The sequence below is a fragment of the Pristiophorus japonicus genome, chromosome 21 (genome assembly GCF_044704955.1).
Source record: "Pristiophorus japonicus isolate sPriJap1 chromosome 21, sPriJap1.hap1, whole genome shotgun sequence".
In the NCBI taxonomy this organism is placed as follows: domain Eukaryota; kingdom Metazoa; phylum Chordata; class Chondrichthyes; family Pristiophoridae; genus Pristiophorus; species Pristiophorus japonicus.
In genome coordinates this window covers 86,572,671-86,644,759 of record NC_091997.1, presented here as the reverse complement: position 1 = coordinate 86,644,759, position 72,089 = coordinate 86,572,671, and positions in this window count along the sequence as shown.

Sequence of the window (72,089 nt, the reverse complement as noted above, 5' to 3'; positions counted from 1 at the left end):
GGCTTTGAGGGTGTCCTTGAAACGTTTCCTCTGCCCACCTTTGGCTCGTTTGCCATGTAGGAGTTCTGAGTAGAGCCCTTGCTTTGGGAGTCTCGTGTCGGCATGCGAACAATGTGGCCCGCCGAGTGGAGCTGGTCGAGTGTGGTCAGTGCTTCTGCTGGAGCCTTGGTAACATTCTGGTGAATCTGTGCTGCACGCCTTCCAAAGGCAATATATCCTTTCTAAGGTGCAGTACCGAGAACTACCCACATCATCATCAGAGGCAGTCCCTCGAATCGAGGATGACTTGCTTCCACGCCAAAAGGTTCACAGGTGTTTCAATGAAGGATCTAATATTCCAGATCCCAAACTACATATTCAAGGGTGGAAGATGTCTGTGCGTGGATTTTTTTAACGTGTGGTGACCGTTGCACACCAGCCACCACACGGGCTTGACAGAGCTAGGTCTAGGTCCAGTGGCAAGGATTAACCAAGACACCTGGAGACCAGCTCTGTTGGATTGCACTCAATCCAGATGTGATCCAACCAGGGTTTTGTATAGCTATAGCAAAACTTCCTCTCTCTCCCTTTATAGTCAAGCCCTTTGCTTATATCCAGCAGAGGCAGAATGGGCTGAATGGCCTCATTCTGTGCTTATTCATTCTATGATAAAGACGAACAGCATAGTAACCATGTTGATTATTTTTTGTAGCTGACTGCTACATTTTAGTGATCTGTGTACACGGACCTCCTTGGACCTCCACTGATCCTAGCCTTTCACCACTTAAATGATACATGCAAGTGCTGTATAAAAGCTAGTGAGTCAATACTGATTCAGGAGACCCCACAATCCCCGCTGTATGGGATCTCTTGTCGTGAAATTTACTGTGTAAAGAGAGAAACTCGCCAAGGCTTCTTCGGCAGCATCTCCCAAACCCGCGACCTCTACCACCTAGAAGGACAAGGGCAGCAGGTGCATGGGAACACCACCACCTCCACGTTCCCCTCCAAGTCACACACCATCCTGATTTGGAAATATATCACCGTTCCTTCATCGTCACTGGGTCAAAGTCCTGGGCCTTCCTCCCTAACAGCATTGTGGGAGCACCTTCACCACACGGACTGTAGTGGTTCAAGAAGGCGGCTCACCACCACCTTCTCAAGGGCAAGTAGGGATGGGCAATAAATGCCGGCCTTGCCAGCGACGCTCACATCCCAGGAACAAATTTTTTAAAATAGAGGAAACCATCGAAGGATTCAGGGAGTGTTTACGTCACCCGAGCTCCTGGCCGCATATTTTTTGTTCTGTTCAATGTCGGAGAATTCCTACAGCTTTAGTGCAGGAGGAGAAGGTGGAGAGCTGCCTGAGCTGAGCCAGACCAGCAACAGCCTGAGCCTTGCAATGTGGGAGCGGAATCAGCTGGCTCCCAAAACTCCGATACTTTGGGAGTGTGAACTGACAGATGCTGGGCCTTGTAGATATTGTAGCCGGATGATATTAAACTTCATAGCAATCATTCCAACACATCATTTCATCAAACGCTATTGCAAACCACCTATCCTATTTAGTTAAAAAATATATATCAATACATTTGAATATAATATGTGTGGTGCAATAATACAGTGCTGTTTACTTAATAGCAAGCAGCCCCTTCCACAAGTCCACTCGCTCAGTCGCTGCTGGTGTTAAGCTCTGTGATGACATTATCATCATCATAGGCGGTCCCTCGAACGAGGATGACTTGCTTCCACATGAGTTCACAGATGTTTCAATGAAGGACCCGGTGTTCCAGTCCTGAACTCCAGTTGAGGGGGTGGAAGATGCCTGTGTGTGGATTTTTTTAACGTGTGGTGACATTTGCACATCAGCCACCACACGGGCTTGACAGAGCTCGGCCTTTATCCAGTGACAAGGGTTAACCAGGACGACTGGAGACTAGCTCTGCTGCACGGACCTAGTGTGCACACATATTGCAGTGTGGGCTGGTCCGTGCTGCCCCTGGGCCCTCGGCTCTTCTGGGCCCCGTACCCTCATTCACCGCACCTCCGCCACGATCTCTCGCCGCTCCTCCGCCACAAAAACACTCGCTGCACCTCCGCCACGATCTCCCGCCACACCTCCACACCAAACATTCGCCGAACCTCCATCACGGTCACCCACCAACTCTCAGCCACGATCCCTCATTGCTTCTCCGCCCCAGTCACTCGTCACAAGTCCACCACGACCTTCCCGCTCCTCTGCTGTACCAGGGCCCCGCCGATGCTCCTGCCCATGCTCCAAATGGCGACCTGGGTCCTGATGACATCACCCAGTCGCCCACCTCGAAGCCGTCGCACACTTGGAGCGGCTCGCGCTGGAAGCTGCAGTGGCTTGTTCCAGCTCTTTTTATAGCCCCGACCTGCGGAGATGTTCTCTCGCAGTGAATGCAGGAGCTTGGTCGTGAGCAATCAATACACATTTTTTAAATATTCGTTCCTAGGAGGTGTGTGTCGCCGGCAAGGCCGGCATTTATTGCCCATCCCCAATTGCCCTTGAGAAGGTGGTGGTGAGCCACCATTTCAGAGGGCCGTTAAGAGTCGACCACAATGATGTGGGTCTGGAGTCACATATAAGGCTGACTGGGGAGGGAGGGAAGGAAGGGCATTTGTCGAGCACCTTTCATGACCACCGAACGTCTCAAAGTCCTTTACAGCCAATTAAGTACTTTTGGAGTGTAGATACAAGACTCCCAAAGCAAGCGCTCTACACGGAATTCCTTCACGGCAAACGAGCCAAAGGTGGGCAGAGGAATCGTTACAAGGACACCCTCAAAGCCTTCCTGATAAAGTGCGACATCCCCACCGACACCTGGGAGTCCCTGGCCAAAGACCGCCCTAAGTGGAGGAAGTGCATCCAGGAGGGCGCTGAGCACCTCGAGTCTCACCACCGAGAGCATGCAGAAACCAAGCGCAGGCAGCGGAAGGAGCATGCGGCAACCCACCCACCCCTTCCCTCAACGACTATCTGTCCTGTTGTGTATCTGCAAAGCATGCACTCCCATGTTCCGCCACCAGGGAGTGCATCCCCTGAGGTCCCAAGTGATCCCAGCATCCGTTGGGAGCACTGTATATAAGCCGGCCCCAAAGGCCTGTTCCTCACTCTGGAGTGTCTTAATAAAGACTGAGGTCACTGTTACTTTAAACTCCCTGTGTGCAGCCTCATCTGTGTTAGGAACACAATAACTGGCGATGAGTATACGAATCCAAGGCAAAGATGCAGCAAACTGTGGGCATCCTGGAGAAGTTCTCAGAGGGTGAGGACTGGGAAGCCTATGTCGAACGGCTAGACCAGTACTTTGTAGCCAACGAGCTGGACGGAGAAGGAAGCGCTGCAAAAAGGAGAGCGGTCCTCCTCACAGTCTGCGGGGCACCGACCTACAGCCTCATGAAGAATCTTCTGGCTCCGGTGAAACCCACAGATAAGTCGTATGGGGAGCTGTGTACACTGGTTCGGGAGCATCTTAACCCAAGGGAGCGCGTGCTGATGGCGAGGTATCGGTTCTACACGTGCCAGCGATCTGAAGGTCAGGAAGTAGCGACCTTCATCGCCAAGCTAAGGCGACTTTCAGGACAATGTGAGTTTGATGGCTACCTGGAGCAAATGCTCAGAGACTTTTTTGTACTGTGCATTGGTGTCAAGACCATCCTACGAAAACTTTTGACTGTAGAGACACCTACCCTCAGTAAGGCCATTGCGATAGCATGGGCGTTTTTGTCCACCAGTGATAACACCAAACAAATCTCTCAGCACACAAGTGCTAGCAATGTTCATAAATTAACTGGAACTGTGTTTGCGAGCAGAACTGTACAGGGCAGAAACCACGAGTCTGCACCTGCCAGCAGGCCTCAGGCGACCCAGATGACTCAGAGTTCACAACAAAGGATGAATGCAAGGCAATTCATACCTTGTTGGTGTTGTGGAGGCTTCCATTCAGCCTATTCATGCCGCTTCAAAGGGTATCTTTGCAAGAGCTGTGGAACAATGGGGCATCTCCAACGAACTTGCAGACGAGCTGCAAGCTCTGCAAAACCTGCTAGCTACCACGTGGCAGAGGAAGATCGGTCCATGGTGGATCAAAGCAATTTCGAGCCTCAGAGAGAGGAGGCAGATGCTGAAGTACACGGGGCACACACATTTTCGACAAAATGTCCACCTATAATGCTAAATGTAAAATTGAATGGTTTACCCGTAGCCATGGAACAGGACACTGGCGCTGGCCAATCCATCATGAGTAAAAAGATGTTTGAGAGACTGTGGTGCAACAGGGCATTCAGACCAGCCCTGAGCACCATCCACACGAAACTGAGAACTTACACCAAAGAGCTTATCACTGTCCTGGGCAGCGCCACGGTCAAGGTCACCTACGAGGGTATGGTGCACGAATTGCCACTCTGGATTGTCCCGGGCGATGGCCCCACACTGCTTGGAAGGAACTGGCTGGGCAAAATCCGCTGAAACTGGGATGGCATCAGAGCACTATCACATGTCGATGAGGCCTCATGTACCCAGGTTCTTAACAAATTTCCTTCCCTTTTTGAGCCAGGCATTGGAAACTTTTCCGGGGTGAAGGTGCGGATCTACTTGGTCCCAGAAGCACGACCCACTCACCACAAAGTGTGAGCGGTACCTCACATGATGAGGGAGAGAGTGGAAATCGAGCTGGACAGGCTGCAACGCGAGGGCATCATTTCCCCAGTGGAATTCAGCGAGTGGGCCAGCCTGCTTGTTCCAGTACTCAAAAGTGATGGCACGGTCAGGATTTGCGGCGATTATAAAGTAACTATTAATCGTTTCTCGCTACAGGACCAATACCCACTACCTAAGACAGATGACCTATTTGCAACGCTGGCAGGAGGCAAGACGTTCACCAAATTCGACCTGACTTCGGCCTACATGTCGCAGGAGCTGGAGGAGTCTTTGAAGGGCCTCACCTGCATCAACACGCACAAGGGACTGTTCATCTACAACAGATGCCCGTTTGGAATTCGGTCGACTGCAGCGATCTTCCAGAGAAACATGGAGAGCCTACTCAAGTCGGTACCATACACGGTAGTTTTTCAGGACGACATATTGGTCACGGGTTGGGACACCGTCGAGCACCTACAAAACCTGGAGGAGGTTCTCCAGCGACTGGATCGCGTAGAGCTGCGGCTGAAGAGGTTGAAATGCGTCTTCATGGCAACAGAAGTGGAGTTTTTGAGGAGAAAGATCACGGCAGATGGCATTCGGCCCACAGACGCTAAGACAGAGGCTATCAGGAATGCGCCCAGGCCACAGAACGTCACGGAGCTGCGGTCGTTCCTGGGACTCCTCAACTATTTTGGTAACTTCCTACCGGGGTTAAGCACCCTCTTAGAGCCCCTACATGTGTTATTGCGCAAAGGTGAGAACTGGGTATGGGGAAAAAACCAAGTAATTGCTTTTGAGAAAGCCAGAAACATTTTATGCTCCAACAAGCTGCTTGTATTATATAACCCGTGTAAAAAACTAGCATGTGACGCGTCGTCGTACGGAGTTGGGTGTGTATTACAACAAGCTAATGTTGCGGGGAAATTGCAACCTGTTGACTATGCCTCCAGGAGCTTGTCTAAGGCCGAGAGGGCCTTCAGCATGATTGAGAAAGAGGCATTAGCGTGTGTGTTCAGGGTAAAGAAAATGCATCAGTCCCTGTTTGGCCTCAAATTTGAGCTGGAAACCGATCACAAGCCCCTCATATCCCTGTTCACTGAAAACAAGAGGATAAATACTAATGCCTCAGCCCGCATACAAAGGTGGGCACACGCACTATCAGTGTATAACCATACAGTCTATATCATCCGCCACAGGCCAGGCACCGAGAACTGTGCGGATGCTCTCAGTCGGCTACCATTGCCCACCACGGGGGTGGAAATGGCACAGCCTGCAAACTTGTTGACAGTGATGCATCCCTCAGACTTGTTGATGGTCATGGAAGTGTTTGAAAATGATAAATCACCTGTCACGGCCCGCCAGATTAGGACTTGGACCAGCCAAGATCCTCTGCTGTCCCTAGTAAAAAACTGTGTACTGCATGGGAGCTGGGCCAGCATCCCCGTTGAAATGCAAGAGCCAATCAAGCCGTTCCAGCGGCGAAAGGATGAGCTGTCCATTCAGGCAGACTGCCTGTTATGGGGTAACGGCGTAGTGCTACCAAAAAAGGGCAGGGATCTCCTCAGCACACACCCGGGTATAGTAATGATGAAAGCGATAGCCAGATCCCACGTGTGGTGGCCCGGTATCGACTCTGACTTAGAGTCCTGTGTACGGCAATGCAGCGTGTGTGCTCAGTTGAGCAATGCGCCCAGAGAGGCACCACTAAGTTTGTGATCCTGGCCCACCAGACCATGGTCAAGGATCCATGTCGACTATGCGGGCCCATTTTTCGGTAAAATGTTCCTGGTGGTGGTGGATGCTTTTTCAAAATGTATTGAATGTGAAATAATGTCGCGAAGCACCGCCACTGCCACCATTGAAAGCCTGAGGGACATGTTTGCCACCCACGGCCTGCCTGACATATTGGTCAGTAACAACGGGCCATGTTTCACCAGTGCTGAATTTAAAGAATTCATGACCCGCAATGGGATCAAACATGTCACCTCGGTCCTGTTTAAACCAGCCTGCAATGGGCAGGCAGTGCGGGCAGTACAAACCATCAAACAGAGCCTTAACCGAATCACAGAAGGCTCACTCCAAACCCGCCTGAACCGAGTACTGCTCAGCTACCGCACGAGACCCCACTCGCTCACAGGGGTGACCCTGGCTGAGCTACTCATGAAAAGGACACTTAAAACCAGACTCTCGCTGGTTCACCCCAACCTGCATGATCAGGTAGAGAGCAGGCGGCAGCAACAAAATGTAAACGATGGTTACGCCACTGTGTCATGGGAAATTGATCTGAATGACCCTGTGTATGTGTTAAACTATGGACATGGTCCCAAGTGGATCGCAGGCACGGTGATCGCTAAAGAAGGGAGTCGGGTGTTTGTAGTCAAACTAGACAATGGACAAATTTGCAGAAAGCACCTGGACCAAACGAGGCTGTGGTTCACAGACTGCCCTGAACAACCCACAGCAGACACCACCTTTTTCAAGCCCACAACACACACCCAAAGGATCAACAACACCACCTCGGACCAGGAAATCAAACCCATCGCGGCCAACAGCCCAGCAAGGCCAGGCTCACCCAGCAGCCCTGCAGGGCCAACAACACGCCAGCCCAGCGAGGGCACAGCCAACACACCAGAACAGACATTTGTACCGAGGCGGTCCACCAGGGAAAGAAAGGCTCCCGACCGCCTCACCTTGTAAATAGTTTTCACTTTGACTTTGTGGGGGGGGGGTGGGAGTGATGTTGTGTATCTGTAAAGCATGCACTTCCATGTTCTGCCACCAGGGAGCTCATCCCCTGAAGTCCCAAGGAATCCCAGCATCCCTTGGGAGCACTGTATATGAGCCGGCCCCTAAGGCCTGTTCCTCCCTCTGGAGTGTCTTAATAAAGACTGAGGTCACTGTTACTTTAACCTCCCTGTGTGCAGTCTCATCTGTGTTAGGAACACAATATGTCCCACCTGTGACAGAGTCTGTGGCTCTCGTATTGGACTGTTCAGCCACCAAAGGACTCATTTTAAGAGTGGAAGCAAGTCTTCCTTGATTCCGAGGGACCGTCTTTGATGATGAGTCACTGTGGTAATGGCGGCAGCCAACTTGCACACAGCAAGCTCCCACACACAGCAATGTGCGAATGACCAGATAATCTGTCTTTGTTATGTTGAGTGAGGGATAAATATTGGCCCAGGATAGCGGGGAGAACTCCCCTGCTCTTCTTCGAAATAGTGCCATGGGATCTTTTACATCCACCCGAGAACGCAGACAGTTTAACTTATCATCTGAAAGACGGCACCTCCAACAATGTAGCGCTCCCTCAGAACTGCCCGCTGAGGCGCTCCCTCAGTACTGCCCCTCTGATAGTGCAGCGCTCCCTCAGTACTGCCCCTCCGACAGTGCGACGCTCCCTCAGTACTGCCCCTCCGACAGTGCGGCGCTCCCTCAGCACTGCCCCTCCGACAGTTCGGCGCTCCCTCAGTACTGCTCCTCCGACAGTGCGGCGCTCCCTCAGTACTGCCCCTCCGACAGTGCAGCACTCCCTCAGCACTGCACTGCACTGGGAGTGTCCGCCTAGATTCATGTTTTCAGGTCTCTGGAGTGGGATTTGAACGCACAACCTTCTGACTCAGAGGCGAGTGTGCTGCCCACTGAGCCACAGCTGACACCAGCAGGATTTTTTTAACCACAGTCCAGTAGTTTCATGGTCACCATTACTGTCACTAGCTTTTTTAAATTCCAGCTTTCTTGAATTAACTGAAGCTGAATCCTCCCAGTTGCCGTGGTGGGATTTGAACTCAAGCCCCCGTAACTGTTAAGCCGGGCCTGTGGATTGTGAGTGCAGGACCATTAACCGCTGTGCTGCCGTGGCTGTGTTTGCGAAGGCAGCATTCAATTCGGATGAGAAACCGAGGAGCAGGCAGCGTTAAATAATCGATTTCAAACAGGCGGCGCGCTGGGGCGCCTGCACGGCGCGAAACTCGCGCAGAAGTTGGCAGCATGCGAGGGGTTCGGGGGTCGGTGTTGGGGGAAGGGAGTAGCGCTGCTTTCCTTCCAACACCTCCAGCCTCCAGCCGCACGTTTCAAGTCGTGTGGCCAATGGAGACGGAGGCACGAGTGATCTGTTCATTTCTCTGTGTGTGTGTGTGTGTGTGTGTGTTTCAATCACCAGGAAAGTGACAGCTCTTCTCATTATGCCTAATAAAAGATCGCAGTGTGTGAGCTGCAGTGCTGATCTGCCGAGGAATTGCGGGGGGAGCTGACCCCCCCGTTACAGGTGCTGCCTTGGGCAGTGCTGCCGCTTCTTTCTAACCAGCGCATTACAGCCCTCCCTCATATCATATTCAAATGCAGAGAGCATGTTTTTTCATGATTTTCAGGTCAGGAACAAAAGAGGCAGTCTAATCAAACGCGCCTAACAATGTGTTGCCTTGACATTAGAGCGGAGGGCCCGGACCGTTTCTTACAGCTATCGCTTTGAATCGAAGAAGAAACATTTCTTTGTTAAGAAAATTAAAAATTCATCAGAAAGGAAGCCGTCAAAGGTCCACCGAGTGTGTTGTTTTGTGCTGGAACCCAACATTTGTAAAAAAGAGTTGCTGCTGCTTGAGCAATGGCTGTTATTGATCGCTGCCTTATTAAGAGCTTGCAGGCGTGGGATGACACTGGAGGCCACTGGAACCCAGCATGGCTCGTGGTGAGCCTTGTTATGGTGTGACAGCGGGTCTGTCATTAAACCACTTGCTGCTAACCTGGCTCATTTATATGCGTGCACGTCACATCAACACCGACGCAAACGGGCTGACTCCTCCAGGCGCGTTTCCCGCAGTCGGGGACAGTTCCTGCAGCCCCCTCCCCTCCCCCCCCCCCCCGCTCCCCTTGCAAACCAGCTACCCGTTTTCTTAAACAACAACAACTTGTATTTATATAGCGCCTTTAACGTAGTGAACCGTCCCAAGGCGCTTGACAGGAGCGTTATGCGATAAAAATTCGACACGGAGCCGCAAAAGTAGAAATTAGCGCTGGTGACCAAAAGCTTGGCAAACGAGGCTAATCCCCTGGGAGGACAGACACGCCAATGTTAGTGTCCTCGATCAGGCCAACATCCCCAGCATCGAAGCACTGACCACACCCGACCAGCTCCGTTGGGCGGGCCACATTGTCCGCATGCCCGACACGAGACTCCCAAAGCAAGCGCTCTACTTGGAACTCCTACACGGCAAACGAGCCCCAGGTGGGCAGAGGAAACATTACAAGGACACCCTCAAAGCCTCCCTGATAAAATGCAACATCCCCACTGACACCTGGGAGTCCCTGGCCAAAGACCGCCCTAAGTGGAGGAAGTGCATCTGGGAGGGCGCTGAGCACCTCGAGTCTCGTTGTCGAGAGCATGCAGAAACCAAGCGCAGGCAGCAGAAGGAGCGTGCGGCAAACCAGTCCCACCCACCCCTTCCCACAACAACTATCTGTCCCACCTGTGACAGAGACTGTAATTCCCGTATTGGGCTGTTCAATCACCTGAGAACTCACTGTTAGAGTGGAAGCAAGTCTTCCTCGGTTTCAAGGGACTGCCTATGATGATGATGGTGGTCAACGAGATAGTTTTAAGGAGTGTCTTGAAGGAGGAGAGGTAGAGAGGCGGAGAGGTTTAGGGAGGGAGTTCCAGAGCTTGGGGCCCAGGCAACAGAAGGCACGGCCACCGATGGTTGAGCGATTATAATCAGGGATGCTCAGGAGGGCAGAATTAGAGGAGTGGAGACATCTCGGGGGTTGTGGGGCTGGAGGAGATTACAGAGATAAGGAGGGGCGAGGCCATGGAGGGATTTGCAACTAAGGATGGGAATTTTGAAATCAAGGCGTTGCTTAACCAGGAGCCAATGTAGGTCAGTGAGCAAAGGGGGTGATGGGTGAGCGGGATTTGGTGCGAGTTAGGACACGGGCAGCTGAGTTTTGGATCAACTCTAGTTTATGTAGGGTAGAATGTGGAAGGCCAGCCAGGAGTGCGTTGGAATAGTCAAGTCTGGAGGTAACACAGGCATGGATGAGGGCTTCAGCAGTGGATGAGCTGAGGCAAGGTTGGAGACGAGCGATGTTACGGAGGTGGAAATAGGAGGTCTTAGTTTTGCCGCGGATATGTGGTCGAACAAGCGTAACGTTCCCAGATCCTGCACTGGTTCGAGTGGGTACAGGGGAATGTAGCATGGGAACGGGAGAGGTTTTTGAAACAGGAAAAGCCAGTAGGCTGATGAAAGCCCGAGCTACTGGTTGAACAATTGTGTTCAATTCTGGGCACCGCACTTTAGGAAGGACGTGAAGGCCTTAGAGAGGGAGCAGAAAAGATTTATGAGAATGGTCCCAGGGATGAGGGACTTCAGTTACATGGATAGACTGGAGAAGCTGGGGTTGTTCTCCTTGGAGCAGAGACGGTTGAGAGGAGATTTGATCGAGGTGTTCAAAATCATGAGGACAGAGTAGATAGAAACTGTTCCCATTGGTGGAAGGGTCGAGAACCAGAGGACACAGATTTAATGTGATCGGCAAAAAAACCAAAGGTGACGTAAGAAAAAACAATATTACGCAGCGAGTGGTTAGGGTCTGGAATGTGCTGCCTGAGAGGGTGGCGGAGACAAATTCAATCGTGGCTATCAAAAGGGAATTGGATAAGTTCCTGAAGGAACAAAATTGCAGGGCTGCGGGGAAAGGGCGGGGGAGTGGGACTGGCTGAGGTGCTCTTGCAGAGAGCCGGCACGGGCTCGACGGGCCGAACGGCCTCCTTCTGTGCTGTAATCGTTCTATATGGGCTGAAATTCATCACCTCACCGCCCACTGCCACCGACATTCCTTGTCAAGATCCGCCCAGTGCCACTTTTGGGGCGGCCTGGAGCGGGCGGGAGGGGAGAGCCGCCGGGAATCGCCCGCTGATGTCAGCGGACGGCCGAGTGGCGCAACTGAGCTCCCGCCCGCCGAGCTCCCAGATTCCTGCGGGCGGGACTCGGCGGCAGAACGGGGGGACCGGACCGCTGGCTGGAGGCCGGTCTGTCCCCGACGGTGAGTCTAAAGTTCCTAAAAAAAAGGTAAGTGAACATTTTGAAATGTTCCTTCCACAGCAACTTACCTGGATGGGGTCCCCTGAAGGTCTTCCGATAGTTTTTGTATTTTTTATTGGTGATTTTTATTTTCGGGTCTTCGACCCTCCGTGGGCCCGACTCCATCCTCGGCCGCACTTGGGCGGCAAGCGCCTCTGCCGCCGAGAATGAGAGCTCCCGCCGGCTGCCGCCCAGATTGGCGGTGTACGTCGTCCATTTGCCGCCCGCCGACCTTCGAGGGACCTCGGCGATGAATATCCCGCCCAAAGTCCCGACCGGTACCTCGGCGGCCACCGGCGGCACTTGGACGGGCGGAGGCCTTCACCAAATTTGGCCCCTCTGACTCCTTGGTCCAAACTTTCGGCTGCATTGTCGGCGATTTTATCGGCGTTACAGCTGGTTTTTTGCCCGGCAAGAGTTTGCACTCAAGTTTTTTTCATGGTATTGTCCACATCAGAAGTCGCCGGCCGGGACCAGACCGCCCGCGTGCAATGCCAAGAACAACCGCCAGGGCGTAAGTTTGGCCTCAACCGCCGGTGTCCAGATCGCCGAGAGACCCGCCCTGTAAACGCTGCTTAACCAGGGCGGTAAGAGGGGCCCCTGCAAAGAAAGGTCAGTGAAAGGTTCTTTAATCATTTAGTTAAAATGTTACCACGGCGATTAGGCTTAAAACTGTCTTTGGAATGCTTTGTATGTGTTTTTTTGTTAATGATAGTTTTTTCCTTAGGTTTTCTCCCCTCCGTAGGTCCAACTGCAGCCTCGGCCTAAATTGTTGCACTTACCGTCCATTCCAATAACGACCGCCCATTCGGCTAACTTTCCACTCACCCCCCCGAGAGACCCCCCGACAATGAGTGTGCAACGCCAACTTTTTTCGCCGGGCGATCAGTCCCACACACCTTTACCCTCAAAATGGAAATTCTCGCCCGTTTCTTTTGCCGAGCATCAGCGATCCTTCTCAGCGGGCCATCGGGCGTTGAGGGCCTTTGTGGAAAGTCTGCCCCATGGTTGTAAAGTCCCCACATTCTCAGTCCCTTCCCCACCTTACAACAGCGACCACTGATTTTCCTTTGTGTTACTGTCTTGTGTTACAGTGAAACATATATTGATGTGAACAAGCCGCTGAAGAAAGTCGAACAAATCCCCCGTGACTGACCTGAACGAACAGGAAAGAAAGTATCTCCGCAGCAGACACAGAAGTGGGTGTCAATCATTCCTGATCAGGTATTCGGAGAGGGAGCTGCAGAGGTAACTATGGGATTATTTAATATTGGTTTCCACAGCCTCTAATAATAAACAATAATGCCCTCTAGAATTGCCTTTAATTTTAGGGGCTCTTATTAAAAAGATAAATTATAACCCCTGTACAGGTGGAACATGATTGGTGCAGGAAATAACAGTTATCATTTCTTCTGCTATTTCATTTCTATACTGAGGGGCAAGAGCAGATGTTATTCACGCTGTGAATGTGTCTTGTCGGTGGGTGTTCTTGAGATTTCCTGTTGTTCTAGTCGATTTATCCATTTACTGTTGTCTTCTTTTAACATAAGAACTTAAGAAATAGATGCAGGAGTCGGCCATTTGGCCCCTCGAGTCTGCACCGCCATTCAATATGATCATGGCTGTTCATTCAACCTCAGTACCCCATTCCTGCTTTCTCTCCATACCCCTGAATGCCTTTGGCCGTAAGGGCCACATCTAACTCCCTTTTGAATATATCTAACGAACTGGCCACAACAACTTTCTGTGGTAGAGAATTCCACAGGTTAACCACTCTCTGAGTGAAGAAGTTTCTCCTCATCTCGGTCCTAAATGGCTTACCCCTTATTCTTAGACTGTGACCCTGGTTCTGGAACTCCCCAGCAACGGGAACATTCTTCCTGCCTCTAACCTGTCCAGTCCCGTCAGAATTGTATATGTTTCTATGAGATCCCCTCTCATTCTTCTAAACTCCAGTGGATACAAGCCCAGTTGATCCAGTCTCTTAATATGTCAGTCCTGCCATCCCGGGAATCAGTCTGGTGAACCTTCGCTGTACTCCTTCAATAGCAAGAACGTCCTTCCTCAGATTAGGAGACCAAAACTCAACACAATATTCCAGGTGAGGCCTCACCACGGCCCTGTACAACTGCAGTAAGACCTCCCTGCTCCTATACTCAAATCCTCGAGCTATGAAGGCTAACATGCCATTTTCTTTCTTCACCGCCTGCTGTACCTGCATGCCAAACTTCAATGACTGATGTACCATGACACCCAGGTCTCGTTGCACCTCCCCTTTCTGTCCCCGATCTGTCACCATTCAGATAATATTCTGTCTTCCTGTTTTTGCCACCAAAAACCTCACATTTATCCACATTATACTGCATCTGCCAAGCATTTGCCCACTCACTGAACCTGTCCAAGTCACCCTGCAGCCTCTTAGCATCCTCCTCACAGCTCATACTGCCACCCAGCTTAGTGTCATCTGCAAACTTGGAGATATTACATTCAATTCCTTCATCTAAATCATTGATGTCTATTGTAAATAGCTGGGGTCCCAGCACTGAGCCCTGCGGCACCCCGCTGGTCACTGCCTGCCATTCTGAAAAGGACCCGTTTATCCCGACTTTCTCCTTCCTGTCTGCCAACCAGTTCTCTATCCTCGTCAGTACATTACCCTCAATACCATGTGCTTTAATTTTGCACACTTGTGTGGGACCTTGTCAAAAGTCTTTTGAAAGTCCAAATACACCACATCCACTGGTTCTCCCTTGTCCACTCTATTAGTTACATCCTCAAAAGATTCTAGGAGATTTATCAAGCATGATTTCCCTTTCATAAATCCATGCTGACTTGGACCGATCCTGTCACTGCTTTCCAAATGCGCTGCTATTTCATCTTTAATAATTGATTCCAACATTTTCCCCACCCCTGATGTCAGGCTAACTGGTCAAAAATTCCCCGTTTTTTCTCTCCCTCCTTTTTTAAAAAGTGGTGAGAGGGGAGCGACCTGTCAAAAGCCCAGCGGGAGATCGAGAGCCAGCGGCAGTTGGTGAGAGGGGAGCGACCTGTCAAAAGCCCAGCGGGAGATCGAGAGCCAGCGGCAGTTGGTGAGAGGGGAGCGACCTGTCAAAAGCATACCGGTGCAGCTACAGCGGGAGAGAAAGCAAAATAGAAGTAGAAAGTAATCAAAAAGTGACGTCACAGCCAATGGGGTAAGTGATTGGCTGGTGTTGGGTGAGTAGCTTTTCTTTTATTTTTTATATCAGTAAGTGAACTATAACATTGTTATTACCAATTTAAGGGTATCTAAGGTTAAGACATGGCAGGAGAGCTCAGTCATGTGATATGCTCCTCCTGTACCATGTGGGAACTCGGGGACACTTCCGGTGTCCCTGACGACTACGTGTGTGGGAAGTGTATCCGCCTCGAGCTCTTGACGGTCCGCGTTGCAGAATTGGAGCTGAAGGTGGATTCACTCTGGAGCATCCACGATGCTGAGAATGACGTGAGTATCACGTGTAGTGAGTTGGTCTTACCGCAGGAGAAGGGTCCACAGCCAGATATGGAATGGAAGACCAACAGGAAGAGCAGTGCAAGAAAGATAGTGCAGGAGTCCCCTGTGGTCATCCCCCTGCAAAACAGATACACTGCTTTGAGTACTGTTGGGGAGGATGACTCATCAGGGGAGGGCAGCAGCAGCCAAGTTCATGGCACCGTAGGTGGCTCTGCTGCAAAGGAGGGCAGGAAAAAGAGTGGGAGCGCGATAGTGATAGGGGATTCGATGGTGAGGGGAATAGATAGGCGTTTCTGCGGACGCAACCGAGACTCCAGGATGGTATGTTGCCTCCCTGGTGCAAGGGTCAAGGATGTCTCGGAGCGGGTGCAGGACATTCTGAAATGGGAGGGAGAACAGCCAGTTGTCGTGGTGCACATTGGTACCAACGACATAGGTAAAAAAAGGGATGAGGTCCTACGAAAAGAATTTAAGGAGCTAGGAGCTAAATTAAAAAGTAGGACCTCAAAAGTAGTAATCTCGGGATTGCTACCAGTGCCACGTGCTAGTCAGAGTAGGAATCGCAGGATAGCGCAGATGAATACATGGCTTGAGCAGTGGTGCAGCAGGGAGGGATTCAAATTCTTGGGGCATTGGAACCGGTTCTGGGGGAGGTGGGACCAGTACAAACCGGACGGTCTGCACCTGGGCAGGTCCGGAACCAATGTCCTAGGGGGAGTGTTTGCTAGTGCTGTTGGGGAGGAGTTAAACTAATATTACAGGGGGATGGGAACCTATACAGGGAGACAGAGGGAGACAAAAAGGAAGCAAAAGCAAAAGACAGAAAGGAGATGAGGAAAAGTGGAGGGCAGAGAAACCCAAGGCAAAGAACAAAAAGGGCCACTGTACAGCAAAATTCTAAAAGGACAAAGGGTGTTAAAAAAACAAGCCTGAAGGCTTTGTGTCTTAATGCAAGGAGTATCCGCAATAAGGTGGATGAATTAATTGTGCAAATAGATGTTAACAAATATGATGTGATTGGGATTACGGAGACGTGGCTCCAGGATGATCAGGGCTGGGAACTCAACATCCAGGGGTATTCAACATTCAGGAAGGATAGAATAAAAGGAAAAGGAGGTGGGGTAGCATTACTGGTTAAAGAGGAGATTAATGCAATAGTTAGGAAAGACATTAGCTTGGATGATGTGGAATCTATATGGGTGGAGCTGCAGAACACTAAAGGGCAAAAATCGTTAGTGGGAGTTGTGTACAGACCTCCAAACAGTAGTAGTGATGTTGGGGAGGGCATCAAACAGGAAATTAGGAGTGCATGCAATAAAGGTGCAGCAGTTATAATGGGTGACTTTAATATGCACATAGATTGGGCTAGCCAAACTGGAAGCAATACGGTGGAGGAGGATTTCCTGGAATGCATAAGGGATGGTTTTCTAGACCAATATGTCGAGGAACCAACTAGGGGGGAGGCCATCTTAGACTGGGTGTTGTGTAATGAGAGAGGATTAATTAGCAATCTCATTGTGCGAGGCCCCTTGGGGAAGAGTGACCATAATATGGTGGAATTCTGCATTAGGATGGAGAATGAAACAGTTAATTCAGAGACCATGGTCCAGAACTTAAAGAAGGGTAACTTTGAAGGTATGAGGCATGAATTGGCTAAGATAGATTGGCTAATGATACTTAAGGGGTTGACTGTGGATGGGCAATGGCAGACATTTAGAGAACGCATGGATGAATTACAACAATTGTACATTCCTGTCTGGCGTAAAAATAAAAAAGGGAAGGTGGCTCAACCGTGGCTATCTAGGGAAATCAGGGATAGTATTAAAGCCAAGGAAGTGGCATACAAATTGGCCAGAAATAGCAGCGAACCTGAGGACTGGGAGAAATTTAGAACTCAGCAGAGGAGGACAAAGGGTTTGATTAGGGCAGGGAAAATGGAGTACGAGAAGAAGCTTGCAGGGAACATTAAGGCGGATTGCAAAAGTTTCTATAGGTATGTAAAGAGAAAGAGGTTAGTAAAAACAAACGTAGGTCCCCTGCAGTCAGAATCAGGGGAAGTCATAACGGGGAACAAAGAAATGGCAGACCAATTAAACAAGTACTTTGGTTCAGTATTCACTAAGGAGGACACAAACAACCTTCCGGATATAAAAGTGGTCAGAGGGTCTATTAAAGAGGAGGAACTGAGGGAAATCTTTATTAGTCGGGAAATTGTGTTGGGGAAATTGATGGGATTGAAGGCCGATAAATCCCCAGGGCCTGATGGACTGCATCCCAGAGTACTTAAGGAGGTGGCCTTGGAAATAGCGGATGCATTGACAGTCATTTTCCAACATTCCATTGACTCTGGATCAGTTCCTATCGAGTGGAGGGTAGCCAATGTAACCCCACTTTTTAAAAAAGGAGGGAGAGAGAAAGCAGGGAATTATAGACCGGTCAGCCTGACCTCAGTAGTGGGTAAAATGATGGAATCAATTATTAAGGATGTCATAGCAGCGCATTTGGAAAATGGTGACATGATAGGTCCAAGTCAGCATGGATTTGTAAAAGGGAGATCATGCTTGACAAATCTTCTGGAATTTTTTGAGGATGTTTCCAATAAAGTGGACAAAGGAGTACCAGTTGATGTGGTATATTTGGACTTTCAGAAGGCTTTCGACAAGGTCCCACACAGGAGATTAATGTGCAAAGTTAAAGCACATGGGATTGGGGGTAGTGTGCTGACGTGGATTGAGAACTGGTTGTCAGACAGGAAGCAAAGAGTAGGAGTAAATGGGTACTTTTCGGAATGGCAGGCAGTGACTAGTGGGGTACCGCAGGGTTCTGTGCTGGGGCCCCAGCTGTTTACATTATACATTAATGATTTAGACGAAGGGATTAAATGTAGTATCTCCAAATTTGCGGATGACACTAAGTTGGGTGGCAGTGTGAGCTGCGAGGAGGATGCTATGAGGCTACAGAGTGACTTGGATAGGTTAGGTGAGTGGGCAAATGCGTGGCAGATGAAGTATAATGTGGATAAATGTGAGGTTATCCACTTTGGTGGTAAAAACAGAGAGACAGACTATTATCTGAATGGTGACAGATTAGGAAAAGGGAAGGTGCAACGAGACCTGGGTGTCATGGTACATCAGTCATTGAAGGTTGGCATGCAGGTACAGCAGGCGGTTAAGAAAGCAAATGGCATGTTGGCCTTCATAGCGAGGGGATTTGAGTACAGGGGCAGGGAGGTGTTGCTACAGTTGTACAGGGCCTTGGTGAGGCCACACCTGGAGTATTGTGTACAGTTTTGGTCTCCTAACTTGAGGAAGGACATACTTGCTGTTGAGGGAGTGCAGCGAAGATTCACCAGACTGATTCCCGGGATGGTGGGACTGACCTATCAAGAAAGACTGAATCAACTGGGCTTGTATTCACTGGAGTTCAGAAGAGTGAGAGGGGACCTCATAGAAACGTTTAAAATTCTGACGGGTTTGGACAGGTTGGATGCAGGAAGAATGTTCCCAATGTTGGGGAAGTCCAGAACCAGGGGTCACAGTCTAAGGATAAGGGGTAGGCCATTTAGGACCGAGATGGGGAGAAACTTCTTCACCCAGAGAGTGGTGAACCTGTGGAATTCTCTACCACAGGAAGTAGTTGAGGCCAATTCACTAAATATATTCAAAAGGGAGTTAGATGAAGTCCTTAGTACTCGGGGGATCAAGGGGTATGGCGTGAAAGCAGGAAGTGGGTACTGAAGTTTCATGTTCAGCCATGAACTCGTTGAATGGCGGTGCAGGCTAGAAGGGCTGAATGGCCTGCTCCTGCACCTATTTTCTATGTTTCTATGTTTCTATTAGCTACCCTCCAGTCCATAGGAACTGATACAGAGTCAATAGAATCTTGGAAAATGATCACCAATGCATCCATTATTTCTAGGGCCACTTCCTTGAGTACTCTGGGATGCAGCCTAGCAGGCCCTCTGGATTTAGCGGCCTTCAATCCCATCAATTTCCCGAACACAATTTACTGACTAATAAGGATCTCGTTCAGTTCCTCCTTTTCGCTAGACCCTCGGTCCCCTAGTATTTCCGGAAGGTTATTAGTGAAGACAGATCCAAAGTATTTGTTCAATTGGTCTGCCATTTTTTTGTTCCCCATTATAAATTCACCTAATTCTGACTGCAAGGGACCTACGGTGGTCTTCACTAATTTTTTTCTCTTCACATATTTTCGCAGCTTTTGCAGTCAGTTTTTATGTTCCCTGCAAGATTCCTCTCATACTCTATTTTCCCCCTCCTAATTAAACCCTTTGTCCTCCTCTGCTGAATTTTAAATTTCTCCCAGTCCTCAGGTTTGCTGCTTTTTCTGGCCAATTTATATGTCTCTTCCTTGGATTTAACACTATCCCTAATTTCCCTTGTTAACCACGGTTGAGCTACCTTTCCCGTTTTATTTTTACTCCAGACAGGGATGTACAATTGTTGAAGTTTATCCATGTAATCTATAAATGTCTGCCATTGCCTATCCACTGTCAACCCTTTAAGTATCATTTGCCAGTCTATCCGAGCCAATTCACGTCTCATACCATCAAAGTTACCTTTCCTTAAGTTCAGGACCCTAGCCTCTGAAATAACACTGTCATTCTCCATCTTAATAAAGAATTCTACCATATTATGATCACTCTTCCCCAGGGGGGCTCACACAACAAGATTGCTAATTAGTCCTTTCTCATTACACAACACGCAGTCGAGGATGGCCAGCTCTCTAGTTGGTTCCTCGACATATTGGTCGAGAAAACCATCCCTAATACACTCCAGGAAATCCTCCTCCACCGCATTGCTACCAGCTTGGTTATCCCAATCGATATGTAGATTAAAGTCGTCCATGATAACTGCTGTACCTTTATTGCACGCATCCTAATTTCGTGTTTGATGCCGTCCCGAACCTCACTACTTGGTGGTCTGTACACAACACGTACTAGCGTTTTCTGCCCTTTGGTATTCCACAGCTCTACTCATGCAGATTCCACATCATCCAAGCTGATGTCCTTTCTTACTATTGCATTAATTTCCTCTTTAACCAGCAACGTTACCCCGCCTCCTCTTCCTTTCTGTCTATCTTTCCTGAATACCCCTGGATGTTGAGTTCCCACCCTATGTCACCCTGGAGCCATGTCTCCGTAATCCCAATGATATCATAATCGTTAATATCTGCCTGCGCAGTTAATTCATCCACCTTATTATGAATGCTCCTCACATTGAGGCACAGAGCCTTCAGGCTTGTCTTTTTAACACTCTTTGTCCCTTTAGAATTTTGCTGTAATGTGGCCCTTTTTGATTTTTGCCTTGGGTTTCTCTGTCCTCCACTTTTACTATTTTCCTTTCTTTCTTTTGCTTCTGCCTCCATTTCATTTCCCTGTGTCTCCCTGCATAGGTTCCCATCTCCCTGCCATATTAGTTTAACCCCTCCCCAACAGCACTAGCAAACGCTCCCCTTAGGACATTGGTTCCGGTCCTGCCCAGGTGCAGACCGTCCGGTTTGTACTGGTCCCACCTCCCCCAGAACCGGTTCCAATGTCCCAGGAATTTGAATCCCTCCCTCTTACACCACTCCTCAAGCCACATATTCATCTTAGCTATCCTGCAATTCCTACTCTGACTAGCACGTGGCACTGGTAGAAATCCTGAGATTACTACCTTTGAGGTCCTACTTTTTAATTTAACTCCAAGCTCCCTAAATTCAGCTTATAGGAGCTCATCCCACTTTTTACCTATATCGTTGATACCTATATGCACCACGACAACTGGCTGTTCACCCTTCCACTCCAGAATGCCCTGCAGCCGTTCCGAGACATCCATGACCCTTGCACCAGGAAGGCAACATACCATCCTGGAGTCTCGGTTGCGACTGCAGAATCACCTATCTATCCCCCTAACAATAGAATCCCCCACCACTATAGCTCTCCCACTCTTTTTCCTGCCCTCCTGTGCAGCAGAGCCACCCACGGTGCCATGAACTTGGCTGCTGCTGCCTTCCCCTGATGAGTCATCCCCCTCAACAATATCCAAAGCGGTATATCTGTTTTGGAGGGAGATGACCGCAGGTCATTGCCTTCCTACTCCTGCTCTGCCTGGTGGTCACCCATCCCCTATCTGCCTTTGTAACCTTTACCTGCGGTGTGACCAATCCACGACATCCTCAGCATCACGCATGCTCCAGAGTGAATCTATCTGCAGCTCCAGTGCCATCATGCGGTCTAACAGGAGCTGCAGCTGGATACAATTCCTGCACACATAGTCGTCAGGGACACTGAAAGCGTCCCTGATTTCCCACATGGCACAGGAGGAGTATGACACTGGTCTGGGCTCTCCCGCCATGACTTAACCCTTAAAGTAACCTAATTTGGCAACAATGCCAAAGGGCTCTTACTGACAAGATAAGGAAAAAAGAAAAACTAGTCACCAATCAACCAGCCAATCACTTACCCTCTTAGCTGTAACATCACACTTCATTTTCTTTTCCTCCCAGGTCAGGGAGTCAGCACTGGTGGGGAAAACAAGACAAAGCAACACCTCCCGCTCCCACTTGCCTGAACTCTCCCACTTACCAAACTCTTACCTTTGCACTCTGACCTGCTGCTGCACTCGGATGCAAAGTGAATGATATTTTCTAGTTCATGGCTGATCTGATCATGGACTCAGCTCCGCTTCACTGCTCACTCCCCATAACCCTTTACTCCCTTATCGCTCAAAAATCTGTCTATCTCCGCTGTTATGCTCATGGTAAACGAGCCAAAGGAGGACAGCGGAAACATTATAAGGACACACTCAAAGCCTCTCTGGTAAAGTGCGACATCACCACTGACACCTGGGAGACCCTGGCTGCAGACCGCCCGAGGTGGAGAAAGTCCATCCGGGAGGGCGTTGAACTCTTTGAGTCTCGACGTAAGGAGCATGAAGAGGCCAAGTGCATGCAGCGGAAGGAGCGCGTGGCAAACCAGCCTCACCGACCCCTTCCCCCGACGAATGTCTGTCCCACCTGTAACAGGATCTGTGGCTCTCGTATCGAACTGTTCAGCCATCAAAGAACTCACTTTGGGAGTGGAAGCAAGTCCTCCTTGATTCCGAGGGACTGCCTATGATGATGATGTTATGCTCATAATAAAGTAATGTAACCGAGTACTGTAGACAATGAGTAAGTGTGACCTTAGCTCCTTTATTCTAACTCCAGAGTGCTGGTACAACGTGGGAGGCCTGCTTTTATACAGTGCTCCCAAGGGATGCTGGGATCCCTTGGGACTCCAACAGGTAGGCCCTCTGGTGGTGGTTCGATACAGGTTGCCAAGGGTTACATACATAACATCACTCCCTCCCAAAGTCAATAGTACTCTTATTTACAGGGTGAGATGATCTGGGGCTTTTCGCTCCCTTGTCGATCGTCTCGGTACAAATGCAGGTGTGGGTGAGTTGGTTTGTTCTTTGCTGGGCTGCTGGGCAGCTAGCCTTGCTGGGCTGCTGGGGATGGTGAGTTCAGCTTCGTGGTCAACGGTGATGTCGGTTGCCACTTGTGTGTGTGTTGGAGGGTCGAATTTGGAGGTGTCCCCTTCAGGTTGCTCGTGGCTGTTTGTGAATCACAGTTTGGTTTGGTCCAAATGCTTTCTGCAAGTTAGTCCATTAGCAAGTTTGACTTGAAACACTCTACTCCCTTCTTTGGCTGTGACGGTGCCAGCAAGCCATTTGGGACCATGTCCATAATTGAGTACAAATACAGGGTCACTGACTTCAATATCGCGTGACAAGTTTGCGTAATCATGGTACATGCTTTGTTGATGCCGCCTGCCCTCGACGTGATCATGGAGATCAGGGTGGACAAGAGAGAGCCTTGTTTTGAGCGTCCTTTTCATGAGCAGCTCGGCTGGGGGAACCCCGGTGAGCAAGTGGGGTCTGGTACGGGAGCTGAGCAGGACTCGGGACAGGCGGGTCCGTAGGAAGCCTTCCGACACACGTTTCAAGCTTTGCTTGATGGTTTGGACTGCCCGTTCTTGCTGGCCGTTGGATGCGGGCTTGAACGGGGCAGATGTGATGTGCTTAATCACATTGCGCATCATGAATTCCTTGAAGCATGGTTCATTGTCGCTGACAAGGACATCAGGCAGGCCGTGGGTGGCGAACATGGCTTGTAGACTTTCGATGGTGGCAGTGGACGTGCTTACAGACATTATTACACACTCAATCCATTTCGAATAAGTATCCACAACAGCCAAAAACATTTTGCATGGAAACGGGCCAGCAATGTCAACGTGGATCCTCGACCACAGTTTGGAGGGCCATGACCACAAACTTAGCGGTGCCTCTTTGGGTGCATTGCTCAGTTGAGAGCAAGTGTTGCATTGGTGCACGCATGACTCCAAATCTGAGTCGATGCCGGGCCACCACACATGGGATCTGTCTATAGCTTTCATCATTACTATGCCTGGGTGGGTACTGTGTAGGTCACGTATGAACGTTTCCCTGCCTTTCTTCGGCAAAATCACGTGATTGCCCCACAAATCCGCCTTTATGGACATTTCGTCTTTGCGCCGCTGGAACGACTTGATCTCTTCATGCATCTCCGCTGGGATGCTGGACCAGCTCCCATGGAGGACACAGTTTTTAACAAGGGACAATAAAGGATCCGAGCTGCTCCAGGTCCTGATCTGGCGGGCCGCAACGGGTGACTTTTCGTTTTCAAATGCATCCATCACCAAGAGCAAGTCTGCAGGCTGTACCATTTCCACCCCGGTGGTGGGCAATGGTAGCCGACTGAGAGCATCAGCACAGTTCTCTGTGCCTGGTCTGTGGAGGATTACATAGTTATGCGCAGACAGCGTGAGCACCCATCTTTGGATGCGGGCAGAGGCATTGGTAATAATCCCTTTGCTCTCTGAGAATAGCGATATGAGCGGCTTATGGTTAGTTTCTAACTCAAACTTGAGGCCAAACAGATACTGGTGCATTTTTTTGACCCCGTAAACGCATGCCAGAGCTTCTTTTCCAATAATGCTGTAGGCTCTTTTGGCCTTGGACAAACTCCTGGATGCACAGGCGACGGGTTGCAAAGTTCCCGATTCGTTTGCTTGTTGTAACACACACCCGACCCTGTACAAAGATGCATTGCAAGCTAGCACTAAACATTTACATGGCTTATACAGAACAAGCAGTTTGTTGGAACATAACAGATTTCTGGCTTTCTCAAAAGCAGCCTCTTGTGATTTCCCCCATACCCAGTCATCTCCTTTGAGTAGCAGCACATGGAGGGGTTCAAGCAAGGTGTTGTGTATCTGTAAAGCATGCACTCCCATGTTCCGCCACTAGGGAGCTCATCCCCTGAAGTCCCAAGGGATCCCAACATCTTGGAGCCCTGTATATAAGCCTGCCCCAAAGGCTTGTTCCTCACTCTGGATTGTGTTATTAAAGACTGAGGTCACTGTTACTTTAACCTCCCTATATGCAGCTTCATCTGTATCAGGAATACAACAACTGGCGACGAGAATACGAATCAAAGGCAAAGATGCAGTGAACTGTAGACATCCTGGAGAAGTTCTCGGAGACTGAGGACTGGGAAGCCTATGTCAAACGGCTAGACCAGTACTTTGTAGCCAACGAGCTGGACGGAGAAGGAAGCACTGCAAAAAGGAGAGCGGTCCTCCTCACAGTCTGCGGGGCACCGACTTACAGCCTCATGAAGAATCTTCTGGCTCCGGTGAAACCCACAGATAAGTCGTATGAGGAGCTGTGTACACTGGTTCGAGAGCATCTTAACCCGAGGGAGAGCGTGCTGATGGCAAGGTATCGGTTCTACACGTGCCAGCGATCTGAAAGTCAGGAAATGACGAGCTACGTCACCGAGCTAAGGCGACTTGCAGGACAATGTGAGTTTGATGGCTACCTGGAGCAAATGCTCAGAGACTCCTTTGTACTGGGCATTAGTCACGAGACCATCCTACGAAAAGTTTTGACTGAAGAGACACCGACCCTCAGTAAGGCCATTGCGATAGCACAGGCATTTATGTCCACCAGTGATAACACCAAACAAATCTCTCAGCACACAAGTGCTAGCAATGTTCATAAATTAACTGGAACTGTGTTTGCGAGCAGAAATGTACAGGGCAGAAACCACGAGTCTGCAACTGCCAGCAGGCCTCAGGTGACCCAGATGACTCAGATGCAAAGCAATTCACACCTTGTTGGCGTTGTAAAGGCTTCCATTCAGCCTATTCATGCCACTTCAAAAAGTATGTTTGCAAGAGCTGTGGAACAATGGGGAATCTCCAACGAGCTTGCAAACAAGCTGCAAGCTCTGAAAAACCTGCTAACCACCACATGGCAGAGGAAGATCGGTCCATGCTGGATCAAAGTAATTTCGAGCCTCAGAGAGAGGAGGCAGATGCTGAAGTACACGGGGTGCACACATTTTCGACGAAATGTCCACCTATAATGCTAAATGTAAAATTGAATGGCTTAACCGTAGCCATGGAACTGAACACTGGCGCTGGCCAATCCATCATGAGTAAAAAGATGTTTGAGAGACTGTGGTGCAACAGGGCATTCAGACCAGCCCTGAGCCCCATCCACACGAAACTGAGAATGTACACCAAAGAGCTTATCACTGTCCTGGGCAGCGCCATGGTCAAGGTCACCTACGAGGGCATGGTGCATGAACTGCCACTCTGGATTGTCCCGGGCGATGGCCCCACACTGCTTGGAAGGAGCTGGCTGGGCAAATTCCGCTGGAACTGGGATGACATCCGAGTGCTATGACATGTCGATGAGGCCTCATGTACCCAGGTTCTTAACAAATTTCCTTCCCTTTTTGAGCCAGGCATTGGAAACTTTTCCGGGGCGAAAGTGCGGATCCACTTGGTCCCAGAGGCACGACCCATTCACCACAAGGTGCGAGCGGTACCTCACATGACGAGGGAGAGAGTGCAATTCGAGCTGGACAGGCTGCAACACGAGGGCATCATCTCCCCAGTGGAATTTAGCGAGTGGGCCAGCCCCATTGTTCCAGTACTCAAAAGGATTTGCGTCAATTATGAAGTAACTATTAATCGTTTCTCGCTACAGGACCAATACCCGCTACCTAAGGCAGACGACCTATTTGCGACGCTGGCAAGAGGCAAGACGTTCACCAAGCTCGACCTGACTTCAGCCTACATGACGCAGGAGCTGGAGGAGTCTTCGAAGGGCCTCACCTGCGTCAACACGCACAAGGGACTGTTCATCTACAACAGATGCCCGTTTGGAATTCGGTCGGCTGCAGCAGTCTTCCAGAGAAACATGGAGAGCCTACTCAAGTCGGTACCATGCACGGTGGTTTTTCAGGACGACATATTGGTCATGGATTGGGACACTGTTGAGCACCTACAAAACCTGGAGGAGGTTCTCCAACGACTGGATCGCGTAGGGCTGCGGCTGAAGAGGTTGAAATGTGTCTTCATGGCAACAGAAGTGGAGTTTTTGAGGAGAAAGATCGCGGCGGATGGCATTCGGCCCACAGACGCCAAGACAGAGGCTATCAGGAACGTCACAGAACGTCACGGAGCTGCGATCGTTCCTGGGACTCCTCAACTATTTTGGTAACTTCCTACCAGGGTTAAGCACCCTTTTAGAGCCACTACATGTGTTATTGCGTAAAGGTGAGAACTGGGTATGGGGAAAAAAAACAAGTAATTGCTTTTGAGAAAGCCAGAAATATTTTATGCTCTAACAAGCTGCTTGTATTGTATGACCCCTGTAAAAGACTTGTGCTAGCATGTGATGCGTCGTCGTACGGAGTCGGGTGTGTATTACAACAAGCTAACGTTATGGGGAAGTTGCAACCTGTCGCCTCTGCTTCCAGGAGCTTGTCAAAGGCCGAGAGGGCCGACAGCATGATTGAGAAAGAGGCATTAGCGTGTGTGTTCGGGGTAAAGAAAATGCTTCAGTACCTGTTTGGCCTCAAATTTGAGCTGGAAACCGATCACAAGCCCCTCATATTCCTGAAAACAAGGGGATAAATACTAATGCCTCAGCCCGCATGCAAAGGTGGGCACTCGCACTATCAGCGTATAACTATACCATCCACCACAGGCCAGGCACCGAGAACTGTGCGGATGCTCACAGTCGGCTACCATTGCCCACCATGGGAGTGGAAATGGCACAGCCTGCAAACTTTTTGATGGTGGCGCAGCCCGCAGACTTGTTGATGGTCATGGAAGTGTTTGATAAATGGTAAATCACCTGTCACGGCCCGCCAGATTAGGACTTGGACCAGCCAAGATCCTCTGCTGTCCCTTGTAAATAACTGTGTACTGCATGGGAGCTGGGTCAGCATCCCCGTGGAAATGCAAGAGCTAATCAAGCCGTTCCAGCGGCGAAAGGACGAGCTGTTCATTCAGGCAGACTGCCTGTTGTGGGGTAACCGCGTAGTGCTACCAAAAAGGGGCAAGGAGACGTTCATCTCGGATCTCCACAGCACACACCCAGCTATAGAAATGATGAAAGCGATAGCCAGATCCCACGTGTGGTGGCCCGGTATCGACTCTGACTTAGAGTCCTGTGTCTGGCAATGCAGCGTGTGTGCTCAGTTGAGCAACGCGCCCAGAGAGGCACCACTAAGTTTATGATCCTGGCCCTCCAGACCATGGTCGAGGATCCATGTCGACTATGCGGGCCCGTTTCTCGGTAAAATGTTCCTGGTGGTAGTGGATGCTTTTTCAAAATAGATTGAATGTGAAATAATGTCGGGAAGCACCGCCACTGCCACCATTGAAAGCCTGAGGGACATGTTTGCCACCCACAGCCTGCCTGACATAGTGGTCAGTGACAACGGGCCATGTTTCACCAGTGCCGAATTTAAAGAATTCATGACCCGCAATGGGATCAAACATGTCACCTCGGCCCCGTTTAAACCAGCCTCCAATGGGCAGGCAGAGCGAGCAGTACAAACCATCTAACAGAGCCTTAAACGAGTCACAGAAGGTTCACTCCAAACCCGCCTGTTCCGAGTACTGCTCAGCTACCGCACGAGACCCCATTCACTCACAGGGGTGCCCCCGGCTGAGCTACTCATGAAAACGACACTAAAAACCAGACTCTCGCTGGTTCACCCCAACCTGCATGATCAGGTAGAGAGCAGGCGGCAGCAACAAAATGTAAACGATGGTCACGCCACTGTGTCACGGGAAATTGATCTGAATGACCCTGTGTATGTGCTAAACTATGGACATGGTCCCAAGTGGATCACGGGCACGGTGATAGCTAAAGAAGGGAATAGGATGTTTGTAGTCAAACTAGACAATGGACAAATTTGCAGAAAGCACCTGGACCAAACGAGGCTGCGGATCACAGACTGCTCTGAACAACCCACAGCAGACACCACCTTTTTCGAGCCCACAACACACACCCAAAGGATCAACGACACCACCTCGGACCAGGAAATCGAACCCATCACACCCAACAGCCAAGCAAGGCCAGGCTCACCCAGCAGCCCTGCAGGGCCAACAACACGCCAGCCCAGCGAGGGCACAGCCAACACACCAGAACAGACATTTGTACCGAGGCGGTTCACCAGGGAAAGAAAGGCTCCCGACCGCCTCACCTTGTAAATAGTTTTCACTTTGACTTTGGAGGGGGAGTGATGTTGTGTATCTGTAAAGCATGCACTCCCATGTTCCGCCACCAGGGAGTGCATCCCCTGAAGTCCCAAGGGACCCCAGCATCCCTTGGGAGCACTGTATATAATCCGACCCCTAAGGCCTGTTCCTCACTCTGGAGTGTCTTATTAAAGACTGAGGTCACTGTTACTTTAACCTCTCTGTGTGCAGCCTCATCTGTGTTAGCAACACAATGCAAGGTACTTAATCCAGGTAGGAAATTACCGAAATAGTTCATGAGTCCCAGGATTGACCGCAGCTCCGTCACGTTCTGTGGTCTCGACGCGTTCTTGATGGCCTCCTTCTTGGCGTCAGTGGGTCTGATACCGTCTGACGCGATTCTTCTCCCTAAGAACTTGCTCTCTGGTGCCAGGAAAACACACTTCGAGCGTTTCAACCTGAGTCCCACGCAATCTAGCCGACTTAGAACCTCTTCCAGGTTCTTCAAGTGTTCGGTGGTGTCCCGACCTGTGACCAGTGTGTCGTCCTGGAAAACCATGGTGCGCGGAACCAACTTTAGTCAGCTCTCCATGTTCCTTTGGAAAATTGCCGCAGCCAATTGAATCCCAAACGGGCAACTATTGTCGATGAACAGACACTTGTGCGTGTTGATGCAGGTGAGGCCTTTCGAAGATTCCGCCTGCTCCTGCGTCATGTAGGCCGAGGTCAGGTCCAACTTAGTGAATGTCTTCCCTCCAGCCAGGGTCACAAATAGGTCGTCTGCCTTGGGTAGCGGGTACTGGTCCTGTAGCGAAAAACGGTTAGTCGTTACTTTATAGTCCCCACAAATTCTGACCGTGTCATCGCCTTTGAGAACTGGAACAATAGGACTGGCCCACTCGTTGAACTCCGCCGGAGCGATGACGCCTTCTCGCTGCAGCATGTCAAGCTCAATTTCCTCTTTCTCTCGCATCATATATGGCACTGCCCGTGCCTTGTGGTGGATGGGTTGTGTACCGAGAACCAAGTGGATCTGCACCTACGCCCCCGAGAAACATCCGATGCCTGGCTCAAACAATGACGGGAACTTACTCAGAACCTGGGCACATGAGGCGTTGTCGACAGAGGAAAGCGCTCGGATGTCATCCCAGTTCCAGCGGATTTTTCCCAGCCAGCTTCTGCCGAACAATGTGGGGCCATCTCCTGGTACATTCCATAGTGGGAGTTCGTGCACTGCTCCATCATAGGAGACTTTTACTGCTGCGCTGCCAATAATAGGGATCGGCTCTTTAGTGCAAGTTCTTAGTTTGGTGTGAATGGGGCTAAGCTTGGGCCTGTGTGCCTTGTTGCACCACAGCCTGTCGAAGGCCTTTTTGCACATGATAGACTGACTCGCACCTGTGTCCAGTTCCATGGCTACTGAAATTCCGACCAGTTCGACTTTTAGCATGATCGGTGGATATTTCGTGGTGAAGGTGTGTGCCACGTACACTTCTGCCTCCTTGGTTTGAGTCTCTCGTCCAGCCTGATCCACCATGGATTGATCCTCCTCTGCAACGTGGTGGTTTGCAGGGTTTGCAGCTCGTCTGCACATTCGCTGGAGGTGTCCCATTGTTCCACAGCCTTTGCTCACATAATGTTTGATGCGGCATATATGGGCTCGATGATCACCTCCACAGCGCCAACAAGGTGTTAACTCCCTCGCATTAACGTTTGATGATGGACTCTGGGTCATCTGAGTTCATGCAGCTGCAGGCATGTATGTTCAAGGAGGCATGGCGGGACGTCGAGGAGGCGGCCTATAAAAGGCCCATCAGCCGGGGAGCAGCGGGAGTTCGAGGAGGCGCAGTGGGACATCAAGGAGGCCAGCTGGTGCAGCTGCAGCAGGGAGAGAAGGCAAAAAAGAAGTAGAAAGAAATTGATGGGTGACGTCACAGCCAACGGGGTAAGTGCTTGGCAAGTGATTGGTGAATAATTTTTCTTTTTCTTTTCCTTTATCAGTAGGTAACCTTTATCATTCTTGTTGTCAAATTAAGTTAATCTGGGGGTTAAGCCATAGCAGGAGAGCTCGGACATGTATCATGTTCCTCCTGTGCTATGTTGGAACTCAGGGACGCTTCCAGTGTCCCTGATGCCTACATGTGCGGGAAGTGTGTCTTGCTGCAGCTCCTGACAGACCACATTGTGGCACTGGAGTTGTGGGTGGATTCACACTGGAGCATCTGCAATGCTGAGGATGCAGTGAATAGCACGTTTAGTGAGTTGGTCATACTGCAGGTAAAGGTAACACAGACAGATAGGGATTGGGTGACTAACAGGAAGAGCAATGGAAGGAAGGAAGGTCCCCTGCGGTCATCCCCCTCCAAAACAGCTACATCGTTTTGGGTAATGTTCGGGGGGATGACTCATCAGGGGATGCAGCAGCAGCCAAGCCCATGGCACCGTGGGTGGCTCTGCTGCACAGGAGGGCAGGAAAAAGAGTGGGAGAGCGATAGTGATAGGGGATTCTATTGTAAGGGGAATAGATAAACGTTTCTGCAGCCACAAATGAGACTCCAGGATGGTATGTTGCTTCCCTGGTGCAAGGGTCAAGGATGTCTCGGAGCGGCTGCAGGACATTTTGGAGGGGGAGGGTGAACAGCCAGTTGTCGTGGTGCATATAGATACCAACGATATAGGTAAAAAATGGGATGAGGTCATACAAGCTGAATTTAGGGAGGTAGGAGTTAAATTAAAAAGTAGGACCTCAAAAGTAGTAATCTCAGGGGTTCTACCAGTGCCATGTGCTAGTCAGAGTAGGAATCGCTCAGATGAATATGTGGCTTCAGGAGTGGTGCAGAAGGGAGAGATTCAAACTCCTGGGACATTGGAACCGGTTCTGGGGGCGGTGGGACCAGTACAAACCGGATGGTCTGCACTTGGGCAGGATCGGAACCAATGTCCTAGGGGGAGTATTTGCTAGCGCTGTTGGGGAGGAGTTAAACTAATATGGCAGGAGGATGGGAACCTATGCAGGGAGACAGAGGGAAGTAGAATGGGGGCAGAAGCAAAAGATAGAAAGAAGAAAAGTAAAAGTGGAGGGCAGAGAAACCCAAGGCAAAAATCAAAAAGGTCCACATTACAGCAAAATTCTAAAGGGGCAAAGTGTGTTAAAAAGACAAGCCTGAAGGCTCTGTGCCTCAATGCGAGGAATATTCGTAATAAGGTGGATGAATTAACTGCACAGGCAGCTATTAATTAATATGATATAATTGGCATCACTAAGACATGGCTCCAGAGTGACCAAGGCTGGTAACTCAACATCCATGGGTATTCAACATTCAGGAAGGATAGACAGAAAGGAAAAGGAGGTGGGGTAGCGTTGCTGGTTAAAGAGGAAATTAACGCAATAGTAAGAAAGGACATTAGCTTGGATGATGTGGAATCTGTATGGGTGGAACTGCGGAATACTAAAGGGCAGAAAACGCTATTGGGAGTTGTGTACAGACCACCAAACAGTAGTAGTGAGGCTGGGGACAGCATCAAACAAGAAATTAGGGATGCGTGCAATAAAGGTACAGCAGTTATCATGGGTGACTTTAATCTACATATAGATTGGGCTAACCAAACTGGTAGCAATACAGTGAAGGAGGATTTCCTGGAGTGTATTAGGGATGGTTTTCTAGACCAATATGTCGAGGAACCAACTAGAGGGCTGGCCATCCTAGACTGGGTGATGTGTAATGAGAAAGGACTAATCAACAATCTTGTTGTGCGAGGCCCCTTGGGGAAGAGTGACAATAATATGGTAGAATTCTTTATTAAGATGGAGAGTGACACAGTTAATTCAGAGACTAGGGTCCTGAACTTAAGGAAAGGTAACTTCGATGGTATGAGGCGTGAATTGGCTAGGATAGACTGGCAAATGATACTTAAAGGGTTGACGGTGGATAGGCAATGGCAAACATTTAAAGATCACATGGATGAACTTCAACAATTGTACATCCCTGTCTGGAATAAAAATTAAATGGGGAAGGTGGTTCAACCGCGGCTAACAAGGGAAATTAAGGATAGTGTTAAATCCAAGGAAGAGGCATATAAATTGGCCAGAAAAAGCAGCAAACCTAAGGACTGGGAGAAATTTAGAATTCAGCAGAGGAGGACAAAGGGTTTAATTAGGAGGGGGAAATAGAGTATGAGAGGAATCTTGCAGGGAACATAAAAACTGACTGCAAAAGCTTGGATAGATATGTGAAGAGAAAAAGATTAGTGAAGACAAACATAGGATCCTTGCAGACAGATTCAGGTGAATTTATAATGGGGAACAAAGAATTGGCAGACCAGTTGAACAAATACTTTGGTTCTGTCTTCACGAAGGAAGACACAAATAACCTTTCGGAAATACTAGAGGACCAAGGATCTAGTGAGAAGGAGGAACTGAAGGAAATCCTTATTAGGCGGGAAATTGTGTTAGGGAAATTGATGGAATTGAAGGCCGATAAATCCCTGGGGCCTGATAGTCTGCATCCCAGAGTACTTAAGGAAGTGGCCCTAGAAATAGTGGATGCTTTGGTGATCATTTTCCAACAATCTATCGACTCTGTATCAGTTCCTATGAACTGGAGGGTAGCTAATGTAACACCACTTTTTAAAAAATGAGGGAGAGAGAAAATGGGAAATTATAGACCGGTTAGCCTGACATCAATAGTGGGAAAAATGTTGGAGTCAATTATTAAAGATGAAATAGCAACGCATTTGGAAAGCAGTGACAGGGTTGGTCCAAGTCAGCATGGATTTATGAAAGGGAAATCATGCTTGACGAATCTTCTGGAATTTTTTGAGGATGTAACTAGTAGAGTGGACAAGGGAGACCCAGTGGATATGGTGTACTTGGACTTTGAAAAGGCTTTTGACAAGGTGCCACACAAAAGATTGGTGTGCAAAATTAAAGCACATGGTATTGGGGGTAATATACTGACATGGATAGAGAACTGGTTGGCAGAAAGGAAGCAGAGAGACGGGATAAACGGGTCCTTTTCAGAATGGCAGGCAGTCACTAGTGGGGTGCTGCAGGGCTCAGTGCTGGGACCCCAGCTATTTAAAATATACATTAATGATTTAGATGAAGGAATTGAGTGTAATATCTCCAGGTTTACAGATGACACTAAACTGGGTGGCGGTGTGAGCTGTGAGGAGGACGCTAAGAGGCTGCAGGGTGACTTGGACAGGTTAGGTGAGTGGGCAAATGCATGGCAGATGCAGTATAATGTGGATATATGTGGATATATTGGGGGCAAAAACACGAAGGCAGAATATTATCTGAATGGCGGCAGATAGGAAAAAAGGAGATGCTGCGAGACCTGGGTGTCATGGTACATCAGTCATTGAAAGTTGGCATGCAGGTACAGCAGGCGGTGAAGAAAGCAAATGGTATGTTGGCCTTCACAGCTTGGGGATTTGAGTATAGGAGCAGGGAGGTCTTACTGCAGTTGTACAGGGCCTTGGTGAGGCCTCACCTGGAATATTGTGTTCAGTTTTGGTCTCCTTTTCTGAGGAAGAATGTTCTTGTTATTGAGGGAGTGCAGTGAAGGTTCACCAGACTGATTCCCGGGATGGCTGGACTGATATATGAGGAGAGACTGGATCGACTGGGCCTGTATTCACTGGAGTTTAAAAGGATGAGAGGGGATCTCATAGAAACATATAAAATACTGACGGGACTGGACAGGTTAGATGCAGGAAGAAAGTTCCCGATGTTGGGGAAGTCCAGAACCAGGCGACACGGTCTAAGAATAAGGGGTAAGCCATTTAGAACTGAGATGAGGAGAAACTTCTTCACTCAGAGAGTTGTTAACCTGTGGAATTCCCGACCACAGAGAGTTGTTGATGCCAGTTCATTGGATATATTCAAGAGGGAGTTAGATATGGCCCTTACGGCTAAAGGGATCAAGGGGTATGGAGAGAAAGCAGGAAAGGGGTACTGAGGTGAATGATCAGCCATGATCTTATTGAATGGTGGTGCAGGCTCGAAGGGCCGAAGGGCCTACTCCTGCACCTATTTTCTAAGTTTCTATGTTTCTGCCATATGTATTCCTGCCTGAAAACTACCTTACTTTGTGTACAGTACTAGCCGAAACCTCTTTATGCTGCAAAATTTGTTTGGTGTTATCGTTGGTGGACATAAATGCCTGGGCTATCATTATGGCTTTGTTCAGGTTCGGTGTTTCAACAGTCAATAGTTTGCGAAAGATAACCTCATGGCCAATGCCAAGCACAAAGAAGTCTCTTAGCATTTGCTCCAGGAATCCATTAAATTCGCAGCATCCTGCAAGGCGCCTTAGTTCGGCGACTTAGCTCCCCATTTTTGGCCTTCAGACCGTTGACACGTGTAAAATCAATATCTTTCCATCAGAACGCTTTCCTTCGGATTTAGGTGCTCCTGGACCAGCGTACGCAATTCTTCATACGATTTGGTTGTTGTTTTCACCGGAGCTAGAAGATTCTTCATGAGGCCATAGGTTGTTGCTCCACAGACTGTGAGGAGGATCGCCCTTCGTTTGGCAGCATTCTCGTTCCCTTCCAGCTCATTGGCCACAAAATATTGTTCGAGTCGCTCAGCGAAGGCCTTCCAATCATCCCCTTCTGAGAATTTCTCCAGGATACCAACAGTTCTCTGCATTTTCGCGTGATTATTCGTTATCTCATCGCCAGTTGTTATGCTCATAATAAAGTAATACTGTAGACAATGAGTAAGTGTGACCTTAGCTCCTTTATTCCAATTCCAGAGTGGTGGTACAGCATGGGAGACCTGCTTACATACAGTGCTGCCAAGAGATGCTGGGATCCCTTGAGACTCCAACAGGTATGCCCTCTGGTGGCGGTATGATACAAGTTGCCTAGGTTTGCATACATAACATCCGCCTTTAATATATTCAATGACCCAGCCTCCACAGCTCTCTGGGGCAGAGAATTCCACAGATTTACCCTCTGAGAGAAGAAATTCCTCCTCATCTCAGTTTTAAACGGGCGGCTCCTGGGCTAGATTTTACACTTTTGTGCAGATCGCCCCAAAATGGGAGTTATTATCCAGCGTGGGCAGTAAAAAAGGATTTTCAGATCGCTGCTTGTCGCCCATTCTCAAAGCCCCTAGTCTCCATTTTTTAAATTGGGCGTTACCGCGAGCGATATGAAATGGGTGGTAGCGTTAAATCTCTCTGACCTTCTGCCGTAAAGTGTCGCCGTCCTTAGCAACGGCATGGCAACGCTCGATTCCCGCGATTTAGGAGGTCAAGGGTCACCATGACATGCACAGAAGAGGAGACAGAGAGAGAGGGAGCTCAGAGTCACTGAACGCGTGTGTGGCTGTGGTGTGTGCTTGTTGGGCCGTTGTGGGAGGCACGACGGAGATTCACCAGCAGCAAAAAGCCTCCTAAGCACCAAGAACATAGTTGGCACCAAGATTTTGTCCGACAAATAATATATAACATGGAAGAGATGGAGGAAGCCCTGGAGCTGGTAACCAGGAATGCTGGTGATAGAGGGCTCCTAGTGGTCCCAGGGTGCGGCACTGCACCCCAAGGTGCCGTAATCCCATTGCCAACCACACGTGAGATCCAGCAGCAACATCTTGCTTCTGGCTCGGAGCACGTTCCCACCTCGGGACCGCCCTCTCCCGTATCTGTCCAAGCAGCAGTTCTGCCTTCATCCGCGCCACCCCCACCACCCATCCCACAATGAAGCATTGCCTGAGGAGCTCCTTGGCCAGGTGGCTTGGAGTCAGGAAGGGAAGGGGAAGGGGTAGAGGTGGGGAGGGGAAGCGGGGCGCTGGGGTGGGGGAAGGGTTAGTTTTTACAAAAGTACTGATGATTTCAGCCAAATGTTCACTTTAAATGTTTTTTGTTTAACAAAACCTTGTTGCGCATTGGCTCAGATAGCTGCACCATTACACACTGGTGATTCCTTAATATCAAAAAGTATAATTACACTTAACTTCAATCAACTTAAACTTTAACTGTCACCAAGGTGATGCCTACCATTGATGTATCATCTGCACACCCAGCAGTTTGTCAGCCTTGTAAATACCACCAATGTTCTTTCAGGCAAAGCGATCATTGATGAGCTCCTGACGTTAGGGTCTTGCAACTATCATGCCACAATGGGCCCTTTCAAGCGGTCTACAGGAGGGCGGGGGCATGGCTTCAGCATCAGCCAGATTGTCTGGCCTGATGTCAGCGTCTGCCTCCTCGTCCTCCTCTTCCTCTCTCTGGTGAGGTGGACTATCAGGCTCATCAGGCAATTCTTGTCCCCTCCTGATAGCCAAGTTGTGTAGCATGGAGCACACCACCATGAATTGAGCTACCTGCTCAGGGTGGTATTGGAGCTCGCCTCCTGACATCTAAGGTCCAGGCATCTAAAGCGCTGCTTAAGCACTCCAATGGTTTTCTCCACGATATTACGAGTGGCTCTGTGGTTCTCGTTGTATCGCCTCTCGGCTTCGGTGTGGGTGTCACGCAGGGGGGTCATCAGCCAGGTGGCGAGGCCATATCCTTCGTCACCAAGCATCCAGCATTGACCTTGTGGCTCATTGTTAAACAAGTCAGATACAGTGCTCTCACGCAGGATGTGAGCATCATGGATGCTGCCCGGAAATTGAGCATTCACTGCCATTATAATTTGCTGGTGATCAACAACGAGTTGGACATTCAGGGAGTGGAACCCCTTGCGGTTCCTGAAAACCTCTGCATCCTGAAATGGTGCCCGCATCGCGTTGTGCGTACAGTCTATTGCTCCCTACACCGTGGGGAAGTTAGCAATTCTGGAGAATCCTAGAGCCCTCTCAGTCTGAGCCTCCCTGGTCATAGGGAAGCTGATCAAGTCCATCCTGTGTGCGTACAGGGCTTCAGTGACCTGTCTAATGCAGCGATGTGTGACATGCTCAGACAGACCGCAAATGTCGCCAGCTGAAGCCTGAAAAGAACCCGAGGCATATTACGACAGTGCCGCGGTGACTTTGACCTTGACGGACAGTGCAGTACTGATGGTGCTGGCAGGCTGCAGATCTCCCCTTATGAGCTGACATACCTCAGTGATAACCTCTTTGTGGAAGCGCAGTCTCCGAAGGCAGATGGTGTCGGGCAAGTCGAGGTAAGAGTGCTTCTCCTTGTACTTGCAGGGGGTGTAAAGTCTGGTCCTCCTCATCAGTCTGGCACATCTTACATTGGGCACACAATGGCATTCGAAAGCATGGGCCTTACGCTAAACATCCGTAAGACAAAGGTCCTCCACCAGCCTGTCCTCACCACACAGCACTGCCCCCCTTCCCCCAGTCATCAAGATCCATGACGCAGCCCTGGACACCGTGGACCACTTCCCATATCTCAGAAGCCTCCTATCAACAGGAGCAGGCATCGACGACGAGATCCAACAACGCCTCCAGTGCACCAGTGCAGCCTTCGGCCGCCTGAGGAAAAGAGTGTTTGAAGACCAGGCCCTCAAATCTGCCACCAAGCTCTTGGTCTACAGGGCTGTAGTAATACCTGCCCTCCTGTATGGCTCAGAGACATGGACCATGTACAGTAGACACCTCAAGTTGCTGGAGAAATATCACCAACGATGTCTCCGCAAGATCCTACAAATCCCCTAGGAAGACAGGCGCACCAACATCAGTGTCCTCGTCCAGGCTAACATCCCCAGCATTGAAGCACTGACCACACTCGATCAGCTCTGCTGGGCAGGCCACATAGTCTGCATGCCAGACACGAGACTCCCAAAGCAAGTGCTCTACTCGGAGCTCCTTCACGGTAAACGAGCCATAGGTGGGCAGCAGAAATGCTACAAGGACACCCTCAAAGCCTCCCTAATAAAGTGCGACATCCCCACTGACACCTGGGAGTCCCTGGCCCAAGACCGCCCTAAGTGGAGGAAGTGCATCCGAGAGGGCGCTGAGCACCTCAAGTCTCAACGCCGAGAGCATGCAGAAACCAAGCGCAGGCAGCGGAAGGCGCGTGCGGCAAACCAGTCCCACCCACCCCTTCCCTCAACGACTATCTATCCCACATGTGACAGAGTCTGTGGCTCTCATATTGGACTGTTCAGCCACCAAAGAACTCACTTCAGGAGTTGAAGCAAGTCTTCCTCGATTCCGAGGGACTGCCTATGATGATGATGAATGCATTCCTTTGCCCATCTCGAGTCTGCAGCATGTATTTGGTCATCAAGAGAGGGTGAGAAAGGACAGGCCCCATTCCAATATCTATCTGTTTTCCACCGATTGGTCACAAAGAATGAATGTCCTGATGAAGACACCTATTCAATTCCAATCATTCACATGGTAAAGATGTTTGTTCAGATGTTCACATCACATCCAAACACCTCCAGAGTGCCTCCGAACGCCCCCGAGGTTGAAGCAGAGCAGCCTTTTAAATGATGCGACATGTGATTTGGAACATGGCGTCCACAACACTGTGAGTAGTTCCGGTTAGCTCCACTTTTCCGGATGGTTTTTTGGGCGAGCGATATTGTGGGCAAGATGTGTGCGAGGTGGTGAAAGTGACGCTCAGCGATCTCCTGGGTGTTTGTTTCGGCAAATGTGATCTTTACGACAAAATAAAGTGGGCGGTCGGTATCATTGAATCTCAACATTAATTACGTGTAGAATGTAATGCTGGGCGATATTATGGGCGTTGGTTTCTCCCATTCTGATGATTTCGCTCCCAAAAAATGGGCGGGCGGTATTATTTTTTCCTGACGTTACACACATGGGGAAAGTAACGCTCAGCGATAAGTGTCCTAAAAATGGGCCTCAGTTTCCATTTTGTGGCTAAATGGGCGATATTTCATTTCAACGTTAAAATGGGCGTTAAGTGGGTATTATGAATGCAAAAATAATGGAAAATCTAGCCTTATGTTCCTTAGTTTTAGTTTCCCCTGTGAGTGGAAATATCCTCTCCACATCCACCTTGTCGAGCCCCCTCATTATCTTACATGTTTCAACAAGATCACCTCTCATTCTTCTGAACTCCAATGTGTATAGGCCCAACTTACTCAACCTATCTTCATAAGTCAACCCCCTCGTCTTCGGAATCATTCCAGTGAACCTTCTCTGAACAGCCTCCAATGCAAGTAGACCAATACTGTACGCAGTACTCCAGGTGTGGCCTTACCAATACCCTGTACAGTTGTAGCAGGACTTTGCTGCTTTTATACTCTATCCCCCTTGCAATAAAGGCCAACATTTCATTTGCCTTCCTGATTACTTGCTGTACCTGCATACTAACCTTTTGTGTTTCATGCACAAGGACCCCCAAATCCCTCTGTACTGCAGCACTTTGCAATTTTTCTCCATTTAAATTATAATTTTCTTTTCTATTTTTTCTGCCAAAGTGGATAACCTCACATTTTTCCAAATTATGCTCCATCTGCCACATTTTTGCCCACTCACTTAGCCTGTCTATATCCCTTTGCTGATTTTTTGTGTCCTCCTCACAATTTGCTTTCCCACCCATCTTTGTGTAATCAGCAAACTTGGCTACATTACACTCGGTCCCTTCATCCAAGTCATTAATATAGATTGTAAAATAGTTGAGGACCCAGCACCGATCCCTGTGGCACCCCACTAGTCACTGTTTGACAACTGGAAAATGACCCATTTATCCCAACTCTCTGTTTTCTGTTAGTTAGCCAATCCTCTATCCATGCTAATATAGTACCCCCAATCCCATGAGCTTTCATCTTGTGCAGTAACCTTTTATGTGGCACCTTGTCGAATGCCTTCTGGAAATCCAAATACACCACATCCACTGGTTCCCCCTTATTCACCCTGCTCATTACATCCTCAAAGAACTCCAGCAAATTTGTCAAACATGACTTCCCTTTCATAAAACCATGCTGACTCTGCTTGATTGAATCATGCTTTTCCAAATGTTCTGCTACTGCTTCCTTAATAATGGACTCCAGCATTTTCCCAACGACAGATGTTAGGCTAACTGGTCTATAGTTTCCTGCGTTTTGTCTGCCTCCTTTTTTAAACAGGGGCGTTACATTTGCGGTTTTCCAATCCGCTGGACCGCCCCAGAATCCAGGGAATTTTGGTAGATTACAACCAATGCATCCACTATCTCTGCAGCCACTTCTTTTAAGACCCTGGGATGCAAGTCATCAGGTCCAGGGGACTTGTCCACCTTTAGTCGCATTATATTAATTCCTCCATTTGTCCATTGATGAACATAGATACAGGAGTAAGCCTTTTATCCCCATGTTCCGCCATTCAATGAAATCATGGCTGATCTGTGCCCTTGATCCATATACCCGTCTTTGGCCCATATCCCTTAACATCCTAGGTTAATGACAATCTATGAATCGTTCCCATTTTCTCTGGGCCTCTTCTAATTTTTTGTACTCGTTCCTGTGATGTGGGTGTCACTGGCGAGGCCAGCATTTATTGCCCATCCCTAATTGCCCCTTGAGAAGGTGGTGGTGAGCTGCCTTCTTGAACCGCTGCAGTCCGTGTGGTGAAGGTGCTCTCACAGTGCTGTTAGGGAGGGAGTTCCAGGATTGTGACCCAGCGACAATGAAGGAATGGCGATATATTTCCAAGTCAGGATGGTGTGTGACTTGGAGGGGAATGTGGAGGTGGTGGTGTTCCCATACGCCTGCTGCCCTTGTCCTTCTAGGTGGTAGAGGTCGCGGGTTTGGGAGATGCTGCCGAAGAAGCCTTGGCGAGTTGCTGCTGTGCATCTTGTAGATGGTACACACTGCAGCCACGGTGCGCTGGTGGTGGAGGGAGAGAATGTTTAGGTGGTGGATGGGGTGCCAATCAACCGGGCTGCTTTGTCCTGGATGGTGTCGAGCTCCTTGAGTGTTGGAGCTACACTCATCCAGGCAAGTGGAGAGTGTTCCATCACACTCCTGACTTGTGCCTTGTTGATGGTGGAAAAGCTTTGGGGAGTCAGGAGGTGAGACACTCGCCACAGAATACCCAGCCTCTGACCTGCTCTTATAGCCACAGTATTTATGTGGCTGGTCCAGTTAAGTTTCTGGTCAATGGTGACCCCCAGGATATCGATGGTGGGGATTCAGTGATGGTAATGCATTTGAATATCAAGGGGAGGTAATTAGATTCTCACTTGTTGTAGATGATCACTGCCTGGCACTTAAGTGGTGAATGTTATTTGCCACTTATCAGCCCAACATCATCCAGGTCTTGCTGCATGTGGGCATGGACTGCTTCATTTTCTGAGGAGTTGCAAATGGAATTTGTTATGTATACATGCCAGTGATGTACTGATGTACTGTAACACTAGACCTGAATGTACCTTCACCCTGTATATACCTTACCTGTACACCAGAGGGTGCTGCTGCTGGAGACCTAAGGGTCACCTGCACACTGCAGGTAACCCAGTATAAAAGGGAGCTCACCTCTTGGTGTCCTCACTCTAGGAGCTGCAATAAAGGACTACAGTCTGTACAGTTCAAGTGCCATACCCCTACCCCATAGAGTCATTAACAGAGTGCCTACATACACAATAGAACTGAACACTGCAATTATCAGCGAACATCCCCACTTCTGTCCTTATGATGGAGGGAAGGTCATTGATGAAGCAGCTGAAGACGGTCGGGCCGTGGCAGGACTCCGAGGGAAGAAGATTGGTGAAAACGGTGGATTCCCGACATCCGTGGCCGAACCTGAGAAGAAAAAGATCACCACAGCCTGCCTTGAGGAGAGCGAGAAGATGGCGCCACGAGGCGAAGAACCTAGAATCAAAATGTCCGCGACTAGATCACGAGGGGCAGCGTTGGAGGAGCGACACGTGGCACCGAGCGGCGAACCGGATTGGAAGGCCCCCTTAAAGGAGACCGGTAACCCAAAGAAATTAAAGGGACAGTTTCACTCTAGGCACAGCGATGCCAAGGACTATCAAGTTAAAAGTGCAGTAAGCGAATGCAGGTATGCAAATGTAGTGTTAAATTGTGATGCCGGATTAGCTGATGGAAAAAATGTAATGAATGCTTAGGAAAATGATGTTAGCAACAAGTTTGATTGTTAAATGATGATGCTAGAAATTTTAATATGATAAATGTAACCCTGTATGGAGACACCGATACACAAGAAAGTGTTGTAAGCGCTAAAGAAAGATAACTGTGTAGAATCGACTATTTGTGATCGGAGCCAATATGTCATGCATGCAGAAAGTAGACTGTTAAAGGACACCAGGTTCTACAGGTATAATGTAAATGCCAGAGGCATCCCCCCGTGGGAGACCCCCAGGTCCAGCGGGCTACCTGACCATGTAGCCTGGGCTTTTGGGACAAATATGATGCCCGAGGAAGGGCTCACAGACACCCAGTGGGAGCAGACCCACTGCAGGGGCAGCGGTCAATGGGCAGCACAGCCACCACCACTGGCAACCTTCCCCAGATCGGCCCTATACCCCCTGGCCACCAGGGCCAGCACCGGGAGCGAGAGGCCAATGCCCTCCAGCTTTCCTGGCAGACCCTGGGACGACTAGACTTCCACCACCAATGAAGGACAAGGAGCCCACACAGCTCTGTGGCCCTGCACTGAGGGTGCTGCTGCTGGAGACCTAAAGGTCACCTGTACACTGCAGGTAACCCAGTATAAAAGGGAGCTCACCTCTTGGTGTCCTCACTCTAGGAGCTGCAATAAAGGACGACAGTTTGTACAGTTCAAGAGCCATACCCCTGCCTCGTGGAGTCATTAACAGAGTGCCTACATACACAATAGAACTGAACACTGCAATTATCAGCGAACATCCCCACTTCTGTCCTTATGATGGAGGGAAGGTCATTGATGAAGCAGCTGAAGATGGTTGGGGCTAGGACACTGCCCGAAGGAACTCCTGCAGCGATGTCCTGAGGCTGTGATGATTGACCTCCAACCACCACAAGGACCTAATATTCCAGGTCCCGAACTACATCCTGAAGGGTGGAAGATGCCTGTGGGGGGATTTTTTTAACGTGGGGTGACCATTGCATACCAGCCACCACACGGGTTTGACAGAGCTAGGTCTTGGTCCAGGGGCAAGGGTTAACCAAGACGACTGGAGACCTGCTCTGCTGCACGGACCTAGTGCGCACACATATCGCAGTGTGGGCTGGCCCGTGCTGACCCTGGGTCCTCGCCTCGCCTGGGCCCCGAAGCCTCGCTTCTCCTGGGCCCCGAACTCTCGCCTCTCCTGGGCCCCGATCATGTCCCTCTACAAACTCTCGCCGCCCCTTTGCCCCGACCTCGCCGCTCCAGCTGTACCTGCCCACGCTCCAATCAGCGACCTGGACCTTGGTGACGTCCAATCCAGTCGCACTCTTCACAGCCGCTGCTCTCCAGCACGCGCTGTACCGTGAACCGGTATGCTCCACGCTGCTCCTCTAAGGGCCCCGACCTGGTAAATCCAGCCACAATGGCAGCAGTCTGAGCTCCCACTGCAGCAGTGAGACATTGGGTCACCCCCACTGGTGCTGCAATGGAAGCTGCGACATCGCCCGTCGCACACAGCATCGTGGCTGCGTCCACAAGGTCGCTCCCGTCATTTCCAGCCTGGAAACAACGGGGTCCAAGCTCGGCACAAAGCCCTGTGCAATGTTGGAGCCGCGCTCCTCCACGCTCCTCGACACTGACAACAGGCTCTCTGCCAGGCCTGCCCTTGTCCCGAAGGATTTCCGTGTGTATGCCCATCACCCTTCTTCTGAAGGCCGCCCCGTCGAGGTCACCACCTGAGTCCTGTGCAGCCGAACCCATGCGCGAACTCGCCCTCCGGGGAGCAGGCCCCAATGTTCCCCTTCAGCGAACCCGTGCAGCCGCCTTTCCCGTTTTTCAATGTAAAGAAACGCGCGCGGTCAGTCGCACTTCTGCCCCTCACCCGCTGGTCTGCCTGGAGGTGTTCCTGGTGGAGAGTATGCATGCTGGGTAGCAGTGGTAGGGTTGCGGAGGGGATTCCTCAGCCAGGCACAGAGCGGATGGCCCCTGGTCTCCGAGCAGCCACCCTCGAGTTTGACGATTGCTGGCACAGCGGACTGGCGCAGGACGAAGGCGTCAGGACTGCTGCCAGGATAGCGGGCCTTGGCCATCAGGATGTGCTGAGTGTGGTCACATCAACAACGGCACACTCAGTGAGCGTTAGCCTTTGTGGTTACGGAACATCTCAGGATTGTTATGTGGCGCCCGCAAAGCCTCGTGTGTGCAGTCGGTGGCCCCCTGCACCATGGGGAAGCCCGCTATCCTGGCAAAGACACATACACGCTCCTCCTGCTCCTCTCTGTCCAGAGAGAAGACAATGAAGTCCCTTCCCCGAGAATACAGAGCCTCTGTGAGCTCCCGGATGCAGCGATGGATGGCGAACTGGGAGATGATAGCTTTGTCGTCTGCTGCAGACTGGAAGGATCCGGTGGTGAGCAAATTGAGGGCCATGGTGACCTTGAGGGCCACTGAGAGAGCCATGGTCGTCCTGGCCTGTGGCTGCAGGTCTGGTCGCAGGAGGTGGCCGAGTTCTGTGACCACCTCCTCGGTGAAGCGCAGCCTCCGAACACACTGCTCCCGGCTGGGGTGCAGGTAGGGGGGAATGTTCTCGGCAGACCCTAGTTGGGCAAGGTCTCCTGTTTAGAGTCCTTCTAGCCCTCCTCCTCCTCTCTCTGCGAGCATCTTGTCCTCTTTGCTGACTCCACTCCCTCTCCCGAAGATACTCGAGCACGAGGGGGCACTGCCAGTAATATCGCCACGACTGGGAGCAAGTGGCATGAGCAGCAGCCTTTAAATGAGAATGACAGCATTCTCCAATTGCAACAACACTGCTTGTAATCGCAGCAACACTAAGGAAGTTTGGAGAGCTGCAGGAGTTGCAGAAAGTTGGACAGAGCCATTCAGACTGAGGAACCATGTGAGCTGCAGGTGGGCGAAGATGGTCGCTCTCACTGGCGGTGCTGGGGGCTGCTTCCCGCTGTCGCACGCTTGCCAGCTGGTCGTGATCGGGCCAGGGCGGTAAGCGGAGCGGCGGCGTCCATAGTGGCCGGTCGTGCGTCAAGTGGGCGTTGCACACGTGGACTTCACCATCTGCCTCGTCGCCACTTGTGCAGCGAGCACGGGCAACGGGCGCGCTGCCGACCTGCCCAAAATGGTGGCCGCCACAGGCCCTTTGTGGGGGCGAAATTTACCCCCGCCGGAAACGGGACGCACCAACCATTCTTGTGTTTTGGCCGATGCAATGGATGCGGCGGCCCATCTTGTGAAATTCAGCTCTTTGTCGTTTTTCTCCAAGCGGGGCGGAAGTCGGTCATAATGGGGGCGGAGTCTCCACCATTGTCAGTCATCAGCGGGCCGGTGACATCATTGCGCCGGTGCATCACAATGTCTCTCCTTCGGTTAAAGTGGAGGGCCGCTGCGAGCTCTGCGATTATTTATGTTGGGCCCACTGGGCCACCAGGGAGGGTTTCGGCCGGGCCAGCGGCCTGGCTCCCAAGAGGGGGCTGTGTGCCAGGCTGCCTGTTGGCGGCCCGGCTGAACCCGGGGGCCATAACTGTCGGGCCGACCTGTCAGTCGGCCGACAAACAAAGATAAGATGCCGGCCGCGGCAGTGCGCCCTCCCCTTTAATGGCGGCTGCACCGCCATTTTGCACACAATGCAAGACACACAGCACACCAACGGAACAAACTGCCAAAGGGCACCGTGCGGTGGCCGGAAGGTGAACTTTGCTCGCGGGGCGGGAGATCAGCTGTGCGCGCTTTGATGACGCACTTAGGAGGGTTCGGCAGCAGTGGGGCGGAAGTGGGGACTGCCGGAAAAACCGCCGGGGAGAATTCCGCGAGCAGCGGCCATTCAACACCGCCGCCGCTTCCGTATCGGCTGAATTTCGGCCTGTGGTTTCTATTTGTCCGTTTTCACATCCCGAGCAGACCACGCAAAGCACCACATACCTCGACTCCGTCAGCCCACCCGCAACACCGGAACTTCCCGGCACTTCACGGACCTCTAACCGTTCGTGATGTTTGACGGCCAGAGTAAGCGCTCACCCTACACGTGTGGCTGAGGTTGCAAAGGCATTTTGTCCCGTCTTGCTCTCGGCTTGGGCCATTGGAGGGAGCAGCGTGCAGCTGCAGAAGGGCGACGGCTACAAAGTCAGGTCGCTGATTGCAGTGCGGGCAGGCACAGCAGGAGGGGCGAAGGAGCGGCAAGAGTTTGTAGAGGGAAGTGATCGGGGCCCGGGAGAGGCGCGGGCCCAGGGGCAGCACGGGCCAGCCCACACTGCGATATGTGTGCGCACTAGGTCCGTGCAGCAGAGCAGGTCTCCAGTCGTCCTGGTTAACCCTTGCCACTGGACCAAGACCTAGCTCTGTCAAGCCCGTGTGGTGGCTGGTGTGCAACGGTCACCCCACGTTAAAAAAATCCACGCACAGGCATCTTCCACCCTTCAGGATGTAGTTTGTGATCCAGAATATTAGGCCCTTCAGTGAAACACCTGTGAACTCATCCCTTTTTGGCGTGGAAGCAAGTCATCCTCACTTCGAGGGACCGCCTATGATGATAATGATGCTCTCGGCCAGAAGGGGAGGTGCCGGACTTAGTGTGAGAAGGGATGGATGCAATGAGAGCCGTTGTAGCCTAACTCTCCAGGCGAGAATCCCACGGGATCGGGAGGGGAACGGCGGTTTTACACACTAACTTCGATGGAGAGTAAAATCGGGCCGGGTGTAAACGCAGCATCCCTTCCCAGCCCGACAGGCGGCTTCGGTTAAAATGACCCCCGCGGCAAGAACAGAACGGGCTGGGTTGTAACACCACCTCAATATTCAAAACTAAACAATATTAACATTCAGAATATTTAAATCTATAACTAATACATTTGCTTAAGCAGCAGTTTGAAATAAGAATAATCACACCGTAATTATATTAATGTTCCAGCAAAAGGGATCTAAATCAATATCTAATTTTAAGTTATGAGCATCAAAATATTAATTTTGTTCTGTTCCAATTCATGCAGTGTGCTGGTTCCACCTAATGGTGTGAAATATAATTGAATAAACTGTCAATGATCTTTCTTAAACCTCTTTTATTCATTTAAGCTCGTACTTTATTTATTATATCGCAAAATTTTAATTTTACAAGCAACTTAAGTTTAAATCCGTGTCCCTCTCATCTCTGAGGATAACACATGTTCGCCCTAGGTAGCAGCAGCCTGCGTTAGGGAGTGATGTGCTTAACCCATAAACTGTGATCTTATAATTAGCTGTGTCCACACAGGACCTGCTGGTCCTGCTCCCCATGTGAGCCGTTAAACCCAGGCCCCGAGTGCTCTCTCAGGTAGACGGAAAATATCCCGTGGCACTATTTCGAAGAAGAGCAGGGAAGTTATCCCCGGTGTCCTGGGGCCAATATTTATCCCTCAATCAACATAACTGAACAACAGAGCATCCGCTTTCAGACGTCCAGTGGTTGTGAAAGGCGCTATATAAATGTAAGTCTTTCTTTTTATGGTGAGCCTCTTAGTGGCTGTGCAACAGAGTGACAAACGGACGCTATGTGAGCCTTAGTGTGTTGACAGCTCTGTATCTGAGATTGGGAAACAACTACAAGAGGATCTATAAAAGGTGGTATAGCTTTAAGAAATTATTTTCTTGGCTTTAATCCGGGACCACGCGCAGCCTGCAAGAATAAAAGCCAGGGCAACGGTTCAGCCGGGGATAGGCTGGAGCAGAAGGATGAGGTAGGCTGGAAAGTAATGCCGATCAATGTCTTGTTCATTGTGGCAAGTAAGGGCACCACATGGGTAACCTCACTTGCTTTAAGATCTAGACACAAAGAAAGACTTGCATTTATATAGCGCCTTTCACGACCACCGGACGACTCAAAGCGCTTTACAGCCAATGAAGTACATTTGGAGTGTAGTCACTGTTGTAATGTAGGAAACATGGCAGCCAATTTGTGCACAGCAAGCTCCCACAAATAGCAATGTGATAATGACCAGATAATCTGTTTGTGTTATGTTGATTGAGGGATAAATATTGGCCAGGACTCCAGGGATAACTCCCCTGCTCTTCTTCGAAATAGTGCCATGGGATCTTTTATGTCCACCTGAGAGAGCGGACGGGGCCTCGGTTTATCGTCTCATCTGAAAGACGACACCTCCGACAGTGCAGCACTCCCTCAGCACTGCAGTGGAGTGTCAGACTCGATTTTTTGTGCTCACGTCCCTGAAGTGGGACTTGAACCCACAACCTTCTGACTCAGAGGTGAGAGTGCTGCCCACTGAGCCACGGCTGACACATTGAATACATTTAAGGCGGAGATAGACAGATTTTTGAGCAATAAGGGAGTAAAGGGTGATGGGGAGCGGGCGGGGAAGTGGAGCTGAGTCCATGATCGGATCAGCCATGATCTTATTGAATGGCAAAGCAGGCTCGAGGGGCCGTATGGCCTACTCCTGCTCCTATTTCTTATGTTCTTATCTATTCTGGGTGTCTCATTGACCACTGGGTCCAGGCCCTGCATTGGATTGTTGCAGGCGCCGTATCAAAGTCCGTGTGTATTATATTCACTGCATTTCCCTTGCATACTCTGTCGGTGAGATCTTCAATAAGAACTGAATAAGGTTGATTAAACATGACCGACCCATCAGAAATCCAAGCTGATTTTTTTAAAATGTTCTATCTCTAGATGTTTTGTTATCTGATCCTTTAGCACTGATTCCGGTATCTTTCCTACCACTGACATTAAGCTAACTGCCCTGTAGTTCCCTGCATTAGTTCTATCTCCCTTTTTGAAGATCGAAATCACATTTGCTATTCTCTAGTCCGCTGGCACTATATAATGATAATATTCAAAAAGGATTAAATCTTACGCCTGTTCAGAAATGTTTCAATTAAAAAGAACCTTGCTGACAAAACTCTGCGAATAAACCGGTTCGAATCCCCGGAGAGTAATTTGCAACCACTGCCTCTTACATTAACCCGACCAGTGATATCGCTTGTAGTCTCGAGCTGCTACAAACAATACCAGTTCTCCTCTCTGAGTGCTGCTAATTCTGACGCCAATTTAGCAAAATGAAGCCAATTGTATGTAATGTCTCGATGTGACAAGTAGCAACACGGCCAATTAGTGTCCAAGTTCCCATCACAGCTCCTGCTCCATCGCCACCGAAAGTCGCACTTGGACCAAGTATCGGGGGCACTCACAGACCTGGGGTCACCCACTGTCGTGTATTTGCTTCATGGGCTTTTCGCTTAAGAATTCAACGCAACACATCGCTCTTAAGAACGAGTTGGTTTATTAACAAAGGTTTAACAATCACGCTGCACATTGCCAGTTCATCCACCGGCTCACAACTGCATACCTCATTGGGGATGGCCGACCCCCAACGGGCTGGGGTTTTATTGAGTCTTGTGAGCATCACATGACTGGCTAAGCCACTTCTGCATTTCTACAAACCTGTGAGCATACTCACCGGTGCATACGTTACACCACCCGTTGCCTGTCTTCCATCCGGGAAATAAGTCCCAGCATCAAATCAACATTGAGACATTGCCGCTGAATTATGACACATTAGGATATTAGCAATATTAATCGTTTTTTACATAAGAGCATAAGAATTAGGCCATTTGGCCCCTTGAGCCTGCTCCGCCATTCAATAAGATCATGGCACATCATCCACCTCAATGCCACTTCCCTGCCCGCTCCCCATAACCCTTCAATCCCTTATCATTCAAAAATCTGTCATTCTCCACCTTAAATATATTCAATGACCCAGCCTCCACGGCTCTCTGGGGCAGAGAATTCCAAAGATTCACGACCCTCTGAGAGCAGAAATTCCTCCTCATCTCAGTTTTAAATGGGCGACCTCTTATTCTGAAACCATGCCCCCTAGTTCTAGATTCCCCCACAAATGGGAAACATCCTCTCTGCAACTACCCTGTCCAGCCCCCTCAGAATCTTAAACATTTCAATAAGATCCCCTCTCATTCTTCTAAACTCCAATGAGTCTAGGCCCAACCTTTCTTCATAAGACAACCCCCTCATCTCAGGAATCAACCCAGTGAACCTTCTCTGAACTGTCTTCAATGCAAATATATTCCTCCTTAAATAAGGAGTCCAAAACTGTACGCAGTACTCCAGGTGTGGCCTGACCAATACCCTGTACAGTTGTAGCAGGACTTCTCTGCTTTTATACTCTATCCCCCTTGCAATAAAGGCCAACATTCCATTTGCCTTCCTGATCACTTGCTGTACCCGCAGACTAACTTTTTGTGTTTCATGTACAAGGACCCCCAGGTCCCTCTGTACCGCAGCAATTTGCAATCTCTCCCAATTTAAATAATTTGCTTTTTTATTTTTCGAACCAAATTGGATAAGCTCACATTTTCCCACATTATACTCCATCTGTCAGATTTTAAGAGCGTTGCAGTTTGTGCTTTCTCTCTCATCAACCTATTTGCATTTTATTGCGTTCCTACATTGTTTAATCATAAAAGGAGCGGTGAGCAGCGAGCGGCGGCCTGGGAGCAGCGTGGAGGTCCCGGGGAGCAGGGCCCCGGGGAGCAGCGTGGAGGTCCCGGGGAGCAGGGCCCCGGGGAGCAGCGTGGAGGTCCCGGGGAGCAGTGTGGAGGTCCCGGGGAGCAGGGCCCCGGGGAGCAGGGCCCCGGGGAGCAGCGTGGAGGTCCCGGGGAGCAGTGTGGAGGTCCCGGGGAGCAGGGCCCCGGGGAGCAGGGCCCCGGGGAGCAGCGTGGAGGTCCCAGGAAGCAGCGTGGAGGTCCCGGGGAGCAGTGTGGAGGACCCGGCGAGTAGGGCCCCGGGGAGCAGCGTGGAGGTCCCGGGGAGCAGGGCCCCGGGTAGCAGCGTGGAGGTCCCAGGGAGCAGTATGGAGGTCCCGGGGAGCAGCGTGGAGGTCCCGGGGAGCAGGGCCCTGGGGAGCAGCGTGGAGGTCCCAGGGAGCAGCGTGGAGGTCCCGGGGAGCAGCGTGGAGGTCCCGGGGAGCAGGGCCCCGGGGAGCAGCGTGGAGGTCCCGGGGAGCAGGGCCCTGGGGAGTAGCGTGGAGGTCCCAGGGAGCAGCATGGAGGTCCCAGGGAGCAGCGTGGAGGTCTCGGGGAGCAGCGTGGAGGTCCCGGGGAGCAGCGTGGAGGTCCCGGGGAGCAGTGTGGAGGTCCCGGGGAGCAGCGTGGAGGTCCCGGGGAGCAGCGTGGAGGTTCCGGGGAGCAGCGTGGAGGCACACTACTTCAGGGAGCAGCACAAGCTGCAATGGCAGCGAAGGGTGACATCACCAAGGTCCAGGTTGGTGATTAGAACGTGGGCAGGTACAGCAGGAGCAGCGAGATCGGGGCGAGGGAGTGGCGAGAGACTGTGGAGGGATGCGATCAGGGCCTAGGAGAGGCATGAGGGGCCCAGGGGCAGCACGGGCCAGCCCACACTGCAATATGTGTGCGCACTTGGTCCGTGCAGCAGAGCTGGTCTCCAGTTGTCCTGGTTAACCTTTGCCACTGGACCAAAACCTAACTCTGTAAAGCCCGTGTGGTGGCTGGTGTGCAACGGTCACCACACGTTAAAAAAATCCACGCACAGACATCTTCCACCCTTCAGGATGTAGTTCGGGATCTGGAATATTAGGTCCTTCATTGAAATGCCCATGAACTTATCCTTTTTTGGCATGGAAGCAAGTCATTCTTGCTTCGAGGGAGCGCCTATGATGATGATGACATTGTTTAAGGGACGCTGGGACATGCACTGCACACTGCCGAGTTGCTCCACGGCAGGAACAGTCCATTTCTCAGGTGGCACCAGTTATCTCCCCCTCCTACACCAGTACATTACGGAGCGTTCGAGCGCAGGTCGACAGGATGCAAGAGCGTTGCAGAAACGATGCAAAGGCACAATGTGCTTCAGGTCCACCATACGGAGCAGCAGCAGGAGAAGGGAACACATGAAACGAGGCCGAAATAAATGGAAGACATTGCAGAAAAATGATCAGATCAATGTTACAAGTAAAATCATTTTTCTCTTCTGAACACCAAATGGGGAGTTGATATTTTGCTCTTAAAAAGGTTTGCTAAGCATCGCTTGAGCTTTTCCAGTGTTATTAAGCTTGTTAACTAGTTTCAGCAGATGAGGCATGAATAATGGGAAGACCGAAGCCATTGTTTACGGTCCCCACCACAAACTCCATTCTCCAGCCACTGACTCCATCCCTCTCCCCAACTCCTGTCTGAGGCTGAACCACACTGTTCGCAACCTTGGTGTCATATTTGAGCTTTCGACCACAGATCCGCAGCATAACTAAGACCGCCTATTCCACCTCCGTAACATCACCCGTCTCTGCCCTTGCCTCAGCTCATCTGCTGCCGAAACCCTCATCCGTGCCTTTGTTACCTCTAGACTTGACTATTCCAGCGCACTCCTGGCTGGCCTCCCACGTTTCACCATGGTTAAACGAGAGGTAATCCAAAACTCGGCTGCCCATGTCCTAACTCGCACCAAGTCCTGCTCACCCATCACCCCTGTGCTCGCTGACCTACATTGGCTCCCGGTTAAGCAATGCCTCGATTTCAAAATTCTCATCCTCGTTTTCAAATCCCTCCATGGCCGCGCCCCACCCTATCTCTGTAATCTCCACCAGCCCCACAACCTCCCGAGATGTCTACGCTTCACTAATTCTGCCCTCCTGAGCATCCCTGATTATAATCGCTCAACCATTGGTGGCCGTGCCTTCTGTTGCCTGGGCCCCAAGCTCTGGAACTCCCTGCCTAAACCTCTCCCGCCTCTCTACCTCTCTTTCCTCCTTCAAGACGCTCCTTAAAACCTACCTCTTTGACCAAGCTGATGGTCATCTGCCCTAATTTCTACTTATGCAGCTCGGCATCAAATTTTTACCTCGTAATACTCCTGTGAAGCGCCTTGGGACGTTTCACTACGTTAAAGGCGCTATACGAAGACAAGTTGTTGTTGTTGAGGCAAAATACATGCTATAAAATAACACAGCAGTCATCTAGTGAATCAGTGGTTGCAGCCAGCACCTAAAGGAACGATCGGAACCCCTACCTGTCTAGGCTGGAATGAAGGCTTTAAGATGGAGGGAATAATGAGAGGTGATCTGATTGAAACATACAGATTCTGAGGGGAATTGACAGGGTAGATGCTGGGAGGATGTTTCCCCGGGCTGGTGAGTCTAGAACCAGGGGTCACAGTCTCAGGATAAGTGGTTGGCTATTTAAGACAGAGATGAGGAGAAGTTTCTTTGATTTTTGAACCCCACAGGAGAATCAAGGGATTTGGGGATAGTGCAGGAAAGTGGAGTTGAGGTCGAAGATCAGCCATGATCTTATTGAATGACAGAGCAGGCTCGAGGGGCAGTATGGTCAACTCCTGCTCCTAATTCTTATGTCATCATGATTTAATCACGATTCTATCACGATTTTCACGACCACCGGACCTCCCAAAGCACTTTACAGCCAATTAAGTACTTTTGAAGTGTAATCACTGTGGTAATGTGGGAAACGCGGCAGCTAATTTGCGCACAGCAAGCTCCCACAAACAGCAATGTGATAATGACCAGATCTCCTGTGTTTTTTAGTGATGTTGATTGAGGGATAAATATTGGCCCCAGGACACCGGGGATAACTCCCCTGCTCTGGCCTCTTGGATGGACTTTAAGCTCTCATGGCACTATTTCAGAGGGCAGAGAGGGCCTCGGGTTAATGTCTCATTCAAAAGACGGCACCTCCGACAGTGCAGCAATCACTCAGTGGCACACTGGGAGTGTCTTTGGAGTGGGACTTGAACCCACAACCTTCTGTCTCAGAGGCGAGTGTGCTGCCCACTGGGCCATGACTGAGACACTTGCATTTACCGTAGCGTGCAAACACATTCGCCTGCGTATAGCTGTATGTGTTTGAGAGAATGATCACATGCATTTGTATCCAACTTAAAGTACTCAAACGTACAATCCTGTATACTGGAGAATATACATGCATGAATTGAAGTGCAAATATATGTACTTGAAAGTATATTTGTGTGTAACCAAGTATACAGCATATACACATAGTCTTGGGTATTTATACTGTATAGACATCTAGCTTGTATACTATAGGCAGTTCTGACGAAGGGTCATCGACCCGAAACATTAACTCTGTTTCTCTCTCCACAGATGCTGCCTGACCCGCTGAGATTTCCAGCACTCTCTGTTTTTATTTCAGATTCCAGCGTCCGCAGTATTCTGCTTTTGTACCCAAGACTATGCTTACATATACCGAGAATAGAATTGCACGTGCCTGTATGTACCCAAGAGAACAATGGCAAAGTAACCAAGTACAAATGGGCCAGAAATTGCTGGGAAGTTGCGCCATTAGAAAGTTGCATTAATAAAAGTCGTCATTGTTAATTTGTGGATAAAATCGCGCAATTTGCAGAGGCACTGAGACACGGCGTGAATCCCAATCCTCTGAAAATGGCGGGGCGATTTGTGCCGCTCCGCCGTGAGCCTCCACACAGCGGGTAAACATCCCTTCTCACCGTGACGTCAATGTCAAGAGTGAAATTGATGGATTTGCGACATTATTATTCCCACCGCTGTTATTGAGGGCTGGTAATTAAAGTCAGTGAGGACCCTGGTAATGATGCTGTTGTGTGTGGAGAAAGTGTCAGACTGAACACTGTGAGCTCAAAGTAAAGTGTGACCTTAGTCTTTTATTGCAGGTCTCCAGAGTGCCTCTCCAGCCTGTGAGGCATTCTTAAATACCTGTGCTCCCAAGGGATTATGGGATCACTTTGGGCTCCAGTGGATGAGCCCTCTGGTGGCTACACAGAGTAAATACAAGTCCACATATATAACAACACTCCCCCCCAAAGTCAATAGTGTAACTATTTACAATGTGAGTCGATCTGGGGCCCTTCTTGCCCTGGTTGATCATCTCGGTGTGAAAGCTGGTATTGTTGAATCATTTGTTGGGCCCTTGCTGGGCTGCTGTGCAGCTGGCCTTGCTGGGCTGCCTGGTGTGTTGGGTCCTGCAGGGCTGCTGTGGATGATGGGTTCTGCTTCGTGGTCAACCATGGTGCCGGTTGTCACTGGTGTGTATATTGGGGGATCAAAAAAGGTAGGGTCCAAGGTGGGTTGCTCAGGATAGTCCATGAATAAGTCCATTTGAAAGTTTGACCCGAAACACCCTGCTCCCCTCTTTAGCCACGACAGTGACGGGAAGCCACTTGGGACTTTGCCCATAATTTAATACAAATACAGGATCATTGATTTCAATCTCTCGTGACACATTTGCGCTATCATGGTATGCACTTTGTTGAAACCGCCTGCTCTCTACCTGTTCATATAGATCAGGGTGAACTAACGAGAGCCTTGTCTTAAGTGCTCTTTTCATGAGCAGTTCAGCAGGTGTGATCCCAGTGAGTGAGTGGGGTCTCATGCAGTAGCTATGTAGGACTCGGGATAGGTGAGTCTGCAGTGAGCCTTCAGTTACCCTCTTCAAGCCTTGCTTGATGGTTTGCACTGCTCTCTCTGCCTGACCATTGGATGCTGGTTTAAATGGGGCAGATGTGACATGTTTGATCCCGTTACGGGTCATGAATTCTTTGAACTCAGCACTGGTAAAACATGGCCTGTTGTCGCTCAGCAGGACATTGGGTAAGCCGTGTGTGGCAAACATGGCCCGCAGGCTTTCAGTAATGGCAGCGGACGTGCTAGCCGACATTATCTCACATTCAATCCACTTGGAGTATGCGTCCAAAACCACAAGGAACATTTTACCCAAGAACGGGCCTGCATAGTCGACGTGTACCCTAGACCACGGTTTGGAGGGCCAAGACCATAAACTTAGCGGCGCCTCTCTGTGTACATTGCTTAACTGCGAGCATGTATTACATCTGTGAACGCAGGACTCTAAGTCCGCATCGATACCGGGCCACCACACTTGGGATCTGGCTATTGCTTTCATCATTACGATGCCTGGGTGGGTACTGTGGAGGTCACTGATGAAGGTGTCTCTGCCCTTCTTGGGGACCACTACTCAATTGCCCCACAGAAGGCAGTCTGCCTGTATAGACATTTCATCTTTGCGCCGCTGGAACGGCTTTATCTCTGCCTGCATTTCCACTGGGGCACTGGACCAGCTCCCATGAAGCACACAGCTTTTGACTAGAGATAATAAGGGGTCCTGGCTTGTCCAGGTTTTGATCTGCCGGGCAGTGACAGGTGATTGCTCATTCTCAAATGTTTCCATAACCATGGCTAGATCTGCGGGTTGCACCATTTCCACCCCTGTGATGGGCAATGGCAGTCTACTGAGAGCATCGGCGCAGTTTTCTGTGCCTGGTCTGTGGCGGATGGCGTAGTTGTATGCGGACAACGTAAGCGCCCATCTCTGGATGTGGGCCTATGGTATTTATCCCTTTACTCTCGAAAAACAGGGATATAAGTGGCTTGTGGTCAGTTTCCAATTCGAATTTTAGCCAAACAGGTATTGATGCATTTTCTTTACCCCATAGACACACGCTAACGCTTCTTTTTCAATCATGCTGTAGGCTCTCTCAGCCTTAGACAGTCTCCTGGATGCCTAAGCAATCAGTTGCATTTTCCCGAAATCATTAGCTTGTTGTAATACACACCCGACGCCATATAATGACGCATCACATGCTAGTACCAAATGCTTACATGGATCATGCAGCACAAGCAATTTGTTTGAGCATAACAATTTTCTCGCTTTTACCAAGGCATTTTCTTGGCTTTTGCCCCAAACCCATTCACCCACTTTTCATAGTAAGACATGCTTGTGGTTCTAGCAGTGTGCTGAGACCCAGTAAGAAGTTACCAAAGTAGTTCAAGAGTCCCAGAAACGACCGCAGCTCCGTCACATTCTGTGGCCTCGGTGCGTTCTCGATTGCCTCCGTCTTCGCATTGGTGGGCCTGGTACCGTCCGCCATAATCCTCCTTCCAAAGAACTCCACTTCAGGCACCAGGAAAATGCACTTCAAGCATTTTAACCTGAGCCCCACGCGGTTGAGTCGACTAAGAACCTCCTCCAGGTTCTGCAGATGCTCGACTGTGTTCCAACCTGTGACCAAGATGTCATCCTGGAAGACCACGGTGTGCGGGATCGACTTCAGTAAACTTTCCATGTTTCTCTGGACTATCGATGATTCCTCCAGTTCCTGCGTCATGTAGGCTGAAGTCAGATCCAGCTTTGTGAACGTCTTTCCTCCCGCCAGCGTTGCAAAGAGGTCGTCGGCCTTTGCTAGTGGGTATTGGTCCTGCAGGGAGAAACAATTGATAGGTACTTTGTAATCGCCACAGATTCTGATGGTGCCGTCTCCCTTGAGGACTGGGACAATAGGACTGGCCCACTCGCTGAACTCGATTGGTGAAATTATGCCCTCTCTTTGCAGGCAGTCTAGCTCGATTTCTACCCTTTCTCTCATCATGTACAGTACTGCTCTTGCCTTGTGATGGATGGGCCGCGCCCCTGGAATTAGGTGGATCTGCACTTTTGCTCCTTGGAATTTCCCGATGCTTGGTTCGAACAACGAAGAAAATTTGTTTAGGACCTGGGCACACGAAGTGTCGTCAACGGGCGATAGCGCTTGGACGTCATCCCGGTTCCAGGGTATCTTTCCCAGCCAACACCTGCCGAGCAGTGTAGGACCATCGCCCGGTACCACCCAGAGTGGTACCTTGTGCACCGTTCCATCGTAGGAGACCTTTACGGTAGCACTGCCGATTACAGGAATCAGCTCTTTTGTGTAAGATCTTAGTCTCGTGCAAACTGAAGTTAAGACTGGCCTTGAGACCTTGTTGCACCAGAACCTTTCGAAAGTCTTTTTGGCCCCATGATGGACTGGCTCGCGCCCGTGTCCAGCTCCATTGACACCGGGAGTCTATTTAGTTCAACATTCAGCATTATCAGGGGACAATTCGTGGTGAATGTGTGCACCCCATGTACCTCTGCCTCCTCTATCTGAGGCTCTGGTTCGTCGTGATCCTCCGTGGATCTGTCCTCCTCTGCAACATGGTGGCTTGCAGGGTTAACAGGATTTGCAGCTCGCCTGCACACTCGTTGGAGGTGTCCCATTGTTCCACAGCTCTTGCAAACGTACTCTTTGAATCGGCATGAATGGAAACGATGATCACCCCCGCAGCGCCAACAAGGTGTTAATGGCCTTACATTCATCACCTTTGATGGTGGACTCTGTGTCATCTGCGGACGTGTAGCTGCAGGTATGTGTGACCTGCCCTGTACGTTACGATTCGAAAACAACATCACTTTGTTCACAATACTTGTAGCAGCACTTGTGTGCTGAGAGATTTGCTTCGTATTGTCACTGGTGGCAATGAACACCTGGGCTAGCGCTATGGCCTTATTCAAGGTTCGGGTCTCTACAGTCAAAAGTTTGCGAAGTATGGTTTCGTGGCCAATGCCAAGTATGAAAAAGTCTCTGAGCATGTGCTCCAAATGTCTTTCAAATTCACAATGTCCTGCAAAGCGTCTTAGCTCGGCGACATAACTCGCCACTTCCTGGCCTTCAGACCTTTTGTAGGTGTAGAACTGGTACCTCGCCATAAGAATGCTTTCCTTCGGGTTCAAATGCTCTCAGACCAGTGTGCACAAATCGCCATACGATTTTTACGTGGGTTTCGCTGGAGTGAGCAGATTCTTCATCAGGCCATACATTGGTGCCCCACAGACAGTGAGGAGGATCGCTCTATGTTTGGCAGTGCTCTCTTCCCCATCTAGCTCGTTGGCCATGAAGTATTGGTCGAGTCGCTCCACAAAAGTTTCCCAATCATCTCCCTCCGAAAATTTCTCCAGGGTGCCCACTGTTCTCTGCATCTTTGGGTTCCATATCTGTATCTCGTCGCCAGTTGTTGTGTATGGAGAAAGAGTCAGACTGAACACTAAGCTCAAAGTAAAGTGTGACCTTAGTCTTTTATTGCAGGTCTCCAGAGTGCCTCTCCAACCTGTGAAGCCCCCTTATGGAATCCCTTGGGACTCCAGTGGATGAGCCCTCTGGTGATTGAACAGAGTAAATACAAGTCCACATATATAACAGATGCGATTTGCGATCCTTACTGGGAGGCCCAGGCAGAGTGAAGCTGCAGATAATTCTGAGGGGGCTGGACAGGGTCGATGCAGAGAGGCATTTCCCCTCGTGGGAGAATCTAAAACTAGGGGGCATAGATTCAGAATAAGGGGCCGCCCATTTAAAACGGAAATGTAGAAAAATGTCTTCTCTCAGTTGTAAATCTATGGAATTCTCTGCCCCAGAGAGCTGTGGAGGCTGGGACATTGAATATATTTAAGGTGGAGATAGACAGATTTTTGAGCGATAAGGGAGTCAAGGCTTATGGGGAACGGGCAGGGAAGTGGAGCTGAGTCCATGATCGGATCAGCCATGATCTTATTGAATGACGGAGCAGGCTCAAGGGGCCAGATGGCCGACTCCTGCTCCTATTTCTTATGTTCTTATGCTCTCTTCAGCAGCGAGTGACTTGTTCCCGAGCGTTTCTTTTGCTCTTTATCTGTCTGGTTCGTCTCTTTGTGCTATTCTTGCATCCACACTCCAGCTAGTGTTGGAAGACAATCATTATCAGGGTGCAAAGCTGGTCTGACACTCACTGGGTGTTCCACTGTCCCTGATCATATCATAATCATCATCATAGGCAGTCCCTCGGAATCGAGGACGACTTGCTTCCACTCTACACATGAGTTCTTTGGTGGCTGAATAGTCCAATACGGGAACCACAATCCCTGTCACAGGTGGGACAGATAGTCGTTGAGGGAAGGGGTGGGTGGGACTGGTTTGCCACATGCTCTTTCCGCTGTCTGCGCTTGATTTCTGCATGCTCTCAGCAATGAGACTCGAGGTGCTCAGCGTCCTCCCGGATGCACTTCCTCCACTTAGGGCGGACTGGTCTTTGGCCAGGGACTCCCAGGTGTCGGTGGGGATGTTGCACTTTATCAGGGAGGCTTTGAGAGTGTCCTTGTAACGTTTCCTCTCTCCACCTTTGGCTCGTTTGCCGTGAAGGAGTTCCAAGTAGAGCACTTGCTTTGGGAGTCTCGTGTCTGGCATGCGGACAATGTGGCCCGCCCAGCAAAGCTGATCGAGTGTGGCCAGTCAAAGTGGAGGAGCTGGAGGAGGTGCTGAGGGAGCAGGAGCATGCTGAGGCACCGTGGCCAGGGACTGAGCAGATCTAACCACGACCCAACCCCCCCAAGAGTGCAGAGGATATCATTCCAGAGAAGCTGTGTGTGCGTGGACCATGATTCAGCAAGGGGATGAGCGGCCAGCACTGTGAAATGCTGAGAGAAACTGAAGCCACGATCGTTGAATGTTAGTACAACGAGAACCTGGCTAATTCTACACACTCACTCACATCCTCCTATCAATTCACCCAGAGGTCACACCCCCCGACCTCACCCAGGGGTCACACCCTTCGACCTCACCCAGGGGTCACAACCTTCGACTACACCCAGGGATCACAACCTTCGACCTCACCCAGACGTCACACCCTTCGACATTACCCAGGGGTCACATCCTTCGACCTCACCCAGGGGTCACACCCCCTGACCTCACCCAGGGGTCACACCCTTCAACCTCACCCTGGGGTCACACCCTTTGACCTCATCCAGGGGTCACACCCTTGGACCTCACCCTGGGGTCACACCTTTTGACCTCATCCAGGGGTCACACCCTTGGACCTCACCCAGGGGTCACACCCTTCGACCTCACCCTGGGGTCACACCCTTTGACCTCATCCAGGGGTCACACCCTTGGACCTCACCCAGTGGTCATCCCCCAACCTCACCTCATGCTGACCCCAGTCCAAACATCACCTGACCAAAACCTGACTGCATTCCCGCCCCTATAAATGTCAAAGTGCAGAGTTCAGGCCATTGTTGAGGCTCCCGCAAAACGCAGGATTGCCAGCCCCTCCTCTGGCTCCCCCCCCAGCACTGAACCTCAGCCCCTCCCCCATCCTCTCCCCTAGCCCCTCCCCATCCCCTCCCCATTCTCTCCCCAGCCCCTCCCCGATCCTCTCCCCATCCTCGCCCCCAGCCCTTCCCCCATGCCCTCCCCATCCTCTCCCCAGCCCCTCCCCATCCTCTCCCCATCCTCGCGCCCAGCCCCTCCCTCATCCCCTCCCCATCCTCTCTCCCAGCCTCTCGACCAGCCCCTCCCCCAGCCCGTCTCCATCATCACCTCCAGCCCCTCCCCTAGCTCCTCGCCCAGCCCTTCCCCCAACCTCTCCCCAGCCGCTCCTCACCCCTTCCCCCAACTGCTCCCCATCCCCTCCCCCAGCTCCTCCCCCATCCCTCCCCTTCCCCTCCCCCAGCCCCTCCCTAACCCCTCCCAATCACTAGCCTAGAGCTGATGCTCCCTCCCGATTACAGGGGACGGTCCCATGCTGCAACCTCCTGGCACTGGTTCTCCCTCCCGCCCGCCGGACAGGCTGTCTATCAGTCTGACTCCCGGGCAGCAGGTAGCCCAACAATATGAGGCCCTGTGTAAAGATGGGCAGGCTCTCCACATCCCGGCCTTGCTGGGGTCTTCGGCTGATTACACACTTCCCATACCCACCCCGGCTTCTCGTTAATCGTGGTTGGTCAGTGAGATAGACCCTTGGGAACGATGGTCCCGAGCTCTGTAATTGGACAGTACTCTCAAATGTGGCGTGTGTAATGTTTGCATCGGTGAGTATGCTCACAGGTTTTTAGAGCTGTTGACGAGAGGTGGACGCCGGAGAGACTGGAGGGCATCATCACCCCCGGCAACCAAATTTTAATTTGACCATTTAAAGTTTAGAAAGTTTTATTTGTTAATTTGTTGGATCTAGTGCCCCTTTAATAAGGGGGCACTTGAATTAAAAGTTTTACAAAAATAGTTGTAGACCTGTTGAGTTGGGGAGTGGCTTAGCCAGTCACACGATGTTCACAAGACTCAATAAAACCCCAGCCAGTTGGGTTCGGGGGATCCACGATGGGGCAGGTGGTTGTGAGCCTGGTGGATGAACTGGTAATGTGTAGTGTGATTGTTAAACCTTTTGCTAATAAACCAACTAGTTCTTAATAGCAATGTGTTGCTATGAATTCTTAAGCAAAGAACCCACGAAGCAAATGCATTACAAAATGGCGACAAGGATGGGAGTTTCTTCATGAAGACATTTTTGGTGGGATTTCCCTTTATGAGAAGGCAAATGCAAGTGGGGGGGGAGCACAGCAGGAAACTCAGGCTCAGCAGTCGATAAGTAATCTTCTGAAATATTGTACAAATGCAGGCAACTCTCGATTATACACGCACGGATGCAGCGGGAAACCGTTGTAACGTCATTTAAAATTCCGTGTGTGTGCGCGCTGCTGCAGCCGCTGTCTCTCGCGGCCGCCGCTGACGACGGAGTCCTTGCAGCCCGGGAAGTCATCTGGCCGGTGCATTTGGAGTCCTTTCGGCCAGGGGAGGCAGCGCACTCCGGAACCCCGGAGCTAGACAATCTCCTCCTCGAAGCCACCTGCTTGCATGCTGGTAATGTCCATACTTAACTGCCTGGTTACTGTTTGTAGCTGATTGCACAGTATTTATTCATTGAAGTTTTAACTTTATAATGCCAACTCGCTCTAATGGAGAAATCGTTTACCTGGCGTAGCCCAATCCCCGAGGGACCCGGATAATCGAGATTTGCTTGTATCTTGCTTCTAAAAAAAGTGGGGGGGGGCAGTGTAATGTGTGCACCCATGCACAGGTCAGTTGAGCTGTTGAGTTGGGAGTGGTTTAGCCAGTCACGTGATGTTCACAAGACTCAATAAAACCCCGGCCAGTTGGGTTCAGGGGATCCATGATGGGGCAGGTGGTTGTGAGCCTGGTGGATGAACCGGTAATGTGTCGTGTGATTGTTAAACCTTTTGCTAATAAACCAACTAGTTCTTAATAGCAATGTGCGGCTATGAATTCTCAAGCAAAGAACCCACAAAGCTAATATCTTGCAGCGTGTTCTATTATATTGCGGCAATGTTAGCAGTGAGCGTGAAAATCCTCTGCACAGCATCGGAGGACCACTTGCTCTCACGCAGCAAGTCCTGTTGGTTGTTGAGAGCGGGAGGCCTGGGTGGATGTGAGGGTCCTGCTCACTTTTGGGTGTCACACTCCGCTGAAACACTGCCCTGCTGGGGAACTGAATCTATCTTCAACCCCACATTTTGTCGGGGAGCCAAAAAAAAGGGCTCAGAATTACTGTCAAGACAGCACGCCTCGAAAATCCTGGTGGGGCTGGGGGGGGAGGGGGAAGGATGAGACACAGTTACATTGTATTTTTACAGCATCATGGAAACGGTAGCTTTGCGCCGATCAATACTTGTGTTTCTGTTTGCTTAGGGTTAGGATTTGAGATAATTAGATGGTTGTGCAAATTTACAGGAAGGATGAAAATCACTAGGCTTATGTAAATCAGACAAGGTGTCAGAGTTTTCACAGTGAGACAGCTATCAGCAATCCTATTTTTAAATGTGTTTTCAGAGGATTATCACATGCTCTAAATCTGTCAGCGCCGATCAGCTGCTCTGCTAAACACACTAAACCACCGTGTTCCTCGTGCGCGCTCAAATCGCTGCCTTCTCCAGGTACCTGGGCTGTGGCTTGCTGTGTGTGTTCTGTGTTGTTCCATGTTGGATCAGGCAGCGATCCAACAGAGCTGCTGGCACTTGCTCACACTCTCATTACAATAATAATAGGACGCATCCTGGGCAGGGCTGGCAGAGAGAAGACGTGCAAGCCCCTCCTTCAGTTCCGTATTTAGTCACCGAATCCACCCGAGGCATGCACTGGGACAGGTGCACTGGCCTGTGATAGGTCAGCTCAGGCCCAATCGTCAGTGTGATACCTTCTTCAGGACATCCCAAGCACACACATACAAGGTGGCTCCACAGGAACGTGTCAGGTGACTCTTTTATTATTATACATCAGTAGTTGCATTACCAGAGCCGTCCACTAGGGGGAGCTCCATTACAGTCACCTTGAAGGAAAAATGACATCTTTGCAAAATTCAATGTATTAATTTCAAAACTGAACTAAAATATATTCTAATGACAAGGGGCCTGTTTCAACTAAACGGTATCCATTTTGCTCAGCTCACTGTGTCTGGGTTTATTCACCTGATTGTGTTGGGAAGGCCTCGAGTCAAGGGGGCAGTGGTGAGAATTTTAACCTTTTGTTAAATCTGACCCGGAAGTGCTTGGTGCTGGGTCTGAGTACAAACACTGGAAAAGCATTTCTTTTTTCAGCACCGATATTTTTCACCTGGGTCATTTATATACCGCCTTTCACGGCCACTGGACGTCCCAAAGCGCTATACAGCCAATGAAGTACTTCCCGAAGTGCAGTCACTGTTGTAATGTAGGAAACGCCGCAGCTAATTTGCGCACAGCAAGGTTCCACAAACTGCAACGTGATAATGACCAGATCATCTGATTTAGTGATGTTTAAAAGACAAATATTGGTCCCAGGACACCGGGGATAACTCCCCTGCTCTTCTTCGAAATAGTGCCATGGAACCTTTTCACACCCACCTCAGAAGGAAGGCGGGGCCTTGGTTTAATGTCTCATCCGAAAGACTGCATCTCCCACAGTGCAGCACTGCACTGGGAGTGTCAGCCCAGATTTAGGTGCTCAAGTCCCTGGAGTGGGACTTGAACCCACAACCTTCTGCGGGCAATACACAGCGGGTCAACATCAGGATTAAACAACCAGCTGCAAGGGTGGGCTAACACATGGGCGAGTAAAGACAGAAGGAGCTGGGACTTAGGGTCTAATTCATTACAGTCACGGGTGGGAGGTTCAAATCCTCCTTCAGCGTGACTTCAGTTCACGGGATCAAAGGTCAGTAATTTATCACCAGGAGAAGATTTGCTCCTCATCCCCAGTGCGCAACGGAAACCGCAGTTAGACTACCCCCGGCCTCACGCACTGATACTCCCCGTGAAATACAGCAGCCGCCTCACACTGCGACTCACCCTCGCCCCCCACACACTCCCACCCTGTCACACAGTCCCTGCCCCCACACACTCCCCCCGCCCCCCGACCCCCACACACTCCACCCTCCTCCCGACGCCCACACATTCCACCCTCCCCCTGACCCCACACACTCCCCCCCCACAAACACCCCCCGCCCCCTGCCCCCCACACACACTCCCCCCCCCACATGCTCCCCCCCACACACTCCCTCCCCCACACACTCCCCCTGCCCCCCCCACACATCCCCCCCTTCCCCGACCCTCACACACTCCCCCCGCCCCCCATACTTTCCCCCCGACCCCCACATACTCCCTCCCCACACACTCTCCCCACCCCCCCACACACACTCCCCCCGCCCCCCCCACACACCCCCTCCCCCGACCCCCACACACACCCCCTCCCCTCAACCCTCACACACTCCCCCACTCCCCCCCAACCCCCACACACTCCCTCCCCATACACTCTCCCCGCACCCCCACACGCACTCCCCCTCCCCACACACACTCCCCCCGCCCTCCCACACACCCCCCCTCCCCCGACCCCCACACACTCCCCCCTCCCCCCAACCCTCACACACTTCCCCCTCCCCCCCAACCCCCACACACTCCAACCACCCCCACACACTGCCCCAAACAAACATTCCGCCCCCACTCACTCCCCCCTCCCCCCACACACTCCCCCCTCCCCCCCACACACTCCCCCCGACACACTCCCCCCCACACACTCCCCCTGCCCCCCACACACACGCCCCCACCACACACTCCCCCGAACCCCCACATACTCAACCGTCCACACACTCCCCCCCCACATACTCCCCCTCCCCCCACACACTCCCCCCACTCTCCCACACACACACATCCCCACACACACTCCCCCCGCCCTCCCACACACCCCCCCTCCCCCGATCCCCACACACTCCCCCCTCCCCCCAACCCTCACACACTTCCCCCTCCCCCACAACCCCCACACACTCCAACCACCCCCACACACTGCCCCCAACAAACATTCCGCCCCCACTCACTCCCCCCTCCCCCCACACACTCCCCCCTCCCCCCCACACACTCCGCCCTCACACACTCCCCCCCACACACTCCCCCCCCCCACACACTCCCCCCGCCCCACCACACACTCCCCCCGACCCCCACACACTCCCCCCATCCCCCCAACCCCCACACACTCCCCCCGACCCCCACACTCCCCCCCCCACACACACTCCCCCAACAAACATTCCACCCCCACTCATTCCCCCTCCCACTGCCCCCACTCACTCCCCCCGACCCCACACACTCCCCCAGACCCCCACACACTCCCCCCGACACACTCCCCCCACACACTCCCCCCGCTCCCCACACACTCCCCCCTCCCCCCGCTCCCCACACACTCCCCCATCCCCCCACACACTCCCCTCCCCCCCGCACCTTACACACTCCCCCTGCCCCCCACACACTCCCCCCCCCACACACTCCTATCCCACATACTGCCCACCCCCCCACACATTCCCCCCACCCTCCACACACCCCTCCCTCGCACTCCCCTCCCACACATCCCCCACCCCCTCTACACACTCCCCCCACCCCCCCCACACACACACATCCCCACACACACTCCCCCTAACCCCCACACACTCCCCCCCGCACACACTCCACCCCCCACACACTCCACCCCACACATTCCGCCCCTCACACACTCCCCCCCCATGCACTCCCCCCTCACACACTCCCCCCTCACACACTCCCCCCCACACACACCCCCCCACACCCCACATACTCCCCCCACATACTCCCCCCACCCCCTACGCACCCCCACACACTCCCCCCACACACTCCCCCCACCCCCCACACACTCCCCCCACCCCCCACACACTCCCCCCCACACACTCCCCCACCCCCCACATATTCCACCCCACAAACTCCCCCCCACACTCTGCCCCCCCCCACACACTCCCCCCCACCCCCACACACTCCCCCCCACACACTCCCCCCACCCCCCACACACTCCCCACACACTCCCCCCCCCACCTCCCACACACTCCCCCCCTCACTCCCCCCACCCTCCACATACTCCACCCCCCACACACTCCCCCCTCACACACTCCCCCCCCCACACACACCCCCCCCCCCCACACAATCTGCCCCCACACACTCCCCCCACCCCCAACACACTCCCCCTCCCCCCCCACACTGACACTCCCCCCCCACACACCCCCCACCGCCACACACTGACACTCCCCCCCCCCCCACCGACACTGCCAATCCCAGCGATTCACTGTGACTCACAAGAAAGTCTCTTTGCCTCTTGCCGCAGTCCTTGCCGAAGCAGCTGAGCACTGTTCACTCCGCCCACCGCCAAACCGCTGAGATCAGGAACTCCGCGCACGGGGGCTCAACCCTGTCCCCATATTGTGCCCCCGTGAGTTGTCATCACATCGCCAACGCGCTGGGGGTGAAGGCTGGCTTTGCCTGTCCGCTCTAAAGGAAGGTAAGGTGTGAAGAAACCCTCCGTCGCATCTCCGCCGGTGTCACCACTCGCCACGGCTGTGACTCTCGCCCTGTCCGTGATGCCCAGCATGTTACCATCGAGGGGAAGCAGACGGCTCAGCCTCCTCTCGGCGCAGGCGCCTGCCGCAAGTTGTGGGCAAACTTCTGCTAGAGGGAAGGGAATGTGCTAGTGACAGTCTGTGAGGTGTTTGGAGAATGTGCCGGTCACGGTAGAATAGGTGGTGCGCAGTGTGACAGATGTGAGGTGTGGGGAGGTGTGAGTGTGAGCTGAAGGAGGTGCAGTGATTGTAGGGGAGTGAGGGGGTGTGGGGGAGGGGAGCAGTGTGACTAGTGGGGAGGAAAGTGGAGAGCAAGAAAGCAGGATTCTTACCTTGACAGCTCTGGTGAGGTCATTAAATTGTTTCTACCATTGCAGCCCTGTCCTGAGAGCTGAGCTCCTGGCATTGACCTCAGTGACTTCTACCTACTGATGGTGGAGGTGTTGCCTGGAAAGCTTCCTGTCACACCCCTGGGGGGTCTAAATAGGATCCCCCTCCTCCTGACCACCACCTGAACCAGGGCTTCTGACACCGCTTCAGTGAACCTGAGTGCCCGGTCTCACCTTCTTCCAGCTATTTTCGTCAATCTAGGAAGTCCCCCTGTTGTCTGCAGCCAGAGAGCATCATCCTCATAGGCAGTCCCTCGTATCGAGGATGACTTGCTTCCACACTGAAAAAGGATGAATTTGCAGGTGTTTCAATGAAGGACCTAATATTCCGGATCCCGAACTACATCCTGAAGGGTGGAAGATGCCTGTGCGTGGATTATTTTAACGTGGGGTGACCGTTGCACACCAGCCACCACACGGGCTTGACAGAGCTAGGTCTTGGTCCAGTGGCAAGGGTTAACCAAGACTAACTGGAGACCAGCTCTGCTGCACGGACCAAGTGCGCACATATTGCAGTATGGGCTGGCCCGTGCTGCCCCTGGGCCTTTGCCTCTTCTGAGCCCCGAACTCACGCCTCACCTGGGCCCCGATCACATCCCTCTACAAACTCTCGCCTCTCCTTCGCCCCAACCTCGCAGCTCCTGCTGTACCTGCCCGCACTGCAGTCAGCCGTCACCCTCCTGCAGCAGCACGCGCTGCTCCCTGCAGTGCTATGCCTCCGCACACTGCTCCCTCTAATGGCTCCGACCTGCTGATGGTCTTGCAGGCCGGGACCGCGACGATTTTGGGGCCGGGCTGCCACACGTTGCTCCCTCTAATGGCCCCAGCCTGCCGATGCACCTCCCCTTTAAGAAGTGCAGTCTGCCTTTAAGTGGTGGTGGAGAGGCCCGATTTTTGGCACCCATCCCCCTGCCCCCACCCCCGCCCCCTCCCCCCCAACCCCCAAACAGGCATGCGGCCAATAAGTAGCGCGGGTAATACTGACTGCACTCCGGACTCGCGATAACAAGGGCCCAGCACCAATATCGCGTGTCCCCAGACCCCCGCCAGTCCACGTTCAACCGGCAGCCACTCTCTGGGCCACAGCTTGAGCCCCAGACGTTTTATTGTGTGGAATGACCCCGCTGAGGAAGATGGCATGTTGCACTGTCTCTAACTAACCCATTAAAGCTTTCAGATAAGTAAATCTTTCAGATTGTTAAGGAGCTTTGAAGGGGGCGTGTGTGTGTGGGGGGGGGGGGGAATGAGTCTATGTAGGCCAAGCAAGAAAAACTCTCATTACTGGTCAGCTGGAGTATATTTTATACCATTCATTATCATCACTGCAATTGGATGAATCGAGGACATGAAGAATTCATTGCAAAGTGTTTAGCCTAGCATTCTGTAAGCAAATAAAATGCTGAGCTCAGTGACTTCGCTGGCTGCATTCTGAAACACAGCTCCAAGTCTCGGCACCTCATTCATTTTTCCTCTGCTTAATAACTCGGGGAATAATATTATTCTCATTATGCCGGTCCAATCAGCACTATTGCATGTCCGAGCTCATTTCCATTAGTTTGAGCTTTGTCTTTCACACTGTGATTCTAATTCAATGAGACATCAAACATTGCCATTGACCCGGTACGCCGAGGTGAGGTAGCTTCACCCTTCCAATCTATCAGCTCCACACTGTAATCGCGCCTGTCACTCGCCGCAAGATGAATCGCAGCTACCATCCCCAGCACAAGTGGCTGGCGTGCAAAGTGTGCTGTTTTGCCCCGCAATATCAATATGTGTTTAGTTAGCAGGGTGTGTCAGCATTGTCTGATCCTCTCCTGTCCGGAGGAGATCCAGGGCGCAGGCGAGATGAATTGTTCATTGTGTTTCATATCTGGGACGCTATTGTTAAAGTGCAACCACCGGCTGCTGTTTGTTAAAGAAAATAGAAGACTCGCATTTATATATAGCTCCTTTCACGACCACCGCGCTTTACAGCCAATGAAGTACTTTTGGAGTGCAGTCACTGTTGCAATGTGGGAAACGCGGCAGCCAATTTGCGCACAGCAAGCTCCCACAAACAGCAATGTGCTAATGCCCAGATAATCTGTTTTTTTGTTATGTTGATTGAGGGAGAAATATAGGCCCCAGGACACCAGGGATAACTCCCCTGATATGGTAGTGCCATGGGATCTTTTACATCCACCGAGAGAGCAGACGGGGCCTTAACCATTACATTTGGTCCCATTTACCCAAGTCCACTCCCACTCCCAGGAGTAGCACTGGCGTCTAAATCAAGACCTGCATGCAGATTGTCTCCTGGCTTCATGGCTCTCTGGCCTAAAATGGCAACAGTAAGTGGGGAGAGATCAGCCCCAGAGTGTAACAAGGCATTTGGTCCTTCTTACTCAATTCCAGTCCGACATTAATGCAATCTTCGTTCCGTTGACTGGACCTCCCGCGAGGACGTTGGTCCCAGCCCTGTTGAGTTGCAACCCGTCCATCTTGTACAGATCCGTCCTGCCCCTGAACTGCTCCCAATGCCCCAGGAATCTGATGCCCCTCCCTCCTGCACCATTTCTCCAGCCACGCTTTTGAAAAATTCGTTCCTGGGGTGTGGCTGTCGCTGGCAAGACCAGCATTTATTGCCCATCGTCGCTGGGTCAAAATCCTGGAACTCCCTCCCGAACAGCACTGTGGGAACACCTTCACCACACAGACTGCAGCGGTTCAAGAAGGCGGCTCACCTCCACCTTCTCAAGGGCAATTAGGGATGGGCAATAAATGCTGGCCTGGCCAGCGACGCCTATATCCCAGGAACAAATAAAAACCAGTCTTATGCTTCGGGATAAGGCTACTTCAGTCAAAGAGGATGTGACAGATTCATGACTGGGAGGGGGCGCACTTTGTAAAGGCAGATTATATGGCTGGTGCGGACAGATTCTGGGACCAGCCCAGCCAAGGGTTGGTCACAGCTGTGTATAAAGCTCTTGCACCAGTCGGGCCGACATTTCAGGAAAATCATCAGCTGGCTTTCCAGATTTTCAAATTCGGGTTTGTGAGGCAGAAGAATATTCCTTTAAGCTGCATCATTTGCCCTGATTTTTCCAGACCCAATAATATTCAATCCTTTGGAAACACGGGGTAATTTACTTTATGTGACTGGACTCAATTATCTCATATACAAATCGACCAGAGCAGAAAAAAATCTAATTAAAACACAGCAAAAGTCAGAATCAACCCTTCAAGGGCCCAAAGGCCATCCCTGCTCTATGTCTCTGTCTCTGTCTCTGTATATCTGTCTCTCTGTCTCTGTCTCACTCTGTCTATCTGTCTCTCTGAATCTGTCTCTGTCTATCTATCTCTCACTTTCTCTGTCTCTCTTTGTCTCTGTCTCTCTCTCTCT